The 62,456-nt window shown below is 34.8% G+C and overlaps 2 protein-coding genes across 2 annotated transcripts; both read right to left on the reverse strand.

The window, feature by feature from the left end:
- Positions 1-6,125: 6,125 nt before the first annotated feature.
- On the reverse strand, positions 6,126-36,786 carry LOC128549190 (uncharacterized). The gene is made up of 8 exons (XM_053525712.1): positions 35,079-36,786; positions 29,311-29,439; positions 28,541-28,683; positions 27,871-28,155; positions 27,379-27,512; positions 26,403-26,570; positions 25,466-25,584; positions 6,126-6,425 (listed from the first exon to the last, which is right to left on the reverse strand). The coding sequence occupies exons 2-8, from the start codon at positions 29,398-29,400 to the stop codon at positions 6,126-6,128; spliced, it is 1,239 nt and encodes a 412-aa protein (XP_053381687.1). The 5' UTR covers positions 29,401-29,439; positions 35,079-36,786.
- A 33-nt stretch (positions 36,787-36,819) lies between these two features.
- Positions 36,820-59,826, reverse strand: LOC123540686 (uncharacterized). Its single transcript, XM_045325954.2, has 12 exons — positions 59,691-59,826; positions 58,553-58,766; positions 57,280-57,425; positions 56,346-56,525; positions 49,610-49,720; positions 46,930-47,066; positions 46,416-46,583; positions 45,309-45,424; positions 44,801-44,855; positions 43,519-43,746; positions 42,790-42,919; positions 36,820-37,001 (listed from the first exon to the last, which is right to left on the reverse strand). Exons 2-12 carry the CDS (start codon positions 58,625-58,627, stop codon positions 36,896-36,898), a joined length of 1,452 nt encoding a protein of 483 aa, XP_045181889.2. The 5' UTR covers positions 58,628-58,766; positions 59,691-59,826; the 3' UTR covers positions 36,820-36,895.
- Positions 59,827-62,456: the final 2,630 nt, after the last annotated feature.

The raw sequence follows: 62,456 nt of genomic DNA on the forward strand, positions 1-62,456 counted from the left end.
GTCCCTGGAGATGTCAACCCTTTAGTTCTAGCTAGCTTAGTCGAAAAGGTTGCAATCCCGGTTGCACTGTTTGGTTGCGAACTATGGCACAACACAACCCAGAAAGATATGCTATTACTTGAGCGATTCCTGAGATTAGCAGCTAAATCCATCCAAAAACTGCCCACAAGGACACGTACCGATATGGTCCTTCCTCTCTTAGGATGGCGGCCCTTTGAATCACTCGTAGACAAAAGAAAACTCTGTTTCTTACAAAAGCTATGCATAATGCCAAATGAATGCTTAACCAAGCAAATATTTGACCTACGTTTAAACTATTTCATGTTGAAAGGGGCTAAAAATCAATTAGGTTTCATTCCTGATATTTGCAGAATATTAGCCAAGTACGGCTTATTTAATTATCTAAAGGAATATATCCAAAGTCCATCTTCCCATCCAAATGGGCATGGAAATCCATTGTCGCAAGCAGTGTAAACTCCTACTATGATATACATTGGGAAGACAGAATAAATTCAGACCCTGAGTTTGACAGGTTCAAATCTTTTCATCTTGCATGTACCCCGTCCAAGTTGTACGTACTAGCAAATACCAAATCACTCATACGTCACGTCCTCAATGTCGTCAGGCTCCTTACAGCGGGTGGTATACACAGCGAAGCCATCTGTCAAGTATGCAGATCGCGTGTCACTGATATCAATAGACACATGATTTCGGAATGCATTGGTTTTCATGAAATCAGAAAATCATTCCTTGTCACAGTACTTGAAAATTTTGGGTACACAGTATTCCAGTATCTGTGCTATGATAATTCAGAACATTTTCTGCGCTGCCTGATAGACCCGGATATATTGACAGTACTAGGTTCAGAGGCTAGCAAGTCCCAGGACTATATGAACTTAACATATATGTTCATTGGTTCTGTGCAAAGCGCTTATAAGTTATCTGCTAATTCTTAATAGTTTAACTGTACTTGTAATCAATTCCCAGGCCCTTCCTTAAAGTGATCTTGATTTTTCGTTTCGGCAAGATTTCTAACAATAAGGAATGGTTGATTATATATAGCGCATACTAATTTGATGAATCACTCAAGTGATTAAATTTAACATGGCGACAAAATTCTGCTTGCATTACTTGAAGTCTTAACATATATTGATATGTATTAACATATACTGATATGTGTATATGTATGTGTACGTATAAGTATACTAGTTTTGACCAATATATAGATGAAACGCGTGATTTTAAATATGTATCATAAAACTTTTTGTACATGAAATTTATTTATAATATTATTTGAACCTGTGAATTCTATATATATTACTATAAAATCACAATTCCTTGATACCTCTTGCATTAACTTTTGACAAGGGGATTAAATATAAATGTTACCATTATCCCTATAACTATTTTATCTACTTTTTCCAGGCGGTGTTGAATAATATTAAATGTATGTTATTGTTGTGTATTGCTACCTGATATTTGTACTTCTCCGCTTTTTCATGTTTATACTAAAGTCTTGTATTATATGTTGCATACTTTTCTGAAACTTACATAATGTTTGTTTCATGTACACTATTGTAAAATATGTTAAACGTTTTTCAATTTTGAATGCCACGCATTTTATATGTTATTGTCGCTCACTTTATTTGTTTGTTAAAAAATCTCAGCAAATGAGGAAATAAAGAGTATATACAGTCAACAGATATAAAATAAATTACTTTAGTCACATGCTTTATATCTAATTCTTCAATGACACAGTTACAAAACTGAGATTGTTATACCCGAAGTAGTTTTGTAATCTAGCTTGTGAGATATTGCTTATGACGGTTTTTCTGTTGGTAACAGTTACTATTGGTAACGGTACTGTCTTGCGACGCTTACCAGAAATATTACTGGCCCGTTCATAGTTCGGGATCATTTTATATTTTGGTAACTTTTTATGAAATATCAAGCCAGCTTGAAATATATTCGTATGAATTTAAAAGAAGGTAACTTTTACCCGCCCCCCCCCCTCCACCCCCAACACACACAAGTGGTGTGAAACCACCAAAATTTAGTATAGAAGAATATAACTGACAGCAATATAACCTACAGTGAATAAATTTTCTCCAGGATATTGGATCGGGCTGATAGACAAGGAAAGGAATGGCACATATGTCTGGATGTCATTCACATTTTGGAGTCCTGGAGAACCTAGCTATAACTATGATCACGAAGTCTGTGCTTTGTACTATGGAAAAGACCACAGCTACATGTGGAACAACTATAATTGTTCAGTTGAATATCACTACATTTGCGAACGTACATTTCCCGAGTTCTGAAAACAATCTTGTTTGAAGTTCAATGTTTGTTTTAAGTCATTGTCCCACCACATTTTCAAACATTGTTACATTTTGCCGTAGTGTCGAACTCGTCGTCTTATTCTTATACTGAGTGGTGTATTTTTACCATTTTTAGAGAAAAAAACACATCAAAGCCTCAACATCAATCATTTCGGCTTTGAAATATAAAAACAAAACAGGCTGAAGTGGTTCATAAATTTTTCTAGATATTTTAAGGCATTTTGACTGAATAGTTTAAAGGCAATTTTTTTTTTTAATTTGGTGATAACCCAAAGATAAAAAGTTGTTTTCACAATTAAAATGTGTTTGGATATAGCTTACAATATCATTAAAAGTAACTTTTAGTTTTCAGTTTTGCAACTGTTTTAACTGTTTATGTTCACACATGTTTAGTTTTTCAGAATAACTGGATAAATGTTTAAACCAGAAAACTGTTTACTGTCTGATAGCACCTTTAAAAGACTAGTCATGTTCAAATGCAATCAAAAGGTATAGGTTACTGTGACTAAGACACGTTTGACATGGTTTGTAAAATGGATCTGAACTAAATTCATATTTTGAACTGTATGTTGTGTATCAAGATATTACTTTTCTTCCCTATTCATTAATTTCAATAAAAAGTTCTACATATTTGAGTTTTACATTTTTTCTAGCTTTCAAGTAATCTGAGTAATCACAAAGTAATTGTAATGTAATAGATAGTATTTATAAACAGGAGTAATCATAATTATATAATTGATTACATTTGAAAAGGCAATGTAATTGTAAATAATCGATTACATTTCTATGTTATCATGCCCAGGTCTGCCATCATCTAATTGTTTGAAAGTTCGTGGCTTTTAAACACTCTTTCTACTGAAAATGTTTCCCTTGTTGTGTCAAAAAGTAAACAAAAAACATTTTGAACTACAGAAAATTTTCAGATAAAAAGAAGGAACTGTATCTTTATTGGATATAAACAAGGATAAATATCCAACAGGGAATGCTACGTTCTAAATACACAGCCTCCCCAAATCCCAACAACCAGCACGCGGACGTGTACACGACTAACAGAAATACATACACACATACACACACACGTGCGGGCACACACACATACACACACACGCGCGGGCACACACACATACACACACACGCGCGAGCATACAAAGCAAACACACAAAACGAACGAATAAAGGAACACAGCTTTGGAACGATCAGTGGCAAAAACACAACCGGGGAGCTTAAACCGGTTTCTGGTGCGCACCTAGCCTCATCCTTACCCCTATTGTGTTCCAAAGGACGGGACAGTATAAATAAAAGTATTCCCCGCCAGGTGAATCCCTAATACACAGAATGGATGTAAAACAGAGAAATGCTCTTATATATTTATATAAAAAAGAAAACCTTATGAACCAAAAATGACTTTGCAGAAGACACAGCAAAAGAGGAAAGCGTAGCGCCCAACACTAAACATGTATTTGCAGAAACACAAGTGCTTATGCGCGAAAATGGATAAGGATGGATTAAAGTGAACATTCGTCTATGGTATAGGTAATACAACACTTATTTCTGATTTGACCTAATATGTGACTTCAATGACAGGATCGTGCATGAGTGAGCCCCGTTCTTTCTTAATTCTGCTGTTGTGTTTTGGGTCTGGTTAATGCATAAGTATTTACATGGAAATGAAGATTTTGAATTGAATTAATTTGACTGATGACTGATTTGGATGTATATGAGCATTATAAAACACAATATATACATACAGGGGTGCTGAAATTACTACTAATTTATTTAGTACAAATTTGATCAGCCGCTATTTTGATCTTGCATAGGTTTTTGACCCTAATGTTAGTTTGTCTTGAGTTTAACAATAAATACTTCACCAGCACTAATCTGTTCTCTGCTAGTAATAAGGCGTAGTGGACAAATTAAAAATCAGTCTCCAAGGACAACATATTCTCACCCGGAGATCAATCTAAGACTCTTCGATCCATAAATTTGCGTTATTCTAATTGATACTAAAAGTGGAGATCAAAGAAAATTGTGATATAAAATATTTAAACTGGTTTATAGTTCCAAACGGAAATGGTAAAGACAAAAATAATCTTCAAACAAAGTTACTTCATAGATTATTGAACCCGTAAAAGGAAGCGGGATAGACAAATGGACCAAAATAATTTTCAAAAACTGACTCCAGAAATTCTGTGATATCTTAATTTATCCCATAGCGTATGCCGAACAAGAAGCGCGAAAATTAGTGTTTATACCAGTTTACTATGGAATTCCGTTGCGACATGCTTTTTGCTATTTGCGTTTCGTTATTTGCTTTTTGCGTTTTGCGTTTTCCTTTTTGCCATTTGCTATACGCCTTTGCTCTATTGCGATTTCATTTTTAAAATCTATGACATACTAGTACGCATCAACTAAAAGCTATTTATAAAGACATCTACAAGGGTTTTTGAAATATGAAATCAATGAGATCTTAAACTGGAGCAGTGAACTCAATTGTATTTTATGGAAGTCATGTGTGACATGTCTTTTGCTATCTAGTTTCTATACGCCCATGAAACGGGACGTAAATTGGAACATCGGCGGCGGGCAGCGTCCACTAAAGTTGTCCGCTCTCTAACTTGAGCAATTCCTATCCAATATCCACTAACTTGGTCACAATGTTTAATATACGCATAATGTCTCGGCCAATTTCGATAATCAGCTGGATTGTCCTAGTGACTCTGGAGTTAGAGCTATTGAATTACTAAAAATTGTGCAAACTGACAGTGTCCGCTCCCTAACTTGAGCAGTTGTTATCCAATGTTCTCTAAATTTTGTCACGATATTTATGGACATAATATCTCAGACAAGTTTGATAGCCAGTCGGATACTCAGAGTCACTTTTGAGTTATGGCGATTGAATTACTTAAAATTGCGAAAATTTACATGGCCCACTTAATTACTTTTAAAAGCCTTCACCAAACTTAGTCAGAATGCTTATTGGCAAATTTTTCTTCTTCTTCGTTTGCCCTATACTGTCAGACTAGTAATTCATTTGCATATTACCTTTGCGAAGTTTGATAGCCAGCTAGATAGTCTTTGTCACTCTTGCAAATGCCGGGCTTACTTTTGTGACAGTTTGCCTTTTCGTTGTTGTTTGATTTTGTTAGGAATCTCGGTGCGACATGTTTTTACTATTTGCTTCTTGCATTTTGCTATTTGCTTTTTGTGTTCTGCTCTGTTTCTTTGTGTTTTGCTCTTTGTTTCTTGCGTTGTGCTATTTGCTTCTGTCGTTTTGCTCTTTCTTTCTTTGCGTTTTGCTCTTTCTTTCTTGCGTTTTGCTATTTGCTTCTTGCGTTTTGCCTTTGTGTCTTGCGTTTTGCACTTTGTTTCTTTGTGTTTTGCTCTTTGTTTCTTGCGTTGTGCTATTTGCTTCTGGCGTTTTGCTTTTTGTTTCTTGCGGTTTGCTCTTTGCTTCTTTGTGTTTTGCTCTTTGTTTCGTGCGTTTTGCTCTTTATTTCTTGCGTTTTACTCTTTATGTCTTTGCGTTTTGCACTTTGTTTCTTGCGTTTTGCTCTTTGTTTCTTGCGTTTTGCTCTTTGCTATTTGCATTTTACGTTTGGCTCTTTGTTTCTTTGTGTTTGTTTCTTGCGTTTTGCTATTTGCTTCTTGCGTTTTATTCTTTGTTTCTTTATGTTTTGCTCTTTGTTTCGTTCGTTTTGCTCTTTATTTCTTGCGTTTTGCTCTTTGTGTCTTTGCGTTTTGCACTTTGTTTCGTGGGTTTTGCTCTTTGTTTCTTGCGTTTTGTTATTTGCTTCTTGCGTTCTGCTCTTTGTTTCTTGTGTTTTGCTCTTTGTTTCTAGCCTTTTGCTCTTTGCTATTTGCATTTTGCTGCTCTTTGTTTCTTGAAATTTGCTTCTTGCGTTTTGCTCTTTGTTTCTCGCGTTTTGCTATTTGCTTCTTGCAATTTTCTCTTTGTTTCTTGCGTTTGGCTCTTTGTTTCTTTGTGTTTTGCTCTTTGTTTCTTGCGTTTTGCTCTTTGTGTTTCTTGCGTTTTGCTCTTTGTTTCTTTCGTTTTGCTCTTTGTGTCTTGCATTTTGTTCTTTGCTATTTGCATTTTGCGTTTTGCTCTTTTTTTCTTTGTGTTTTGCTTTATGTTTCTTGCGTTTTGCTCTTTGTTTCTTTGTGCTTTGCTCTTTGTTTCTTGCGTTTTGCTCTTTGTTTCTTGCGTTTTGCTCTTTGTTTCTTTGCGTTTTGCACTTTGTTTCTTGGGTTTTGCTCTTTGTTTGTTGCGTTTTGCTCTTTGCTTTTTGCATTTTGCGTGTATGTTTTTTTTTCTTTTTGTGTTTGCTTACTGTGCTTCCGTCTGACGGATATGCTACATTATTAAAATCGAATACGTCAGTCAGATTGTTTGCGTTTTTATCTTCAAAAGAAAATGCATATACAACTATATTACTATATTTACAATAACGTTTATGTAAAACAGTTTCTAAAGATAAAAAATCGGGCAGATCTTGAATTTCAGGAGCTGGGACTTTATCTTAAACACAACTTTCGAAAACAGCAAAATGCAAAAAGCAAAACACAAACAGCGAAGCAGACAGCAATTAGCAAAAAACATGTCGCACCAGGATTCCATAGTTTATAGGATGATGCCTATCGTCATAATTCCCCGTGTATCTCTCTCGATTGAGTTATGACGTCATCAAAATGGAAGCCTGTAATAGGTCTACCGTCTTTGAAATCAGCAATATGTGTGCTGCGCTTATATGTAATATGATATTCTTGATATTTCACAGCTGATTACCTAAAGGATATAAAAAGATACTCGTCTGAAATTATTTTGTAAACAAGAATGCCAGACTGTCACAATATTCTAATTCAAGGGCCAAAATCCAAGAGTGTCTGGGGTGATCTGGGTGGTTAACAAACATGGCCGAGATATTATGCCCACAAACATTGTCAGCAAGTTTGGTGAAGATCGGATAAAAACTGTTTGACGTAGAGTGCGGACAAAGCTAAATTCGGAGTTTGTCCGAGTACCAAGGGCCATAATCCTAGTGTGCCTGGGGCAATTTGGGTGGTTATCAAACTTGCCCGAGATATTATGCCCACAAACATTGTCAACAAGTTTGGTGAAGATCGAATGAAAACTGTTTGAGCGGACATGCTTTGGACGCCGACCGCCCTCTGTTAAATGCATCTTGTGCACACGATTCTGCTAAATATTCTTTAATCAGCCTCAGCTAATGAATACTCCAAATGGCTAGTTTCAATGAATAATTTACATATGTCAACTTGCATTTGACCGGAAGCTGCCCATTGAAAACATGCATTGTGAATTTAGAGCGTTTGCCAGCCCGAGAGCCGCAGGTAGCTGACAACAAAATTTATTGCTTCAGCAATCTATTACTTTAAATATATGCAACAAGGGTTCAAATAAATTAATGTAAAAGAGAAATACATAATAATTGCACATAGAAATACATTGCGGTTATGTAGCTATTTGAAGTACGGATGCAGACGTTCGGTTCGGTTTCCTACACCTTAAACAGCCTAATGCCTAATTATTTTATATCAAAATGGTACTATATAGCCACAATTTATTCCTTTAATGAAATGGTTATTTTACTTGATATGCAAAAAGAAACTAAATATCGATAATGACCAAATTCGAGGTCCTATGATATATAAAATTCAAGTCAAAGGATACACGGAAATGAAAACTTTGTCAGATTGTTTTTCAGTGGCATTCTATTATTTTCCTTTCAATATTAGGTTAATAAAGACATGATTTTGTTAACATAGGAGACAACTAGAGTGTTTTCTGACACAAAAACCGTTATAAAATATACCAGTGTTCTCTTTAGGTTTAACGTAAGTCAGACTGATTCTGGCGCTTATAAAACATTGTCGTACGGGTGAGCTGAAAATAGACCATACTCATTACATCTTGATATTGTGTATTAAGTTTTTTGTATTCCATTATTCATCATATTAAGCTTTCTCTGATATATGTTTTGAGTTATTGTTTTGGGTCATCTATAGCTTTCCATGTATATGCGTGATGATTCGGATTGGGCGTCTTTTTCCAACTTTTGTAGTCATTTAAACGACGGTACATACTTGGTAGCAGTGAGCGCTATGTCCAACTTTTATAGTTGCCTCGCTGGTGCTATGGTGTCAAGTTTGGAAGCTACCAGTACATTTTTCCGTCTTGATATTACGCGGCCAGGGAGCGAATACATGACCTTCGCGATGTTCTACACTAGGAGCTCATATAGTAAGCGCAGTGTAAGCATTAGAAATATACAACTTAAACAAATCTTAAGCGGGCTAAAATTAAATAACTCCTGCTTTCAAAATGCAGCTGATAAATAGTCCAAATACGTTTTCTTATATGAAATTTTATACAACTAATGCATGCAAGTTCCAAAGAATACTTTACATATGTCAACTTGCAACTGACCAGAAGCTGTCCATTGAAAACGTGCAAAGTTTATCGTTTGAGCAATTAATTGCTTATATACTTTTAAATATATGCAGTAATAGATCAAATAAATTAGTGTATTTTTATATACGTAATAATTGCAGATAGAAAGTCATTGTGATATTAACGTGCAGACGTTCGGTTTCCACGCACCTTAAACAGTCTAATGTATTTATATCAAAATGGTACTATATAACCACAATTTACTCTTTAAATGAAATGGTCATTTTACTTGATATGCAAAAAAAAACCACACACACACACACACACAAACAAACTAAATATTGATAATGACCAAATTGGAGGTCCTATGATACGATCCGGCCAAGTTCATGATGTTATTGTAATTCTTCGTTAAACTGGTGAGTATAAAGACAATTTTAAAAGACACCGTTTTGTAAGTATGCCATAAAATAGCGAGGCTTAAATAAAGGCATTTTCTTTCCTTTTTATAGGAAAATGAGTCTGACAAAACAAATTTGAATTTCGATCTAATTTTAATAGTCTCCACAGATTTGTGATGTCACAACCAAATTCCTGCAATATTTGATGCAATATAACGACAATAAACTCGGCAATTTACCCATGCGGCTGACAAAACAAAAAAAACTGGACAAAATTACTTCGAAATATATGATAGTATATCTTAGGAAATTCAATATTTAGATAGAAAAAGTTTGTTCCATAAAGTTTTAAATTTGCGTGATCGAATATTAATAATTTTAAAAGTAAACTTCAGGTCAAATGACACAGGAAAATGAAAACTTTGTCAGATTGTTATTGACATTCTATTAATTTCCTTTCAGTAACAGGTTTCAATCATACATGCGTTTGTTAACTTAGCAGACAACTAGCGTGTTTTCTGAAAGAGAAACTGATATGGAATCACTTTCAGATCAAACTCACAACCTCATCAAGATCCACTTTTTCCAAATAAATACAAGTAGAATTCAGTAAGAATTTTTCAACACATTTTTTGTTCTCAACGGAAATAGTTTAGACAAGCAGGGAAATATTACCTTTCAAACAAAATAGTCCAGAAATAAAGATTTGCTAAAAGCATTTATTGATTTGTTGGGAAAGAAACTAAAATGTCCGGAAATTATCCCATTAGTTTCTGACTTGAACTCTTTGAAAGTTGATAAATTAATCATCATGTTTTACTAATATTCTCAGTAACAATCCATTTCAAGAGGTTGTGACCAGTTACTTGAATAAGATATTTCTTGAAATATAAGTAATCTTAAGCGGGTAAAAATTAGACAATTTCTGTTTACAAAATGCTATTTGGTATGGTTAATGAAATAGCTTGGTAAATGGTCTAAAATTCGACTTAGCTGAGTTGCCCTTACGAAGTAGCAAGTGCTATCACCAAGCTTTAAATGGTTGATCACATTCTGCCTCCCTTAATGATTTTAACTTAAATGCTATGCGACCGTCTTAAAGAACATCATAAACAAATGACCATAAAAAAATTCATACTCCTAAAAGTCTCTTCCAACAGCAACAGCAAAACGAAATATATTTAGGGTCACGATTCAGATTTAGATTTAGGGTCAGTCTGGTATCCCTAAACGTTTACTGAAAATAAATGCTAACAAAGTTGGCAGTAATCATGAAATAATCGATTACTAAAATAATCATAAATAATTTATAATAATTCACTTTTCAAGTCGTATAAATGCAAGTATTTTTTTCTGACCTTATACTTCTTCGGGTATGAGCCAAGAAGGATGTTTGAATTAAAGATGTATTATTTCATAAACAGAAAATAAGCTGAGAACATTTACCTAAATAAACAGATGACAGAAACAACACAACCACCATCTAAAGTATATGATATATTCTCTCAAGTGTACCCTTACATAAAGATCTTTATGCTATCATTTAGATGTTTTCTAGTTGTTGTTATCTCTGATAATTCCGCAGATGGTGAAGCGAACACCCGACATTGAAATGAAGAATAATTCGTACCAAAATAATATTTCAAGGTTTTCGAAAAATAGCGACTGTACAATGGATTGTGCTTTATCTGCATATTAAGCTGTAAATAAGCAACTTTGGCTCGGAGAGTTTAGAAAACAAGCTACAATTTGCAGTTAAGAAAAGATAAAAAGAACAAGAGAGCAATGAAACCCTGAGGTTCTGGTCCCGAAAATCACTCATCTGACTTTGGCTTTTAGAACTGGCAGTGACAAAGATTGGTGAATATCATGCAGCTCATGAGAACAAGCCACACGTCCTGTTCATTCAGAAAACACGACCCAGCTGATTTGCACTACAAATCATTAAGTTATCATTTACAAAATCTTCCATCAGAGGTAGATTTGTCTATGAGAAACCTCGCGCGCAATATGCTTTCCCGTTAACGTATAAAGTAATTAAGACAATTAGTGATACCGGCATACGGAAAGAACTAGTTTCCCCGTTATTACAGTAATTGACTTATATACTATATATAATGTTGTAAACTGTTTCTCTTATTGTATAAATTGATATAAATGTTCCAGCAGTTCTTGTCTTGATATATAATATCTAATTTGCATCCTGTATTATATGTATGTACAACATGTAACTAAGAGAGTAATATCTTGTTTGCATTTTACGAAAATGCTCAGGGGGAATTTGTATCATAAAGTATTGTATTATGCATGTATTGATTAAACTTGGGTGAGATATGAAAATCATTTCAAAAATAAATACAGTATAAGATATCTATTCATACAAATTTGCAAATTTGTATCTCTTAAGTCAATACCATATAGAAATAACAGTAAGAAGACTATTGTTATTGTAATTTTGATTTCTACAAGATCATGATTTGAGCCGCGCCATGAGAAAACTAACATAGTGCATTTGCCACCAGCATGGATCCAGACCAGCCAGCGCATCCGCGCAGTTTGGTCAAGATCCATGCTGTTCGCTAACGGCCTCTCTAATTGCAATAGGCTTTGAAAGCAAACAGAATGGATCCTGACCAGACTGCGCGGATGGGTAAGGGTTAGGGTTAGGGTGTGCAGGCTGGTCTGGATCCATGCTGGTCGCAAATGCACTATGTTGGTTTTGTCATGGTGCGGCTCATTTACATAAATTAATACCCACATCAATATTTGTATGTATGTTTGCCTGTGGGTTGCCTTGGTAACTTTCATTTCAAACAAGATAGATTCACAAAGTCAATACTCTGATACAAACCAGTCACAGAAATTACCATAATAGCTTTGCTACACGTTCATTGACCAGCGCCTGTTGTATTGCCGTATAACCGCTACTAGTATTATACGGCTAAAACATTGAAAATGCATAATATGTAAAATACTGTATTATTTTACTTAACTGTTTTACATAACAAGAGCTGTCTGTTGATAGCTCGCTCACTTATTCGAAAAATTGATGGAAGTATAGGGTCATAACATTACCAGAGATTTTCAGACAAAAATAGAAACAAGAGGGCCAAGATGGCCCTAGGTCGCTCACCTGAGAAACACACCATAACAGTGTAAACATGCTTGACCTAGTGATTTCATGGAAACAAATATTCTGGAAAATTTCCATTAGGATTGGATCCAAAATATGATCTCTTGAGTTTAAACAAGTATTTTCTTTGATATGACCTAGTGACCTACTTTTTAACTCCAGATGACCCATATTCGAACTCAAACTAGATTTCATCAAGGCAGTTATTCTGACCCAATTTCATGAAGATCAATTGAAAAATACAGCTTCTATCGCAAACACAAGGTTTTTCTTTGATTTGACCTAGTGACCTACTTTTTGACCCAAGATGACATCAAGGCAATCACTCTGTCTTAATTTTATCAAGATCAATTGAAAAATACAGCCTCTATTGCATACACAAGCTTTTTCTTTGATTTGACCTCGTGACTGACCTAGTTTTGACCCCAGATTCGAGTTCAATCTAGATTTCATCAAGACAATCATTCTGACCAAATTTTATGAATATCAATTGAAAAATACAGTTTCTGTCGCATACAAAAGGTTTTTCTTTGATTTGACCTAATGACCTAGTTTTTGATTCTAAATGACCCATATTCAAAATCAACCTAGATTTGATCAAGGCAATCATTCTGACTAAATTTCATGAAGATCAATTGAAAAATACAGCCTCTATCGCACACCGGGTTTTTTTTGATTTGACCAAAAGGGCCTTTTTTTGGCCCCCCAGTAACCCATATTCAAACTCGACCTAAATTTTACAAGGAAATTTTTTTAACCAAATTTCATAAGACATGAAAAATACAGCTTCATCGCAACACAATTTTTTCTTTGATTTGAACTAGTGCCCCTATTTTTGACCCAAAAGCCCATATTCAAATTCGCCCTAATTCATCAAGTTTTTCATTCTACAAAATTTCATAAGATCAGTTAAAAATACAGCTTTCGCATACACGGGTTTTTTTTTTATTTAACCTAGACCTATTTTGACCCCAATGAACTTTTCTTTTGGCCTAATTTTATCAAGTTATCTTTGAAAAAATTTCCATGAAGATCATTTAAAAAATAACCTTATCGTACAAAAGCTAAATGTTGACGGACAACAGACGACGACAACAACGCGACGGACGCCGGACATCGACGATCAAAAAAAACTCACCTGAGCAATGCTCGGTGATTTAAAAAATAGATAAGACAAATAATGTACCTTATTTGTTTCCCTAATGCAATGGTGCCAGGGACGCAATGTTCAAATTTCCCAAAACAAAAATTTAAAACGTTTAGCAAATATAGAATGGTATGCCAAACCTAACAAATTTCTATGTCAAAAAAGGGAATAACTGAGCTAAAGTCCTTGCCGAGTTATGCATCGTAATTATGTAACTATATGGTAAACTGTGGTCAAATTTTTCAAAGCCAATGACAAAAGGTTAGGCAAAATAAGATTTGTATAAAAGATTTAACTGATTTCCGTCCAAAAGGGCCATAATTCGCCAAAATAGTTAACAGAGTTTTTACTCTTCCTACAGATGGAGATCATGACGATAAAAAAGGGGTTCAAAGTCTCAAAGAACATGTAAAATGTTTTACAAAGCGCTGATTGTACGAAAACAAGCTCAAATTTGGGCAACCCAAAAAAGAGTCAAAATTTAAACCAAAATATTGACAGAGTATGTCCCTTTTGCCTACAGAGGGAAAACATGATGATAAGAAAGTTTCAAAGTTTCAAAGCCAACCCAAAATTTTATGACAAAAGGGGGTTTGTAAAAAACTAAACCCAATTTCAAACCCAAAAAAGGGTCTAATTCAGCCAAAATGACAACGGTTATGTATCTTGTAACAGATCAAATGTTATAACAAACAGTGAAAAAAGTTTCAAACCTTTTCAAACATTCACCAAAATAGAACTGTACGAAAAATTTAAAAAAGATTTGTAGAAAAAGGGGCCCAAATTCCCAAAACCCTTGATGGTTATGTACTCTTACCAAAAAATGGACAAGGTGAGGTACACAATTTTTGAAAGCTAAAAAGGGTTTTTTGTCAAAATGTGGAGGGGTACAAAAAACTTAACCCAAAGGCCGCGCCGTTGAGTAGGATGCTCTACATATTCTCGGACAGACGAGCAAAAATAAAAATTTTTACACTCATAAACACTGAGCTATATCATGCAACTAAATTCGTCTGTTTAATTTTTGCCTTCACATTGCACGTTTATTTTGAAGAACATTTGATTGGACAAATATGTTATCTTTTAAACACAGTCATTAACATTATTTTTGTTACAGTTACATGTATTCATCGACAACAACCTTCGATCGTTTACAATGTATATGAAACAAAAATTTTCTATCAAAATAGTTTCAGCTAAAATGCAAGTGTGCTTCTTACACAAAATTTGAACCGAACTGGATCCTTTTTTTGAATTTCCCGGGAAGGGGATAAAAGGCTGGCCGGGCTGGGTGTACCCCAAAAATACCCCCTGGAAAGAAAACTTTAAATTTTGCAATTCTTGTCTAGATATTAATTTTTTCCAAAGCAAAATTTTCCCAGCAATAGTCTTGCATGTAAAATTAAAGACTTTCAACATAGGCAAAAGATGCAAACACTTTTTTTTTGTAATTGTTACGTTCCTACAATGCGTTAAAAATGTTAACCCAATTAGTACAAACATTTTTATATCAAACTCTCAAGTTCATTTTTCCAAAATGATACTGTAAGCTCCATAAGTAAAAAAACACAGCAAGAATCTTTCAAAAAACCAGCATCTATCCCGGAAAAGAGTGTGCGTAGTAAGCTTACGTTAGTTAAAAGGACCCAGGAATTAAAAATTTAAAATTTTTATGAGGGGTTTTGTCAGGTTACCTGCTGGTATGGCGTAACTAAGCTTATGTAGGTTTCATGGTTCCTGGGTAGTGTGCGTAATCTAAGCTTATTTGATTTCCGGGGGTTTTACCTGCGGGTAGTGTGCGTTATCAACTTATGTGTAGTTGACACTGGTTACCTACGGGTTGGTGTTTGCGTATTTAAAGGGTTTAATTATTTGACACGGGTTTGCCCTTTGGGGCAACCATCACACCGTTTTTAGTTTTTAATGAAAATACAGATATGCTAAATTTGGGACATTTCGCATGAAAAAGGCTCAACCAATTGTTTTAAATATTGTAAAACCCTCCGAACTAGTAGATGATGTGCAATTCAGAGCTTCATCCAGGGCAAAAACTAAGACCAGGTCTTTTATCCAAAATTTTAATATTTTAGTTTGGAGCGGGGCGTTCACACTTACAACCTGGGTCGTAGTCCGGGGTCCTCCACGACTAAAGCTACGTTTTTACACCGGGAAAATAGCGGAGAAAATTAATACTCAAAAAAAATATATATATACGTCCCCATTTGCACAACGGAAAAATTAAATGGAGGGTGGGTTTAGCGTTATCACTCTGGTTTGAAATTTGGGTGTACTTAATGTTTCCATGATTCCCATTTTTAACTTCATAAACATTAAGGGAATTTTGCCATCGCGTACAGAATTACCTTCGAGGGAAATAATGTCACGGCCCGTTTTTTACATATTACAATTGTCTTCCCGGGGTGGGGAGAAAGCAATGCGCCAGTACGAGGAAAAAGAATTTTGAACGATAATTCCGAATACAGAATTGTTAACGAATAAAAATGTCACCTGATTTTAACTTTTTTTTTTATTATTAATTTATTGTTTTCCCTTCATGTACATCAACAACAAAATTATAACGTTCCAAATACATATAAAATTTTTCCCAAACAGTTTTAATATCGAATACATATCTGCTTCTAGTTTTTCTTTTTATATATGATGCCTAATATCATTTGTTTAATGACATCGGGAAACTTCTTGAAATTCAATAAATCTCACACCCCCCTCCAAACTAAATTTTTCATACAAAACACCTCCCACGCAAATAAAACAACACTACCAATCCTTTTTAACATATGTGATTCAAGATATGTGTTTTTAAAATAACGTTTTACCCAACTGCCATACCCAAATCTAAAAGTATGTTTAGAGGATTTTTTTTTTTAAATTTAGTTTTTGAGGGGAATCCTTTCCTTTTATGAATATTCATTTATTTTTCATTTTGGGGCCTATTAATTTTCCTTTTCCAAATTTTGCTTCAAGAAATTTTAAGAAATGTTCCAAAATTGGCATAGTTTTATTTTTTTTTTTATAAAAAAATATTTTGCTGTTAAAATAATACCATTTTTAGCTTTATTTGTAAACGGGTTCCCGAAATTTAAAAAAAGCCACTGTCTCATAGGGTTTTTCTAAATGTACGTTATTTGTTGAAAAAAATTTTCTAAAAATCTCTCCAAAAAGTTTGTTTTTGGGCATTCCCAAAAAAAGAGTTCAAGGATTAAGTGCATCTGACAAAAAATCCACAATTTTAATTCGATAAGACCTTGTTTTAGTAGAAGTTTATTTGTCCTTTTATTCTGTGTAAAATTTATACGGGAATTTTTAAATGTACTTTATCTTTGCGTAAAATATTCAAATATTGATTTCCACTTAAAATTTTGTTTTTGAATAATATTCCCCATTTTTTTATTTTATTTTTCAGTCTTTTTTTTTTTATTGTTTTTCACATGGGAATTTATTTCCCCTTTTTGTGTCCGTAAAACCTTTTCAAAATAGCTTTTTTTTTTGGGGAATTTAAAAGGACATTTTTCTATCTTGATTTTTTGTTTTAGTTCTGTGGGTATCTTTTTTTTAAAGACTTATTTGAGGTAGCATGTTCAAAACTATAAAATTTTTTTACGTCTTCATATGTAAGAACGATTTTTTGGGAAATCATAAAATGTTGAGATAAACCACCTTTGTCGAACCATTTTCTTTTGAAAAATGTTTTATCTTTTACTTTTATTTTCCTGTTTCCTTTATTATCCTTTATTTACTTTGTGCATTGGGACAGAATATCGATTTTCCACCGCTGAAATGATACCCTTTTAAAAAAGGATTTGTTTATATTTTTAAAATTTTTCTCTTTCATTTAAATTACATTCAAAAACAATTTGCTCCTTTTTTTCTATTTTTTTTATGAAAAATATTTTATTTTTGTTTTGTTATTATTCCAGTAAATTTTAACCCACGGGCCTTTAATGCTTATTAAACTTGGAAAGATCTATTTTTTATCCTCCATTTCAATAGTTTTTCTTTATTGTTTCCCCTTTTAATTTTATCCGGTTTTCTTATCCCAATGAATTAAAAACATGTTTTTTTCTAATTGTTTGTTTGTTTGGGGGGTTTTTGAAAACAGATAAATAGTAAATCAATTTTGGTAAGAAAAAATTTTTATAACTGTGACTTTTCCCAATCGTCTTTTTCCCTATCCCCATTTTTGAGACAGTTCAAAAAGGTTTCAATTTTTGTTCTAAATTTTTAATTGTGATTTTTTGAACCCGTGTAAAAGGTAATTCCTAGAGATCGCAAATCTGAGCCATCTAAATTTTTTTATTTTACATTTTTAAAATTTTATAAGTTTTGAACCATTTTTTAATACTGACCTTTTTTTCCCATTTAGTTTTGGGCCCGGAAAATTTATTCTAAAATTGTCTAATATCTTTTAACGTTTCAAAAGACTTTTTGATCCATCAGTTAAAAAAGGGGATCGTCACAAATAACACTTTTTTAACTTAAATATCATTGATATTTTTCCTTTTACATATTGTTTTTTTAGAATACATTTGAAAATAATCTAACAAATAAAAAACAAGAAAGGGGGAAAGGGAAACCTTGCGACACCCCTTTCGACTTCAAAAAATTCTGACAATGACCTTTTTTTATATGCAACTTTTTGCTTTTTGTAAAAACTTTTTATCCTTTTTGTTATGTAATTACCAAAATTGAAAAATTTCAATTTTTTTGAAACATGGAATTTTGTTTAAAGGCTGTAAAAGGGCCTTCTCGAAATCAAGGAAAAAAAGACTGCTTCCTGTTCTGAATTTTCCTTTGTTCAAAATTTCAAAAAAACCAATGTTGTCTCCTATGGTCGCCCTTTCATAAAGCCGATTGCTTGGTTATCGATGGAAAAACTTCTTTTTTTATTAGCATTCTTTAGCTTTATTTTATAATCTGTATTCGCGGCAAAAGGGGGTCGGTTTAAATTATTTTATCCTGTTTGGTTTCGGAAAAGCTTTATTATACTTTGTTTTTGCAGCTCTGTTAAAGAGTTAGTTTCAAAGGAAAAATTAACGGTTTTTATATAATGTTTTTTTTAAAATCATTCCAAAATTTTTGTAAAATCGTTTTGTTCCCCCATCAGATCCTGGACTTTATTGTTTTTCATTATCTCAAGGAAATGCTAAATTCATGTTCTGTTAATTCTTCATTTTTTTGTTTTTTTTCTATTTCCTTAGGGTGTTTTTTTTGGGGATCCAAAAAATTAAATTGTGTTGTTTTTTGCTCTTTTTTTTTATAGATTTTGATAAAAAACTTTTTTGCTTTTTAAAAATTTTGCGATCATTTTAAATAGTTCCTTTTACATGTATCTGTTTCATAGTTTTTTCTCATATTTTTGTTTTTCTAATTTGAGAAAAACTTTACTATTTTTGTCATTATAAAACTTGCGAGCTTTTGCCCTCAAAATTTTTTCCTTTATCTTTTTTCTCATTTAATTCTTTTTAAATTCTGTTGTATACTTATCAATTCCTCTGTTAGGTTATCAATATTTTTTTTCATGGAAAATTTTTTTTCTATGCTTGTATTTTAACTGTAATTTTTTTTTCCTTTTTTTTTTTTTTTTTTTTACTTTTAGGTATTTTATAGTTACTTCCCCAATTTTCCCTTATAATTTCCCAAAGAGTTTTTGGGATTTGCCTGTTGTTTAATCTAGCTGTTTCCTTATTACCCTTTTATTTTTTTTGAAGTCATCTTTTAAAAAGAGACGTTTTCCCAGTTTAAAAACCCTTTTCCCCTTTGGGTTGTTTTGTATTTTTTTTTTGATTTTAACGTTACCTGATAGCAGTAAGCCAATGTTTTTCCCAAAAGACATGCGTGTATTTGAACGTTATAGTCCCACCCAAGATTGTTCTCGCGAACAGAATTCCGTTCCCCCCGATAGATCCGTATACCGTAAAAAGTAATTTAAGGCTGCAAAGAATGTTTACACACCCAAAGAAAAAGGCCCTTAAAAATAAATTTCCCTTGAAGGGTGCTGACTGGGGAAATCAAGGTTTCTGCGAATAGATTACTCGATTTCCCCCCCACTCCCCCCCCCTCAAAATTTAGCATCTCCCCTCCCTCCCACCCCAAAAAATGAATGTTTTTGCTCCTTTTTTTTGTTCTCTGTTCCTATTTGCGCTTCATGCAAGGGAAAGTTTTATTTGACTTTACTTTTATAAACTAGACTACACACGGTGATGAATGAAAACCCCCGCAGCACTGACACAGTACATGCAATTTTCCCCCACAAGTTGATAAATGGGGACTGTATGTATATAGACGTAGTATCAGTTAGTAACAAAAAACAAATCCATAACTATGCAGAATATTAACTAAAAGAATGTAACATCAGCAGCACAAATAGGGGTTGGACTGATCACTTGTGTGAATTTATTAAAAATTTTTTAGGGGTTTTGGGAATTAGGGACGCACAAAATTGCTATGCAACTGATGACAATTTTGTTAACAAAAACAAAGTCCCCTAACTCTGCAATTTTTGTCGCTGAAAAAACCTAACATGCCCCCTGCAACATGATCACTTGTTGAAGTTATTAAAAAGTGTCAAGGGGATGAGGAAGATAGGGCGCACAAGATTTTGGGCTAAGTAAAGATAGTAACAAAAAAACAAAGTCCCCTAACCTGCAAATTTTTTTTTGAAAAAAACCTAACAGCCCCATCACAACTACTGTTTTTACGACAAATTGTGTGAAGTTTCATTAAATTGTTCAAGGGGATGGGGGAGTGGGCGCACAAGATTTTGTCATTATAATATAGTAAAAAAAAAACAAAAATCCCCCTTTAAATCTGCAAATTTTTTTTTTTGAAAGAACCTAACATGCCCCTGCCCCCACTGTTGGTACTATACTTGTGTGAAATTTCATTAAATTGTGTCAAGGGGGGTGGGGGAGATGGTGGCACAAATTGGTCTATGTATATATATGTAACAAAAAAACAAAGTCCCAAACTCTGCAAATTTTTTTTTCTAAAAGAACAACGTGCCCCCCCAAAATCCCTTTTTACTGATCACTTGTTGGAGTTTATTAAATTCTGTCAAGGGGGTAAGGACAATGGGCGCACAAGATTGGTTACGGGCAGACGGACAGCGGCCCGACACAAAAGACACAACCCAAACCCGTATACCCCCCCCCCCTTACAACTTTGTTGTCGGGGGGTACAATGACAATTTGTCAGGAGAAGTCACAAAATTCAATCCTAATTAATTCTCTAAACCCCCCGTTTTAAGCAACAAGCACAACTTTGATGCACGCACCCCCAAAACCCTTTTTTTTCGGACCATTTCTTGAGGCATCTCGCCAGTTATTCGAGAGTTTAATTTTCCCTAGATCCTGGTCGGAATGTTTTTGGGGGTAAATGAAAAAAACACATCGGTGTTGGAAAAGGTGAAATATACCTGAAAAACGGAGCCAAGCATCAATTCTTTCCATGGTTTGTGTCAAATTCGAAAGTTTTTCGCCCCCTCCGAGCCCTGGGAAAAATCGCGATGTAACTGAAATGGGGAGAAAAAAACCAGATAAATCTTTTGATGAAACCGTAAAAAACCGTGCCAAAGTCTCTGGGGGAAACTGGGAAACCATATCATCTGTCGATGAGAAATTGCATTTCCACCTGATCGTAACAGAAATTTCACTCACCATTTTGAAACTTAGTTTAAAAAACCCAAAAAAGGCGGCGCATGGGTTTTTGGGGATGGTTTTCACTTGCTTTGGACAAAAACAAAGCCGGCCAATATAATCACCTTTTAGTGGTGATATTGATGTGCAGGGTTTGGAAAACATGGGCATCAAAGTTTGTCCAAACCCCCCTTTTTTACAAAAAGGGTATTGGGAAAAACAAGAAACACAACGGACCATTCATCTGTGTTTAAGAGAGAGAGAGAGAGAGAGAGAGAGAGAGAAAGAGAGAGAAAGAGAAGGAGGAGAGGCTTTACGACTTTAAAAACTGGGAATGCTGTTGAGCAAAAAGAAAACATTTTTTACTATAATTTAGAAAGTTCAATGATTTCATTTTAAAAAAGAATTTTTGGGTTTTTTAATGTTATGGGAAATTTTTGACTTAGTAAATGTTTTGACTTGGCGTCATATTGTTGAAAGTTCACAACGGTTTCCCCAAGAAAATATTGGAAAAAAAATGAAAATGGGGGATCTTTTACAAATGAAAACACTTTTTCATTTCCCCCAACAAACACGAAAAAAGAAATTTCGAAAGCCACCATTAAACTAAATTCCCCCCTGAATCTTTTAAAAAATAATAATTATTATTATACCAGATTTTCATAGCGCCCTTTTCATAATAAAAACGTTAAAACGCAACCCCACAGGGGCGCGAAAATCATCCTTCTGCACAGAGCGATCTGCCACAAAGGGCAGGGGGAGATAAAGCCCCCAAACACATAGACCGGGGTTCGAACCCCCCACCTCTGGATGACACCGAGTGTGGTGTTTCCACCAACCACGTCCAATAAAATATAATCAATGTAATGACCATGTCACCAAAAGATTTAAAAAACTAGCATTTTAAAATTTCCCCCAGGTTTTTTTTTATGTTAAAAACGATACGAGCGCCATTGAATTATGAAAATTACATTTCTTTCAAAACTGCACATTACTTTTAGATACAGAAAAGGGAGGTATTCATAAACAATGAATTCATTGATGTGTTAATATTCAAAGCTTTGGCAAATTTGTGAGAAAACAGTTACTGAAAATAGGACTGAACAAGAAATAGATAGAGGATATTACATGCGAAGCTTTTACAATTTTATTCAACCGTTTTTAAACTCAAAGTGGGAAAGTCACAAATTATTATTATTATTATTATATACCTCATTTTATAGCACCCTTTTTTAATAAAAATACTTTAAAAGTGCTTTTCATAAAAAAAATTTATATAAAATTCAAAAAAAATGGGAATTGAACTTTTTTTAAAAAAAAAAATTTAAAATTTTCATTTCGGGAAAAAGATACCAAACATTTTTTAAATTGGGAAAGGGGGCAAACAAAATGAAACAAAAATAAATTCATAAAACATTAAAAAATGACTTACAAAAACACAGGGGCAGAGCAGAAATAGAACAAAGATATTTACATTTTTAACAGACAAATTAAACGGTATGATGTCTGCGAAATGAACACAGCATGCAAACCGTCCCGGAGATTGGGGCAATCCCTACCTAAACGGTCCGGGGAAAAATCCATGAACACCCACAGAAAAAAAAACCGCCAACTTTTCTGTCACACTGGAGTTTTTAATTAAAGTAATTTAATTGGCCGGGAAAATCCCCACATTATAAGTCCCGGGAAATTTTTGGGGGGATGTTAGTTGCCCAAAATTTTAAATAAAACGTCTTTAGCGCTTTTTTGAAAATTTGCACGGTCTTGCCTCCTTATGCCCCGATGGAGGGCATTCCCCTAACCTCGAGCAGCTTCGAAAACCCTCACCAAATCGTAAGTTTGACATTTGGGGACCACGTTTTAATGCATTATTTTGCGATCTCAGATTTTGGATGTGTATAAATTTCTAGCATGTTCGCTACAAGGGGGTTTGATCTTTGAGTGCCTATATGTATGTGTTAAATTTTGTTTCTACCCTACATGCACAGGGAAACCAATGAAATTTACGAAACAGGCGTTAATGGTGTATTGGAGTTTGGTTACGATTTAGCTGCCGGTTTTTACTATTGCGTTTGTTCATTGACCGTTTTTGGTTTTCCCTATAGAAGAGATTGCAATAATCCAAAACGTGTGTAACAGAGGTTGATTTGAGATTGGTTGCGTTTGCGGGTTTTAAAAATTTCTGAGGGCAATTTTCCGCAACTGTGCATAGGAATTCCACAACACTATTCACATGTTGTCCATCCTAATTTTGAATCCGGAAAGCCCCAGGTTCCTGACAGTATTGTTTGATTTCAGAGCCGTCCCCCTTTCACAAAATGTTTTGAAACAGATTTTGGGGCTTGGTTCAGGAAAATATGATTTAAATTTTGTTTTTTTAGCATTGAGTTTTTAACAGTTAGTATTCATAACTTACAAATTTTCCTTTAAACAACTTTTAAAGCGAGAAAGGTCTCTTCAAATAAAAATTTTATTTATTGGTTTGAAGGATTTAATAACTGCGAATGTCCGCAAAAGAAAAAGATTGTCAGTCCGTGCTTTCTGCAGATAGCTCCGATGGTTTTGTGTACATTTTTTTAGTTCTTTGGCCCCAGGGCAGACCCTTGGGACACTGTATTCATTAGCACTGGTTGGATAGCTCGCCATCATCATCGGGCTGGAGGGTCACAAGGTATACCTCACCTGCGATGGCTTTTCCTGTAAACCAAAGTGACGTTCAAAGGGGTGAAACAACGCCCCTGGGGCATGTGCAAATGCTGCAGAGAGATCAAGCAACACAAGAAAGTACATTGTTCTTTTCCCAAAGTTGAAGAATGCATTTTAACTTTTTTAGGCGGTTTTTGGTTGATGGAAATTTTTTATAAAGATTGTTAACTTCATGAAGTTCGTGTTCTCAATGATTTTTAATTCGAACATCTACCCATTTTTCTAAATTTTAGACAAAAAGGGAAGTTTACACAGGGGCTAAAGTTTTTTAGGACTTTGAATCTAGGGTTGGCTTTTTTAGAAGAGGTCTTATTTGTGAATGTTTTTTAACGCTTTTTGGGACAAACGCAGCATCTAAAGGGGCATTTCATAAAATTTTTTTACACGGGTTAGTTCGTCAAGACATTCTTTTAAAAAATGTTGGGATAGGATTAGTTCGCATATTTGTTTCGTGACTTTTTGAAATTGATTTTTCTTTGCTTCGGGCTTTAGAAATCTACATAATTGACACCGTGATTTAGTTTCTAGTCATCAAATCAGATACAGATTGTGTTTGCGATGCTATATCGTTTCTGTTGTTTTTGATCTTTCCCCAAAAAAGAAACACGAAAAACTTTGGGCGAATGCTTGGAGAGATTGTGTGGTAAAATCACCTGATTTGTACGCCAAAAAGATTTTTTGGGAATCTTTGATAAACTCTTAGATCACTTTTCCACTGAGTCATTTTGGGCCCTTTTAGTATTTTAACAGAGTTGTTTTTAAAATTTTATTTACTTCAGCACACTGTTCGGAAATTTGATGAAAAGATTGGAGCTTACTTTTACGCCCTTCCGTTTTTTTAAAATTTTTGTTCTGATGTTTTGCTTTGTGGAGTTGTCGTAAACCAAGGACTAAGGCTTAACACAAAAGCTTGGTAGTCAAAGGGCGTGTTTTTTTACTATAGAAATTAAAATGATATGAATATTCCTCCACAAATCATCGATTGTAAAATTCTTTTTACACGTGGACCTTTTTTGTCGAAACAAAAAAACTACTTTCTTTTCTGTATAAGTAAGCAATTTGACCAACGTCTCCTTTAAAAAATAATATAATTTATCCAGGATTTGGTTTTAATAAATCATTTTTTGGAGTTCGATGCGAAGAATTATATCACGAGGGGGGCCCGCCCCTGATATAAAAACGCACTGAACTACAAACAATGATTTTTTCAAAAGCAAAATCACAAATGAGATTATTATTTTTGTTTTAAAACGTTACCCAAAGGGTTTTTTTAAATACATCCTTACGACATTCATTAAAAATTTGCCCGTTTTCAATCGATTTCTTTTCCAGAGCGCCGCTATACCGTTTGACGCCATGAAGTAATAATTGTGACGTCAGAACAGTGATTTGTTGTATAATAATTCACTGTTTTCTTCCTTCTTTGTTTAATAGGAAAATGAATCGGATCGTGTTAGAATATACTATAAACGACGTTGACGTCAAAGCTTTATTACACTAGTGTATTATCATTTTTATTTAATGGCTTTATTACACTCCCGCTTCGTCAAACATGTGATAAACATATTTAATGTTCATAACAAAAAATGTGGCAGCCACGTTATAGACAAAGGTATCATGAGACTTTAAGCTCTCTCGCACATGGACCTACGGCCACAGACATGCATACCTGATTTTTGGATACCCATTGGCTAAGAGAAACTATAACGTTGTCAAAGGTTTCAAACTTTCCTTGTTTTGTTGCTGAGTCCGGTTGTTCAATCACATCTGGTATTATCTCCGTGTAACCTGTAAATAAAGATAACAAGATGGGCACGGACAAGAATCTGTCCACAGACATTACCCCCATTTAGAAACATTTAGTGTTTATGCCATTTTATGCAAAACTTGAACCTTTCCCTTTCTACGTGTCCCTCCGGGCAATACTTTAGGTACGGACGGACACCTGGGTAGACAGCCGCAATCCAGCTAGATCCTTCCATGTACAAAATCTATATCTAAAGTAGGATAAAGGACCTAGAGTAGCAAGTGTTTCAAGGTCAGCGATTTTAACCACTACGCTACAAAGAAGCCTTGAATATTAGAAGAAAAACAAAAGAACGTTGGCATTGAAGTATATACCAGTTACCATGTAAAGGTTCAAAATAATGGTTATATATCTTAACCCGTTTTGTGAAATTCTGTGTCTATTTGAAAAATGATTATTTATGAGAAATGACTTTTTTTTCCCTTCTGTTTTCTTTTGTGAGAATAGGGAGTGATAGTATCAATTTTATAACGAGTAGGGAAGCATTAGAGTGCTATTAAATCAAAAACCTTTTAACATCATTATAATAATGAAAGATTAAAGTTTGTGCTCATATGTGGATAAACTACGTAGCATTAAAAAAGAAAAAGTTATCACAATTTAAAAAATCATTTCTTATATATCTCTAGAGTAGCAAAATCAATCGGATCGAGAAATCGATAACGCCTATAGCGTATTTTCAAGGGAGACAATTTCATCGATAAGCCAGCGGTTTGGCTATGAAAGCTGGCAATGTCTATTTTCATTACTATTCCTAAATACTGTATAAGATGGCTCACACACAAAATGTATATCTCACCTATTTCTTCCATTTTTGGAGAGCCTTTGACGTAGAATATCCTGATAACTTGAGTATTCCTTTGGGATTTATCTTTATTCTCTGACCAGCACGTGCTTTCTGGATCAAAATCCTTTTGCATTCCTTCATATGCCTTCACGTTGTCCGTCTCTATTGTTAAAACCTCACCTACGTTAAACACCAAATATGAATACATTTACACAACTTGAAAAGAAAACGAAGGAGACCCCATAATAATCAACAACATCATTATTATCATCATCATCAACACCACCATCATCATCTTCATCATCATCATCCATTTAAGGTGACTCATTATCATCATTATCATCAATTTAATTTCGAAGTTTTCTTTCACTTCTTATTCATCATCATTATCATCTTCATCATCATTACCACCACTACCACCATCGTCACACTTTTATTTGTAGAAGACCTGCTGTACACATCACGGATTTGGGCTCAATAAATTATTATTATTATTATTATTATTACTATTATTATTATTATTATATACCACATTTGTATAGCACTCTTTTCATGTACACGTTCAAAAGTGCTTTACAGAATAATTTGCAAACAACACTGTGAATACAAACAATTATACATTCATCACAAACAAAACAATGCGTTTTCACATTAGCAAAATTCATGAATGTAAAACACATATAGAAGTGGGTTTTGAGCAGGTCTTTTAAAGCAGCTTCCCTGATCTTGACGGGAAGGGAGTTCCAAAGCTTTTGAGCAATGGACGAAAAGCTTTAGTCTTTGGAATAACTAGTGACAGCGTGTCATGTGATCTTAGGTTTCTGACCGGTTTATACACTTCTATCGTATCCCTTATATATAGGCAGGGGTCTATATTACTTCGCGCGATGCTTAATAACTTAAATAAAACTAAAGGAACATGTACATAGAGATAAAATGAAAAGTAGCCAGCAATATCCGGTTTGAATGGGAAATGCAAAGTTGTAACCTTGAATCGGGTCGCCTGCCAACTTCCCTTGAAGTCTTTTCATTGTATCTTCAAAGCCTTCAAAAGTTGTAATAGTGTAGGTATGAAGATGTTGGACCACTTCACCTGCGATAATAATCCTTCCGCGGCCATGTCTGAAACAAACACACCTTCAAAATACACTTGCCTTTCAATCAACATTCAGCTGTCATCTCGTAATTTGCAAATCGTCAGATGATAATAAAATCAAAATAAATGTGTAAAACTATGAACGTACGAAGTGCATACTGATGTTTTGAAAGTATTCCATGAAAATGTTTAAGGTTAAATTTAAAGATTACTACATAAATTGATACGCCACTTGTTCGCAGCTAACAAGGGTTCCTTGATTAGCAACATGTTCTTGTATTTTAGGGTACAATTTAACCTGCTTAGTCCTATTACTATGGTAGAATCACTGCACGGCTTTTCCGGGAGTTTTATATGGCAAAGTTCCAACATCGTTATGTTTACCTGTATCTGTTGACTGGAACCTCTATAGTGACTTTTTCCGGTACAACAGTTTTGATACCCAGTTGTTGCGGAGGACCAGGGTTCGATCTCTTCGTCAACCATAATCGTATTCCTTTTATGTAAACAGTGAATCCAAATGTAGCATCGTGCCTCAACATTTCATTTAGTTCATAGCTAATTGTGCCGTCCTTGGCTGGCGTAAGTTTTCTCACAATAGATTCGCATTTCCAAACAGTGAGGCCTGGATCGTCCTGTAGCCAGCGGTTAGCTGCTTCAACAATAGCGCTGAAGTATAACGAATATATCAGTTCAGACCCATCCACTGAATTCTAAGATTACAAGCAGTAATACTAGTGCTTATTTATTTGGATAGGCACGACGACATATAGCTACCGACATATTTTATGGTCGGCATTATGAACCAACAGTATAAAATTCTCTCAGGTTCAATGCCCAAGAATCTCAATTAATTCTGCCAATAATTATGGTGTCTGATTCATGACATTTTGTTATGTCGCGTTGAAGTGCCAAGGGATTTTGAAACTCATTGGGTTGTGTTAGAATATTTTACTTAACTCGCAGAATTAATTTATATAAAAATCAAGGTACCGTATTATAAAAGGAACGCAAGTAGTACATCACGTATATAGTTAATTATTGATTGACCTACCTGTAGTCATCAAATGTTGGCGCCACTTTTCCAGCGATGTTTCCAGCTTTAAGACACCTTGGCATTATGTCTATATATGCAAGTGGTGGTATATCCGAGGTCTGCTGTTCAGTTTTTACAGACGTCTGGTAGACACCCATTATCTGTAAAAAAATACAGAAGTTGTGTCAACAGCGTATAACACTTGCCCTCTAAAATGTTTTAAACTGTGGAAGTTATGTACACAATGCATAGATATAGTTGTAATATTACGAAGACCAAAAAAGGTCATAACTCAAAGAGGAAATAATCGGAAATGAAAGTACCTAAAATAAGCACATGTTAACTTTATGCTGATAAATGTGAAGTAAGTTTCATTTATTGAAAGGAGATGGAAACTAGGTGTTGAGTACACCTCTTACAGATGTTTTAGTTGTGTTACTATAATATCAAAAAAGTATCGTAATTGAAAAAAAAACATATTCGGACATGAAACTCCAAATAGATTGCGCATGTCTATATAACTTTGATGATGTATACAGAATTTAATTTAAATTGAATAGAAACTGTAGGTGCTGAGAACGCAAGAATGTGAGACGGACGGACGGATGTATATGTCTCCAAGGTCTTCGAAACAGGTGGCATAAAATGCGTTTTCATAATAGCGTTACGCAGGTGGGGAAATGTATAACTCCCGGAAGTTTTATAGCTTCAAAGTGAATTAATCCAGATATGAATTCTCCAAGGAACTTAACTTTTTTTCGTACACAAAATCGAGACAGTGTACAAACCTCTTCATATGACGGCGGCGGCAGTCGGAACGCAGCCTCGTCGGCAGAAATAGCCTGCGGCGGAGGGTATGATCCATTCTGTTTGTCCATGGCTGTCTGAACAAGTGTTTTTTATTATGTTATAATCTCCTGAAATAAAGGTTATATGGCTGCAGAATATCTATTTCATTTCATGTTCTCACTTGCAACCGTCAAATACACTGGCAATATCATAAGTTGCTCTATCTTATGTAAACGTATATTTCCTAAAATCAGTCAAGCTCCCCACTTATATAATTACACACATACAGGTATACAACATTAAAAATTCATAAAAACTCCTGCATAAATTTCTCCACACGCGAAAGTGTTATAAAATGCCTATTTCCCATAGGCTATCAGTATACAAACTGGTGGATAGTTCTTTCTGTAAAATAAACAGAGATGTTATCCTACCTTTTAATCCGATTCAGTTAAACATTTTGTTCTATTGGTCTGTGATTGTGTCCACCCTTCTGCTCATGTAACATGATCAGCATGAGATGACCCTAACCATGTTTTTAATGTAATATTAATCTTCATGTTGTTATATGCCTTCTTATAGTATTTGAAGTCAAATATTTACAGACTTTTAGACTTGTACTGTCCGTAAGTAATTGACCTGGCACTCATGAATATTCCGTATATTTCCGTAGATTAATTTTCGGTGTCCTAACCTAAATAGCGATGTAACAATTACATTTATATTTCTTCACTGATATAATATAGCATGTGAAGATAGCTGTGCGTACAAAACATTTAGCTGCAAATGTCGGGGGTTTTGGGTTCGAGTCCTACTTCTGATCAAATCTTTTTTCTTTTCAAATTTTATCTGCAAACGTTACAAGCAGGAATCTTGACACACTTATCTGACCGAACGTGATTTTTATGGTTTGTTAGCTTGTATTCAAGTTACCATTCATTTTAAAACTCACCATATTTGTCACCAACGTTTCCAGAAAATAAATAATACAAGAGAGAAAAATTAATATTTCGTGAAATATGTTGCATAAAGTAATGTAAAAATAAAAGCAATATCGAAAAAATACATAGATTAAAATGGTCTGAATTGATTTCGAACCAGTAGTAGAAAGCATTGAATATTTCAAAATGATCTTTTTAAGAATGACAGAACGCATAATTGCCACATGGTAATATGGCACTGAACATTATTATACAATAAACAATGTCCTTGTAAATTAGTAAATGTTCTATGACCCAAAACAAAGCATAATGATTTTAACAACAGCAATTCCTAAAACATGTTAAACCAACACAATATTTATTTGTACAACATTTTTGTATGTTAGACTGTTAGAGACCCAATTATAATAAACTTAAAACAAATATTTTAAAGAAGGTTTGTGTTTCAAAGGCTCAAAGCATGATTATGTTATAAAGGGCAAATTTTCAAATGAATGACAGTGTAAATAGGTGTGAAAGGTTGTGTTTTGTGGCTCTCTTAAAAACTGGAAATTTACCGATTTCTAGAGCTTGGATTAATATGAAAATAGTATAGAAGGATTAATTGAATAATGCTGCAGATGATGGTAGAACAGTTTCTTAAACTTGATAAAAAACTTTGAAGCTATTAATGTTTTAGTAAAAGACAATAGAATTTCTTTGTTCAAATGCCCTTTACTGAGATTCTCTCATTGACTTACTACAAAATGTAAATTGTCCCGAGGGCTTGATCGTTGACTATTGTGCGTATTTGACTTTCTTGTTGATATTGTGCAATTAGCTTGTGGAAAAGGTATGTGTTGACAATGGATAACTGTTATCATGAGCTCGAGCCAGTACATTTAACCGATAATACCGAGGTTAAAGTACCTGTGGCGACATCGGACACGATTCTAGGCAGCGACAATGGAAATAAATATCTATTTGAGTACAACAAGCTAGTTACGTTATATAGAGACTTGCCAAATACATTGTTTGTTTCACGGGTTGTGCGAGACTATGCCTCTAGTGAAACGGATCTTGATAATATGAGGCATTTATTGTTCGATGCCCTACGAGAATTTGAAGACTTTCCTTATGGTCTTCAGGCGGATTTCCGGCGGAGAGTATTCACACGACAAGGAGAGCCGGTAGCTATTAAACTGGCTAATGATATATATAGTTTAATTGCAGTCCATGATGGTGAAGACTTTTCGCTGTTCAAAGGTATGATACGTAGCGCGAGGCGTTCCGTCTCTACAATGCAAACTTCTGCTGACGGGATTTCATCTAAAACCCATCAACAATCCACACCCCAGTGTCAGTGCAATCAAGAAGTGGTTCTGCTTAAGGACACTGTATCCTCATTACAGGCAGTTTTTCTAACGTTAAAGCAAACAATTTATGCAAAAGACGAGTTACACTGACAACATTTTAGAAACCTTGCTAATTCTCTCGACTTACTTAAGTCACAGATATATGAATGCAGTAAGTGTATCATGGAGTGTTGGCTCTCTGGATGAAACTAGGAGTCACGTGACAACAACTGAAAACAATTTCAGAATGCTGGATAAGAGACTTTCATCAGTTGAAACTATATTGAAATCAGGCGAGCGCGCCAATGCCATGAACGTCACACAAATGACGGAGGGTTCTGATCCTGTATGTCTCCATACCAACGGTTCTGCAAGGACGGAACCGGAACCGATCAATGAGAATAATTTGACTGAGACAGGGTGCGAAACTCATCTGTCTGGGTCATTGATAATCGAGTTCGATATTGATACCATGGGACCGAATACAGACTTTCATACGACCGGGGGTAATCAAGCAGACAATTCAGCTGGAGCTGATAAACACCAATATATGCGCAGTCAACGCTTTCCAACTAAAAGTGCATTTATGTCAAACAGTGATCACTATAGTTGGAATAAAAAGGTTAAACATAATGTAACTTTTTCTGACATTATATCGGATATAGGTACTCCCGATCTACCGCGGGTAAATGGGATACCCGTAAGAATCACAGAGAGACAATACAATAGCGATTCTGAGCCTGTCGTTACTGATGATGACGACTTTGCCGTACATCTAAAGAAAAAATCTAGGAGATTTTTCATTGGAGGGTTTAAGAACTCTATGACTGAATCGCGCCTATCTTCATATGTATCAAGGCGGGAACTGAATGTGACTATGGTGCGTATTTTTAATCTGAGACGTTCTGTTGACGGTATTATAATACGGTTAAATGTGGAAGACGATGGGAATACCCATTTTCTTCAGCACAAGGGATTTTGGCCAAAAGGTGTCACGTGCAAACCATGGAAGTCACGTGGTGCTCGTAGTAGTAGCAGACAACAGGTAGATAATAAATGGGGTAATGATCAAGGACCAAAAATTCAACATAGTGATATAAACAGTGGTGGGTACATCAAGTTAATGAATAGTTTTGATGGCCTTGAGGTTGATGTAGATTAGGCAATGGCGTGTAGATACAGAAACTTTAATATATTAACATGGAACGCTACAGGCATCATGTCCAGTGCCTCTTATCTTTGTGACACATTGATTAAATATAATATAGACATATGTGGAATATCTGAGCACTGACTGTTTAATCATAACCTGTTCTTTCTTGATTCCATGTGTAGTGGTTATAAGTTTCATGCTGTATCTGACTCAGATTTAAATTTCCCAAGTAAAAAGTAAGTAGGGAAAGCAGGTGTTGCATTTTTATGGAACAAGAACATTGATCGCTCTGTCACTCCATTATCGGTTGACGACGATCGTATTGTGGGCATACAATTACAAGTTGCACCCAAACAATATGTAATCTTTTTCCAAGTATATTTACCTTGTAAAAATCATGCAATAGATAAATATAATACATATATTGGCAAACTGTGTAATATAATATAATATGTATTCGCATGCAGGGTATACATACTTCATGGGTGATTTCAATGCACAGTTTACAGCTAGCGATGGCTTAGGGGGCCGAGAGCAATTATTTTCTCGTTTTATAAAAACAGTAATTTATTGCCTGTGAACACTTTAGAAAGTTGTTGTGGTTTAAAATCAACATTCGTTTCATATGACAACTGTCATGAAAGTTCAATAGACTTCATCTGTGTGCCACAAGAATTATATGATTGTTTAGGTCATAGTGAGATACTAGATGACAATTGCTTAAACGTTTCGAGACATCGCCCTGTGTTTTGTAATATTAGAGTACCATATCATTTGAATAACAGTTGTAATCATGGGAAAAGTATTTCCAACGAAAATGTGAAAATAAACTGGAGGAAGGTTAATGCTGAACATATATTAAAATTTCAGAATATGTTAAATATGACAAAACACTTGAATGCATATAATACTGAAGATCTTCAAAAACATGATATTGACATGTTATATAAGGTGATAGTCAAATATATTATACGGTATGGCGAAATATGTTTTCCAAAATTGTTGTATAATTGTTTTTTATCGGGTATGTTCCCAAGTAATTATCAGTGGAGAAATATTCTTCGTGCGGCAGTAATTGGTCAAGCAAAATGGAATATGGTTTTAAACATGACTGCAAAATACCCTGTTAACAGTGAACATTGAAGGAAGCTGTGAGTTATGGAAATAAAGTAAGGCCAATCCGGTGTTAGCACCGTATTGTACTTCTGTTGTAAATGCCATGGGACTGTTTTATTCTCGCGAATATCTACAAGTGTGTCAAAAGTGTAACAGACTAGTCACTGACTTGCTAACACACAAGATATGTTTTTGTACAGGAAATAATGGCGATAGGCTTAAGCTGTGGCTGTATATTTTTCTTAAGAATGGACAAGACTTTTATACTCATCTGATTGTATCAAGCCCCAAAGAGCAGGTCAAAATCTTGTTGTTCGACCTAACCTCTGTATTGGCAACAAATGAGCATGTTCAAAATATAAATTATTTGAAGAGTATTTTAACGTTGTTGCACAGTATTTTAAAGGTATTTTAATATACATGATAAACTGTTATGTAATAGGTAGGATGTGGTAAAATTGCACTAGTTTCTAAAACTCTTATGTTTCATTCCGGTAACGGTTTTCATGATGCTGCTTGCAATTTTACAATTGTGTGATTGTAGACTTATAAATGACACAGGTTAATAATGCCCTCATGTGAAAACCAGTCTTTAAATAATGGCAAGAATGTCTAAACCTCTCATATTTCGTTTCGGTAATGGATGTGGATGATATTGCCTAGAGTCTTATACATACGACATAATGGGTATTAATGTATATTGTTTAATGGTTTATATATGATTAAGTATAGATAATGTTGCTCTCAATGTATGTTTACAGCAAGTAATATCAAGGTAAAAGATTGTAAAACCGTACTTTTTATAGGCATTCAGTGATATGATTATGTATGAACGAAAGAAACAAAAGATCATTGAGATATATAATGTCTATAATAGCTTTTAGAAATGTGTAAATATTTGTGTATTTCTGTTTATATATGTTTATATATGTTTCTGCACGTTTCTGTATATATGTATGTGCTATGTTTTGTGTATGTAATCTTCATTATTGGAGGATAATAAATAATAATAATAGCATCCTCACAAATATAGCTCTATATATCTTATATTATGCTGTATACAGTCATCATAACTAAAACTTCGATTGAATGCAAATAAGCAAACACTTTACATGTTCGTTGACCGCCGTTACAATAAAAACAAAACAAAACAAAGCAGATTCCAATATAATGGATATAAATAGATTCAGTGTATTGATTTGTTTATGAAGTATAAATCTTACCTGAGAAAATCGATTCCTCACAAACACTAGATGTTTTAGAATCTGGAAATTATTAAAACTACGTATTAAACATAAATATACATAATATAGAATTTCGTTTTCGAAATACACCACACGTTTAAATACATTGTAAAGTACCCGACCAATAATCCTGTTTGTGTTGTACTATTTATAGATCGATTATGTGCAAATATCGGAATAGTTCGATTAAGTTCAATGGGTAACTGGACCATGTATGATAAAAACTTTATGCAGATCAGAGGTTAAGTGTATTCCAACCTGTCTATTTCTTCGTTTCGCATACATTCTGATAAGTATTTGGTGGTATCGGTTAAAATCCAGTGGCAACATTAACAACTGTAGGATGCACTTTCGTATTAAAATTACATAATAATTTTAAAAAAGAATTAAATAGAACACGCGTTATAAAAACGTTATATTTGTTAATCTGCAGCAATAATACATAAGCTGGTTAGTATAGAACACACCTTTATTGAAGTGTATAACAAAGTATTCTATACGCATAAATATAAATAGTATTTCAGATTATTACAAAATATATATTTATACATGATATCATTATATCATTATATTATTACACATGTAATGAGATTCAAAGTTGATCCGCCGTGAGTCTGTGTTTGACTGCAGTATTTGTTTGCAGAAAATACACTGGACTAGTATATTCGCAAACAAACGTACTCTAACATGCATATGCTATATACATTTCATGATCAAGAAATGTTTCTATGGGAATGAACAATGAATTATATTTGAAATATATCAGTATAATATGATATTCAACAAATGTATCTATATGAAAGAGCAGTAAAAGATCTATCATAGTACAACATCATGTTAACAAATGTAGATATATCATAGCATAACATCATGTTAACAAATGTATCTGTATGAAAGAGCAGTAAAAGATATATCATAGCACAATATCATGTTAACAAATGTATCTGTATGAAAGAGCAGTAAAAGATTATATCATAGCACAACATCATGTTAACAAATGTATCTGTATGAAAGAGCAGTAAAAGATCTATCATAGTACAACATCATGTTAACAAATGTATCTGTATGAAAGAGCAGTAAAAGATCTATCATAGTACAACATCATGTTAACAAATGTATCTGTATGAAAGAGCAGTAAAAGATATATCATAGTATAAGATCATGTTTAAAAAATGTGCCTGGAGAAAGAGCAGCAAAAGATATATCATGGAATTCATAATATCTTTACATCATTTGCAATTAAAAGGAAAATTAAAAGGAACTTGTGAGAAAGAGACACACTGGGATTGCTTATCGGCAGACATTCTTTACTTTTCTGGGTATTCATTTCATACATCAGAGGTCTTTTTTATTTTGACTAAGATATATTCAGTTCAACTCATGTCAAATCAAATCAACTTCTCATCATTGGTCTTACAGCTACATAATTGGAAAAAACAAGACGGATTCTACTCTCCATCCAGGAGATTATCTTCTTAGATGTCTCGTACGTTATGATAAAAATATCCAAAGTTGCCTTCTAAACTATCAAATTTCATGACTTAGCCTGTATAGAACACTGGACTAATTTAGACGAGGCTTAATGCAAGTTTCTGCTGGGAGATAGCAGTCGAATGATTTATTGATATATTTTCATTCAGACTTTTGTGTAACATTATAGAAATGCATTTGTATTTTAAATCACCATAAAATTGTATAGACACAATGTTTCTGATGATTAATTATTCAATTTAGAGCACGTGCAACTCGTCCACAGGTTGATCTTTCACTAGAAGCACTGTTTGGATTACTGATCATCATAAAATATTACACGAGCTGGAACCACCCCCGCCTGTCATATACAGAGGAAGAGGAGGAAGAAGGGCGGGGTCAGGCTCACTGTATGGTCTACTGAAGTATACTCTGAAATAAAAGAGCTTGGTTTTTTTTTAAAATACATCAATAGTTTCAAATTTCATGTCAAAACTCTAGAAGAAAAATAAACAATTGTATGAGGATAATGGGAATTAAACTTAATGTATACATCTTTCTTATGACTCTCCTATAAAGCATCATTTCTTCTACCCAAAAGACAAAGAAAATATCCATGTACAGTGAGTTGTAGATTTTAAACAGGAGTCTATAGTTAAGTCCAGTAAAATGTAATGAAATTAGTTCCCTCTTCCATTGTTTCGGACATATTAAAAGTATTCAACGTGTGTAATTCTGACCATTAAGGCGAATTACGTAATATGCTTCTTTCTGTTAATATAAAGCATGTGTATGACCAAATATCAGTTTAACTAGTGACATACACATCATATGAGTTGCATATTGAATTTATTAAACGTGTTGAATAAATAGTAAAGATTTAAGTGCGAAGCTCTGTCGAGCATCTTTTCAGTTTTATTCAACGAGTTTGATAATTTCAATGCGGAAAGGCCTAAACATAATATTCTTTTTATCACATGTAGCTTTTCCTGCTGTAACATCAAACTTTCTTTTTTCCTAACTGTCTAAACTAACCACGTCCACGTCAAAGCTTTATTACACTAGTGTATTACCAAAATTATGTAATGACTTTAGTTCACTCCCGTGACGTCAGACATCACTTTGATATTACCATTTATCCAGATAAGATCATTAAGTCAGTAATATCCAGATAAAAATTTGTCATGTTTAAATAAGAGCATTTACCCAATTGTTGTCATCCTGGGTAACTACTGGACATAGTTAGATAAACATATTAGGCCACTTCTAACTGGACATGGTTGTATAATAACATTGATGCCAGTATTTCCTTAATATACTGGACTCGGTTAGATATGAAAATTTGCCTGATTGTTGTAACCGTAGTTTGCCACACATCTACTGGACTGGGTTAGATAAGAACATTTACCTGATTGCTGTAACCAGAATTTGCCATACATCTACTGGACTGGGTTAGATAAGAACATTTACCTGATTACTGTAACCAGAATTTGCCATACATCTACTGGACTTGGTTGGATAAGAACATTTGGCGAGGTGGAAAGTACACACCATTTCTTTTTCAGCTGTTCTAATTATCAGAGAGAGCGCACAGAACTACTTAACTGTATTAGGCCAATTACCACTGTTACACTAAAACACTGTTACATGGCGATTCCTCAGTTCCAAGCAGACTTAACAACTCCATATTTCTCCATGTACATAAATATATACAGAAGACAAAGAGATTTGATATGTAATTCCTTTATTACTTTATTTCTGAACACTAATAGCTGTAATAATAGCTTTGTATTCCAGGTTCTCTGTCAGTTTAGCCCTTCTTCATAGCTTTAGCGAAAGTCCTAAACCTCCATGTGTCTTAAGTGGCATTTCTTTATTTCTGAACACTAATAGCTGTAATAATAGATTTGTATTCCAGGTTCTCTGTCAGTTTAGCCCTTCTTCATAGCTTTAGCGAAAGTCCTAAACCTCCATGTGTCTTAAGTGGCATTTCTGACCTATCGACCCCATTTCCTCTATTTTCTCTTCCTTCCTTCCTATCCCTATCTTCTTAGATATTATTGCAGGATAAAGCACTTATATTTTAGAGTTAGTTTCATATAAACATTTTAATTTTCTTATCCAAAAGATCTTTTTGTCAATCTATTTTAAAATTACAGTTGACACATTTTGTCAGATACCATACATAAACGAAGAAACTGCAAGCAGAACATTTATGATGGATTGTTTATATTGTTACCGTTGAAATTGTATTAGTTATAGGGAGAGAGTTTTGAAAAAGCTTATAGCTTTCTACTCAATCCTATATGTTTGTACATTTAACAATTTAGTGTAACAGATGTAATTATGTCAATAAAATACTGTTTAAACCCAGAACATTTACCTGATTACTGTAACCAGAATTTGCCACACATCTACGGGACTTGGTTGGATAAGAACATTTATCTGATTACTGTAACCAGAATTTGCCATACATCTACTGGGCTTGGTCTGATAAGAACATTTACCTTATTACTGTAACCAGAATTTGCCATACATCTACTGGACTTGGTTGGATAAGAACATCTACCTGATTACTGTAACCAGAATTTGCCATACATCTAGTGACATAACATCATATGAGTTGCATATTGAGTTTATTAAACGTGTTGAATAAATAGTAAAGATTTAAGTGCGAAGCTCTGTCGAGCATCTTTTCAGTTTTATTCAACGAGTTTGATAATTTCAATGCGGAAAGGCCTAAACATAATATTCTTTTTATCACATGTAGCTTTTCCTGCTGTAACATCAAACTTTCTTTTTTCCTAACTGTCTAAACTAACCACGTCCACGTCAAAGCTTTATTACACTAGTGTATTACCAAAATTATGTAATGACTTTAGTTCACTCCCGTGACGTCAGACATCACTTTGATGTTACCATTTATCCAGATAAGATCATTAAGTCAGTAATATCCAGATAAAAATTTGTCATGTTTAAATAAGAGCATTTACCCAATTGTTGTCATCCTGGGTAACTACTGGACATAGTTAGATAAACATATTAGGCCACTTCTAACTGGACATGGTTGTATAATAACATTGATGCCAGTATTTCCTTAATATACTGGACTCGGTTAGATATGAAAATTTGCCTGATTGTTGTAACCGTAGTTTGCCACACATCTACTGGACTGGGTTAGATAAGAACATTTACCTGATTGCTGTAACCAGAATTTGCCATACATCTACTGGACTGGGTTAGATAAGAACATTTACCTGATTACTGTAACCAGAATTTGCCATACATCTACTGGACTTGGTTGGATAAGAACATTTGGCGAGGTGGAAAGTACACACCATTTCTTTTTCAGCTGTTCTAATTATCAGAGAGAGCGCACAGAACTACTTAACTGTATTAGGCCAATTACCACTGTTACACTAAAACACTGTTACATGGCGATTCCTCAGTTCCAAGCAGACTTAACAACTCCATATCTCTCCATGTACATAAATATATACAGAAGACAAAGAGATTTGATATGTAATTCCTTTATTACTTTATTTCTGAACACTAATAGCTGTAATAATAGCTTTGTATTCCAGGTTCTCTGTCAGTTTAGCCCTTCTTCATAGCTTTAGCGAAAGTCCTAAACCTCCGTGTGTCTTAAGTGGCATTTCTTTATTTCTGAACACTAATAGCTGTAATAATAGATTTGTATTCCAGGTTCTCTGTCAGTTTAGCCCTTCTTCATAGCTTTAGCGAAAGTCCTAAACCTCCATGTGTCTTAAGTGGCATTTCTGACCTATCGACCCCATTTCCTCTATTTTTCTTCCTTCCTTCCTATCCCTATCTTCTTAGATATTATTGCAGGATAAAGCACTTATATTTTAGAGTTAGTTTCATATAAACATTTTAATTTTCTTATCCAAAAGATCTTTTTGTCAATCTATTTTAAAATTACAGTTGACACATTTTGTCAGATACCATACATAAACGAAGAAACTGCAAGCAGAACATTTATGATGGATTGTTTATATTGTTACCATTGAAATTGTATTAGTTATAGGGAGAGAGTTTTGAAAAAGCTTATAGCTTTCTACTCAATCCTATATGTTTGTACATTTAACAATTTAGTGTAACAGATGTAATTATGTCAATAAAATACTGTTTAAACCAAGAACATTTACCTGATTACTGTAACCAGAATTTGCCACACATCTACGGGACTTGGTTGGATAAGAACATTTATCTGATTACTGTAACCAGAATTTGCCATACATCTACTGGGCTTGGTCTGATAAGAACATTTACCTTATTACTGTAACCAGAATTTGCCATACATCTACTGGACTTGGTTGGATAAGAACATTTACCTGATTACTGTAACCAGAATTTGCCATACATCTACGGGACTTGGTTGGATAAGAACATTTACCTGATTACTGTAACCAGAATTTGCCATACATCTACGGGACTTGGTTGGATAAGAACATTTACCTGATAACTGTAACCAGAATTTGCCATACATCTACTGGACTTGGTTGGATAAGAACATTTACCTGATTACTGTAAAACCAGAATTTGCCATACATCTACTGGGCTTGGTTGGATAAGAACATCTACCTGATTACTGTAACCAGAATTTGCCATACATCTACTGGACTTGGTTGGATAAGAACATTTACCTGATTACTGTAAAACCAGAATTTGCCATACATCTACTGGGCTGGGTTAGACAAGAACATTTACCTGATTACTGTAACCAGAATTTGCCATACATCTACTGGACTTGGTTGGATAAGAACATTTACCTGATTACTGTAAAACCAGAATTTGCCATACATCTACTGGGCTTGGTTGGATAAGAACATTTACCTGATTACTGTAACCAGAATTTGCCATACATCTACTGGGCTTGGTTGGATAAGAACATTTACCTGATTACTGTAAAACCAGAATTTGCCATACATCTACTGGGCTTGGTCTGATAAGAACATTTACCTGATTACTGTAACCAGAATTTGCCATACATCTACTGGACTTGGTTGGATAAGAACATTTACCTGATTACTGTAAAACCAGAATTTGCCATACATCTACTGGGCTTGGTTGGATAAGAACATTTACCTGATTACTGTAAAACCAGAATTTGCCATACATCTACTGGGCTTGGTTGGAAAAGAACATTTATCTGATTACTGTAAAACCAGAATTTGCCATACATCTACTGGACTTGGTTGGATAAGAACATTTACCTGATTACTGTAAAACCAGAATTTGCCATACATCTACTGGGCTTGGTTGGATAAGAACATTTATCTGATTACTGTAAAACCAGAATTTGCCATACATCTACTGGGCTTGGTCTGATAAGAACATTTACCTGATTACTGTAAAACCAGAATTTGCCATACATCTACTGGGCTTGGTCTGATAAGAACATTTACCTGATTACTGTAAAACCAGAATTTGCCATACATCTACTGGGCTTGGTCTGATAAGAACATTTACCTGATTACTGTAAAACCAGAATTTGCCATACATCTACTGGACTTGGTTGGATAAGAACATTTACCTGATTACTGCAACCAGAGTTTGCCATACAACTTCGGGACTTGGTCGGATAAGAAAATTTACCTGATAACTGCAACCAGAATTTATCAGACATTGCACTGACATAGTTAGATGATACCATTAATACAGTGATTGCCAGATATTGGTTGGGCATGGTTAGAAAAAGGCACTAGACCAGTGATTTGCACCAAACATGGTTAGTTAAGAACATTTGTTTTATGCTAACTGATGAAATACTGTGTTTTATCAGTGAGATATAATCCATATCACTCACTGTTAATGCTGATGTACTTATTCATTGTGTATGAATTTTAAATTATTTGCTTAAAACAGGATGAAAATTGTAGTGGCACTTTGTTCTTTATAGTATATTTCTCCATTCAAATTATTTTACTCAATGAGAATTTCATAACGTTATGCAGCAAAAAATAAAATAAAATGGAACTTTATGCTGTGTGCGTCTTTCTAACGTCACAACCAAATATCCTCTATTTAATCCACTGTTTGTCAGATATCAACTGGATATGTTCAGATAAGAATATTAAACTGTAAACTGGTGTTTACTTGGCATCGACTGGACATGGTTAGATAAGAGCATTAAACTAATGTTTGTCAGACATTAGATCCAGAGATCTACTTTATACGGTTAGATAAGAACATTTACCTGACAGCTGTAAGCCAGTATTTTCCAGACATCGAATGGGAATTGTAATCCGATTTTAGGTACTCTGCACCAAGTTGCTGATGTTCATTAAACAATAAATCTACTGTTTCTACCGAATATATAGGTAAACCTGAAATATATAGGTAAACTTGAAATATATAGGTAAACCTGAAATATATAGGTAAACCTGAAATATATATAGATAAACTTGATATCATGATTTCTGAATATATACGTAAACCTGAAAAGCAAGTATTTTTAAGTTCACTGTAAGTTACTTATAATACGAGCTTTGGAAGTACATGTAATAGACTTTGAAAGATCCACTTAAACGGACAATATATTTGACCAGTATCAACAATTTCATGTTTCTGAGTGAAACTTTATACATAATGTTTAAATTGGTGTATACAACATAGGCAGTATCATACTGAAGGAAACTATTACACAAAGAATAGTATATTAAGACTTCAGTTTACAGGCGTTTGGTGCAATTAATATTTTCCCCTAAACAATCGCAAGTTTTAAATTAATCATAACTATTATGATAAAACGCGTAGTCCCGATTATTATTATTATTATTATTATTATTATTATATGTAACCGCAGTTTATTGCTATCGCCGAGAAATTTCTAATTCCTCTGCTATTTATTACCATTATAGGAATTTCCTACACTTATTTACCCACCGCTGTCACTAAATTGTTAACATTGACGTTTTTAATATACCCGTAACACGAAGCCAAGCATCAATTCTATCCATCGTCTGCGTCATGCATTCGAACGACTTAGGTCCAGTGCGTGCAGGTAGAAACAGCCGACTGGTGATATAATTGGCGGGAAGACCTCTCACAGCAGACGATTTGGTATAGAAAACGCGTAGCGTCCTGGTAAAGCGTTGGTCAAGAAACGTAGATATAAAGTCGTCTGTAGAGTCTGAACATACTTCTACACTACCTGTTAAATGCAGACAAAATAATATCATTTTTGATTGATTGATTTTCAATGTTTGTCGGTGTTAAAATAGAAATGAATGAATTTTTTGTGTGCGCTATTGATAGAACTGTGCCATATTATTCATTTTAAATGGAAGTTGTCCGGCAACATACAATACAAAAGGTTCAGTACGGATTTTTTTTTATAACTGTTCACCAGTTGCTTGTGAAATACAAGCCGTATTTTTTGACGGAAATTATATAGGTATATAATATGAATAAGAGAATATATTTCATTAACCGGTTATGGGCCATCAGTGGCATATAATTTTGAAGCATGTACTCGAAAAAAAATGTTTTAGTAATGGTTAGATAGGGATCAGCAATTCAAAGCTCGCTTGAAACAAGAGACAAATAAACGTACGTTATAAATTGAAAATACGCATTTGAAAGTCTAATTAGTAAATGGCAAAGTAAAATTCTTCTGTTGACTAGAAATGAGGTGGTCTCACATCTAATCAAGCGCCCGGATGAGAATATCTGAATCCAAAGAGAATGTGAAGAAGGGATTTTCGTATTTCTTTTAGCAGTTATTTTTGTTGATTTCATTCAGAAGAAAAGAAAGAAATAAAAACGAATGATATAAATATTTCTTGAACTGTAGTTTACTAAATTTGTGCTTATGAAATCATATATGCCGCACAAGTTTGTCAGCACGAGTTATCAAATAAAAGGTAGTTCGTGTAAGTGTGTCCTTTACTGAATTTGAAAGATTAATGAAGTGAATAGATCTATGTACAGTACTACTTTCTCACATACATGAAAAGTTCAGCGTAATCTTTCAGCCAAACTTGTATGAAGCAGTCAACCAAGGGAGAGACCCAATTTGGCTGCTGAACACAGGTGGCTGCTTCTGACATGTTGAACATTTAACAACAATTCAAGCTGAGTGGCAGATTTAGGCATGTTGCTAAGACATGTACAACTGTAATAACTTTATGTAAACTTTGGGGTATTGACCAAATATTGGATGCTACGTTACTAATGGCATGCATTTGTGAAAAAGGATTACTTACTAAAACTGTTGTTGATTATTGCATCATACTGTTGAATGTTCACGATCCGTACACCCTGTAAACAAATATATTCACCAAAGTTCTACGCTACAATTAAGTTCTTTTATAATGCATATTTCCTGCTAAGAATGATATACCTTTTTGTTATATTTACAACAACTGTCTCTTAGTAAAGTTTTGTAAAAGTTAAAAATATTGATATAAAAATAGCAACAAGAAAAAGTTTGCATATTTTAAAGTCCGATTTTAATTAATAAAGCATACGGGGCATGGAGTCTCACTGGCATTTCATAGTGATATTGCATCTAAAACAAAAGATATCGACGAGAAACATGCTATATCAAACTCTTAGAATTAATCAAAAGGGGAAGTTGTACTACAGATTGTTTTATAAGTAACAGTAAAATAAAAATAAAAAAAAAAAAATAATAAAAAAAAAAAACAACGACATCAACACACCTGTCAATGAAACGTTATGAGGACCACCAGAAGTAGAGAAATGCCTTACCGGATTGGCCCTCACCCAAGTGGCCAGCCTGTACATAAGATTTTCAAATGGTTCAAACTTGCAAGGTTTGAGAGAGTCTGGGGCTTCAGTTAGTTCCGGTACAAACTCTTCGTAGCCTGGTATAGATACAGGTAAACATTCATTTCCTCATAGTTTTGTTCATTCTTTTAATATGTTAAGGAGAATATCAACTTACATCCTTTGGATCGGAAAATGAGTCCATTGATGCTCACTTTATTGGGAGAAATATTGTCTGTATGCATCATGATCATGATGTATAAAGGAAACTAGGTTTTTAGTAAATTAACATTTTTTTGACATATTTATGCTGTAATTGTGTCTACTGCTTCTGTGGTTGATTGTAAGGTCGCTACATTTGAATATATTTGCCATTTAACTCTGATGGTCTGACTTCGACACTCACACGTTTTCTACCTAACTAATTGGTAGGTGGTTCTAACCAAGCGAACGCCCTTGCCTAAAATAGTGCTCAGTATGGCACATACTAGGATATTAAGCTGGAAGTTCGCCTTATCTAAAATGTGATGGTACGCCAAGCAACAAATAAACAAGCTTCTTATCAGATGTTCAGTTCCCTAACTTAACTTTGCGCTTATATTTCTAGCTCGTGGACGCATTGGTCGAGAGGGCTAAGACGCTTTTCTACGGAGGTGAAGGCCCCTGGTTCGAATCCTGGCTACTCCCATTGCGGTGTGTCCTTGGGCAAGGCACTATATCACGATTGCCTCAGTCGACCCAGCTGTAAATGGGTAGCAGCAAATTGCTGGGGGTGAGGTATAATTGGTTTTAACTGTTCTTAATATAAGGTCGCAGAAAAGCTCTATAGAGCTTATGTTAATTGTTTCACCAGGCGACGGTAAATAAAACTTTACCTTTACCTTTAGCTCACAACTAGGAACAGACAACTTACATTCTATTTAGACGCCAAGGACCAGTTCATTGCACCGATAAATATGTGTTAACAAAATCAAATACCATACATCTAGATCAATATTTCCCCCTCCTCCGTACCCTCTAGCAAGCAACAGTCAAGAAAGACATAAAGACATTTGAAAAAAAGTAGTGTAAAATATTTTGTTGCCATACCTATTTCTTCCTTGGCCGAAGTTCCCTGTATGTAGAATATCCGGATAACCTGTGTGAACCTCCGGAACTTGGACTTGTTCTCTGTCCAGCACGTTGCCTCGGGGTCAAGGTCGCTCTTAAACTGTTCATAAGACTTGATTCTGTCTGTTTCAATTGTCAGTATTGTGCCTATAAATTATACAGACCACAATGAAAGTAACAATTTGTATTGGCACCATGTCTAGATACAATGATACAATACAAATCCTAATAGAAAGCACTAATGCAGGGTAAAATTGTGGACATTTTTTCTTCTCAGTAAGTCCATTTGAAGAGTTTTTTGAAGAATTTTCTTTTACATGTAATTTTTTCAAGCCGGCAACTCTACTTGACTGTGGCAAGAAATAAAGCGAACAGAGGTTTTGAACATTAATTTCTAGACCAGCGGTACAATCCGGATTACATATGTATACTGATAAAGGAAGTTGCTCCCCAATCAGGATATTACACTAACCACGTATATTATGAGACAAACCTGGAATGGGGTCATTCGCAAGATTTTCTTGCAATCTCTTTACAGTATCACCGAGATTTTCAAACGTATTGAACATATTTAAGCCATGCATGTTGGTCATTTTGTAGTCAACACCCTCAATAGTCACCTTACCCGCTCTGAAATAATAATTGCAAAATACACATAGAAATACGTCGTATCTGAAATGAAAACTATTTGACTGTAAAAGACGATATTTATTACTAATTATCTATGAGGGGTGCTCAAATATACCGGGAAAAGTGCTCTAATATCTTTATTTTTGATCCCATTTTTGCTAAAATTTAAAAATATGATGGATAAGAACATATTTAAATTCGAATATTAAAATAACATATTTCAGAACATGCCTATTATTTATGTATCGTCTAACGAAAATATGATTTTGAAATATCATCTAAGTATTCCCTCATATGCAAGTTTCATTGATTTTTTATGATACATGAAAAAATAAGAACACTGTGTATTCATTGAACACCACTCGTAAAAACCTGATCTTCAAAATACAGGCGGATTTGGCCAATAAAAACCGAGACAGGGATTTGAAAAAAAAACAAGAGTGTCATGATGGCCCTGTATTGCTCACCTGAGTACCATTGCTCAAAATGCTATGATCAAGTTTTGACATAGAGCACATGGGCATACACATTAAATATCATCAGGATAAACATTTTTTGTAACAGTCCCTTTTGACCTAGTCAGGGCCAATTTCCATACCAAGTTTGAGGGTCCTAGGCCCAAATGCTGCATTTTTGTACCAACATGACTATTCCTTACCCCGGAAGACTTAAATAACATTTAAAACCAATCTCATTAGATGCTACTGAGATATATTCGTTTACATAAAATAAAAGGAGGTAATTTGTCATAAATTCAGTCAAAAGTTATCTACCCTGATTGCCCGAGTCCATCTGGCATCTGATGGCACAAATGATATTTCAAATCAGTATCTTCAATGGTTACTGAGATACACCCATTTTAATTTGAAACAAAGGGAGGTAATTTGACATAAAATCAGTCCATAGCCTTCTACCCTGATTGCCTCAGTGCAACTAAAGACAATAATGAAATTTCAAATTATTTCTATAAATATTTACCGAGATAAATCCATTTTTATTAACATCAGGGGAGGTAATCATGCATTGGTGTCTGCATGTAGAAGATACAGAGTACAAGCCTATACAACAATATATTAGTAAAGTGTTCTAATCGATAAATGTTCAGTCAAGAGTTATCTAATATTAAAGAAGACATAAATAATGTTTAAAACCAATCTCATTAGAAGCTGCTAAGGTGTATTCATTTAGATAAAAAATAAAGGGAGATAATTTATCATAAATTCAGTCAATATGTATCTTCACTGATTGTCCAAGTCCATCTGTTGACATGAATGAAATTTCAGATCAGTATCTTCATTAGTTACGGAGATATACCCATTTTAATTTAAAATAAAGGGAGGTAATTTGATATAAAATCAGTCCATAGTTACCTACCGTGATTGTCTCAGTCCAACTAATGACAATAATGAAATTTCAAATAAGTCCTATAAGTACTTACTGATATAAATCCATTTTGATTACAATCAGGGGAGGTAATCAGATATAAAATAACTCTGGAACCTACGATTGGATCTGACAGATTCGTCATGGAATCCAAGATTTATTGTTGTTGAAGATAATTTGGAAGTTTGTATCAAATCAAACCATAAATGAAGTCTCTATATGGCTGCAAAAGCCAAAATAGCAAATTTTAGGACCTTTAAGGGGTCATAACTCTGGAACCCATGATGGAATCTGGCCAGTTCAAATAAGGATCCAAGATCTTGTGGTGATACAAGTTGTGTGCAAGTTTGGTTAAAATCAAATCATAAATGAAGCTGCTATTGTGCAGACAAGGTCAAAATAGCTAATTTTGGCCCTTTCAGGGGCCATAACTCTGGAACCCATGATGGGATCTGGCCAGTTCAAGAAAGGAACCGAGATCTTATGGTGACACAAGTTTTGTGCAAGTTTGATTAAATTCAAATCATAAATGAAGCTGCTATTGTGCAGACAAGGTCAAAATAGCTAATTTTGGCCCTTTCAGGGGCCATAACTCTGGAAACCATAATGGGATCTGGCCAGTTCAAGAAAGGAACCGAGATCTTATGGTGATACAAGTTGTGTGCAAGTTTGGTAAAAATAAAATCATAAATGAAACCTCTATCGTGCAGACAAGAAATTGTTGACGGACGCACGGACGGACGGACGGACTGACGACGGACGACGGACAAAGGGTGATCACAAAAGCTCACCTTGTCACTATGTGACAGGTGAGCTAAAAAAATAAAGCTCAGAGTTTACGTATTTAGAGTGTTTTTGAAACCTTACTTTGATGACATATCGGATATAAAGATTTCGATTCAAAGATTTCTACCATGTAGTCTACATCTTAATGAAATGTCACAACATGTTCTGACAAAAGACAGTTGTTTTGCAAGCAGAAAATCGCTTTTCAACAGATATTTGATAGATCACCATTTATATAAAAAAGGTAAAGAGACAACATCAACGTATCGGTGTATTACTGCGCGGTTATCGGGCTATTTTCTGACAACCTCTGCAAGTTGTATTCAAACACACAATGAAAGATACCAGATATGTTGACCAGCTGGTGTACTGACCTATAATATCCTCGTGATGGCACTTCAACTGTCATTTTGTGTGGCACAATATTCCGCAGCCCAATTTGTTGAGGAGGTCCTTTGGGGTTCGGATCTCTTGTCAGCCAGAGCCTTCAACAGACGACAACCCACGACAATGACTAAGAGAACCATATATATTCAAACTTCAAGTTTTCGCCTATTTTCATTTCTAAGAATAAATTAATTTAGAAACGATTTATTAATGTCAAAATTCGTTTTATCATTTAAAACAGTTATAATATTTTATTTCATTTAAGGCTTTTTGAAAACTTTAGAACATTTTAGTAGTAGCGGCGCTTGAACATGTGACCTCTTGTGGCCTTTCCATGCCCACCACATTGAACTTTTTCTGATCCTCTTAACACGGGTGGTAAACGCGCAGTCCAATTCCCACTGGGAATACGCTTAAAATGGGTTGCGAGACGTCCGGTAATGGTTTTGCGCATCAATATTAATATAAAATCGAGGTAGGTGGGTTTTGGTTTTTGTAAATAATAAGACATTTACGAGTGTTTTCGAAAGAAAAGCAAAATGCTATTCGACACAAAAATGACTACAGATCATATGTGTGAAATACCAGCTTATTCATTTAAGAGTCAGCTCTGTTACCACGAAAACTCTGCTGGCCCGAACTGTCAAAAAGTATGGAATCATGAAAATGCAAAATTTCTAACTCGTGTGCCTTCTTTCTGGAAATGTGACGCTTCTAATGATCAAATAATTGTAAAACAGTCATGAATATTACATACACTTGAATGAAATGTTGCTCAGCGGGAAAGAAAATTGGCAAAAAATTATTGGGAATGGAGTTGCGCGTATACATTATATACATTATGATGTATGCGAGCAACTCCGATCCCGGTGCGCAACCCCATTCCCGATGATTTTTGTCAATTATGTCCCCGTAAGCAGGATTAGAAGCAAATAATTCTGATATTCGTTACTTTATAACAGTTGAGTTATCATAAAAAGCATCAGATGTCCTCAGGTTAGGCATATGAGGTCAGAAACTTCCATTTTTGTTGATTTCATACTTTCTTCACTCTTCGTTTCGCCTGAGTTTTTGTGATAATAGAGCCGAATCATAAATTACAAACCAGATATTTTACACATAATATGTATAAGGTGTGAAGTAAGATGGCGGACGTATTTTTTCAGTCAGTGTTGAGAGTGTAAAATTTTGGTATTTTTGAGACTTTTGAAGGACTTAGGAGGGTAGACGAAAGTAACTGACGAGAACTTTGTGCAATATGTTACAAAATATGTGGAATACTAGTACCCCGAATGGACAGAATGTGACTTTTGCAGTCCCAACATCAAACAGATATATCCCACTACAGCAGTGGGCGGGGTGTGATCAAACCCCTATAAATACAGGGGGACAGAAACATGCACATGAAATTACAGGTAGCTCGTTTATAACATCAAATAGTGACAATTCATTTTATTCGTTGAATACCGACGAAAAATTAGTTATGATGTTTCGAAAATTAGAGAAATTAGACGAGAACGATAGATCTTTGTTGTCAATGACTGAGAAAATAAATAGCACAATTCGAAAAGTTGATACCCTGGAGCATATCATTAGCGTGAGAAATGGTCACTTGAAACAGTTAGCATACCACAGTATAGATATTGAAGCGCGCTCCAGGCGCAATAATCTTATTTTCTACGGCCTAGCGGACGTGAGATCAAAAAATACGTATGAACTACTTTCTGAGTTTTTTAGTGACTATTTAGAACTAGATCTTGGAGAGTTTTATGTCCAGCGTGTGCATCGGTTAGGTTCCCTAAACCGCGCGAGAAGTATTACACAGACTCCTAGGCGACCGATAATTGTGGCATTCCGGGACTATCAGGATACGGAATATATCCTGCAGCAGGCTAAAAAGCTTAGAAACTCACGATTTAGCATTGACAGGGATTACCCAAAAGAAATCGCCAACGCGCGGAAGAGACTTTGGGATCGCTTTCGCAGCGAAAGGGAAACTTTTGGTCCAGATGCGAAAATGGCCTACCCTGCGAAATTTATTATCAAAGGTCGAGTGGTAGCGGACGAATTTCCCGACTGGCACGACATTTTAAACAGAGACAGATCCCAGTTGTTTAATCCCCAAAACGATATTTGTAGTAAGCAAAACCGTAGTGTTTATTCAGTGTCAACTGATGTTGACAATTCTGCAAGCGAGGCTAGTATGCCGAGTCCAAACCAGCGGATCGAGCCTGAGAGACCAGCAAACATTGGAAATCAAATATATAATATACCAGCACAGTCTCAGCAATTAAACAAAATGTTATACAGTCAAGTAGCAGCAGGTACGACCGTTCAACCGACTAACGTACCGCATTATAGAAACGTGTCGTCTGCTGGGGCAGACAACAGACAGCACGTGGAGATTGATAGTTCAGTTAATTATAGCAGCGGGGGCGGCCATGATCAATTATCAAATCACAGGATAAGCGAGTCTCGAGATAATCCTACCGATCAATAGTACAATAGGGAGAGACGGTCGATAAAATGTGCGCTGTTAAATATACAATGTCTTATTTCAAAAAATGTGAACAAACTGGAATCCCCTGAATTAAGGGCTGTTTTCAAAAATCATAATATAATTTTCATGACAGAAACTTGGTCAAATGAATACGTAAATATGAATATTGACGGTTTTGAGTTGTTTAATTTACATAGGACGGTGAAAAATCATGCTGTTAAAAGGAATTCTGGTGGTATTGCTGTGTATGTGAAATTTGATATTATTGATAATGTATCTTTATACAGCGCGGACAGTGATGACATATTATGGCTGAAACTTAAAGACTCAGTTCTTGATTTACAACATGATGTATATATATGTCTTTGCTATGTAGTTCCAAAAGGGAGCTCACGAGAAGCTTTTACAGAGACAAATATTTATGATAGAGTTATTAACGAGATAGTAAGAATAAGTAGTAGTACCAATGACAACTGTTCTTTTATAGTTCTTGGAGATATGAATAGCAGGATTGGCCAGTTAAATGATTTTGTTAACGAAGATGAATTAAATGTACATTTGAGCTCATTTCTGCCAGAAAATTACCAGCCCGATAAAGTTTTACCCAGAGTATCACAAGACTTTGTAACAAATCAAAACGGAACGCTACTGTTAGACTTTTGCAAACAGTCGGGGCTTAGAATTCTTAACGGACGGACAGTATTGGTAAATACACTTACATTGGACCATTAGGTAGTAGCCTAGTAGACTATGTGCTAGCAAGTGAAAATATTATGGCATTGTTTAACTCTTTTGAAGTATTAGATCCGAATATATTATCTGATCATTGTGTAGTTTCTTTTAGCTTACAGGCATATACGTCGGATATAAATATTCCGGAGGAAAATAACTGTGATAGAATTGAATATACATATAAATGGAATTCTGATAAAATGCATGATTATACACAGAAATTGACAGGTGACGTTGTTGTAAATGAATTAATTAATTTGACAAATAATTTCAATAATATTTCACACAGCAACGAGGTTGATGAAAATATTTCTGATTTTTTGAAAATCATGGATGAAGTATGTTCACCTCTGTTTAAGCAGGTACCAAGAAGTACTGGTAGTTTTAATAAAAGGCGGAAAGAGGAATGGTTCGATGATGAATGTTCTTCAAAGCGTGACTTATTCTATAACTGTTTAAATTCATATAGAAACTGTAAAAGTGATATTAACAGACTAAATATGTGCAGGGCACGGTCTCAGTATAAGCATGTACTGAGAAATAAGCTTATAAACATAGACAGAAAAAAACTAATAAGCTGATTAAAGCGAGGACAGATAATGCTAAGCAGTATTGGAAAATGTTGAAGGGTTTAACTAGCGGTAGTTATCCTAACTCTCTTACCCCGGATAATTTCGCTAGATATTTTAAAGCCATAAATAACCCTGAGGATATGTTTTATCAGGCAGATGAAGATGTTTTATTTTTTAACGAAAGGTATTTAAACGGGGAACTTCAAATAATGTTCACCGAATTAGATGAACATATTAGTCACACAGAAATACTGAAAGCAGTTAAGCAGTTGAAAAGTAATACAAGTGGAGGTCCAGATTTATTATTAAATGAATTTTTCAAACACGGAATAGATGTTTTATTACCATACTTGTCTCAGTTATTTAACAAATGTCTAAATATAGGTTATTTTCCAGACTCTTGGAGCGACGGTTTTATTGTTCCCATTTTTAAAAGTGGTGATATTAGAGAGCCAAGCAATTATAGAGGTATAACACTTTTAAGTGTTTTAGGTAAATTGTTCACCAGAATCTTAAACAACCGACTTACGGAGTGGGCAGAAAACTATCATGTTTATATTGAAGCGCAAGCTGGCTTTCGTAAACATATGGGAACAATAGATAATATTTTTGTGTTAAACAGCCTTATTTCTCATATGTGTAATAGTAATGAAAAACTTTTCTGTGCATTTGTTGATTTTCAGAAGGCTTTTGATTTGGTTGTGAGAGACATTTTATGGTACAAACTTATTAGAACAGGAGTAAGACGGAAAATTTTAAATGTTATTAAGTCTATGTATGATAATGTAAAATCAAAAGTTAAACTCTCTAATAATGTCAGTGATATTTTTGAATGTCATTTAGGGGTCAGACAAGGTGAATGTCTTTCTCCTTTCCTATTTAGCATGTTTTTAAACGACATAGAAGACACGTTCATAAACAAAGGTATAGAAGGTATTGATATTGGTACTATGAAACTCTGTCTTTTATTATATGCTGATGATATTATATTATTTTCTCAGTCTGCAGACGGTCTTCAGAACTCTTTAAATGTTTTGTATGATTATTGTTCTAAATGGAAGCTCACTGTTAATACGAAGAAAACAAAAATTATGATTTTTAGAAAAGGTGGTCGGTTGCCAGATAATTTAGCATTTACTTATAATAATGAACAAATAGAAATTGTTAGCAAATTTAAATACCTAGGTGTTCTTTTTACGACAGGTGGTGCTTTTAACGAGATGGACAAAATGTTAGCAGGCCAAGCACTGAAAGCCACCTTTCAACTTAATAAGTTTTTGTATAAGTTCACATATATCTCGCCAAAACATATATTGAATCTTTATGATAAATTAGTTACACCGGTTATGAATTATGCCTCAGAGATATGGGGTTTTAACAAGGGTACACATATTGAAAGAGCCCATCTTTGTTTCTGTAAAAAGTTGTTAGGAGTTAAAGTTTGTTGTCAAAATGCTTTTGTATATGGTGAAACTGGAAGAGTGACATATATTACGCACAGATATTTACACATTATAAAATACTGGTTAAAATTGTGTCAGTGCGAAGAGGTAAAATATGCACGACAGATGTATGTTCTATTAAAAAATGATATTGAATTACACCCTAATCATATAAATTGGGTACATAGTGTTAGAAATTTATTGTCAAGGTTAGGTTTTTATGAGGTGTAGTTAAACCAAGGTGTTGGGGACATCAATATATTTTTACAAACCTTGAAGGTTCGTCTTTATGATATATTTAAACAAAATTGGAACGACAGCTTACAGGGATCCTCTCGTGCCTTATTTTACAGAACAATAGCTACTTTTACTTTTCAGAAATATTTAAATGATGTCATTGTTGAAAAACATAGAATAAGTATGTCTCGACTAAGAATGTCATCACATAGACTAGAAATAGAAAGTGGCAGATGGAGAAAACCTGTAAGCGTACCTTTGGATCAAAGAAAATGTTTATTTTGTAATGTATTGGAGGATGAATACCATTTTATTATTGAGTGCTCTCTATATACAGGTTTAAGGCATCAGTACATTAAAAGATACTATTGGTTTCATCCTAACTATATCAAATTTATGGAACTAATCAAAACTGAAAATGTTAATGATTTAAGAAGACTTTCAGCGTATGTTTACAAGTCGTTTGAAAAACGAAACTTGATTTTTAATTCAATGTAGCAGTCAGTAATATATGTTAAAAAGTCTCTATTATGATGTAACACTTGATATTTGTCATAATGTTAAATAATGCTCTCACAGTCTCTCCCTCTCTCAAAGATATAACATGCATTTGGTATGAAGTGTTCATCTTTTGATATATCTATTGTCATCTTGCTTACACATCTTATATAGTTGCATTGTTATTTCTTCTGTGATTATGTTATATTGATGCATGTACATGGGCCAGAATTGGCTTAATACATAATAAAGTTATATATATTATCTGTATTATCATATTTGTGTCGAATAGTATTTTGCTTTTATGGAGAAAAATTATTTTTGTCTCATACTAAGCAAAATCATAACTTTACATACCTCAATTTCGTCTTTTTTTACGCGGCACCGGACGTTGCGCAACCCATTTTAAGCGTATTCCCAGCGGGAATTGGACTGCGCGTTTACCACCCGTGCTTAATTAAACATTCGATATTTAAATTAGTAAAAACGTCGCGTCAGAAGTTGAACCTAATAAGTGAAACGTCAAAAAAACGACGTAAATTACGAGCGTTACCATCTACTTTCTATTCGCCGTCGAAGGCAGATGGGGTTAAAATATTAACCGTCTTTTATCCCACCGCCCTCTGCCCCCACCTCTAACCCCATTATTTTACTCTGAAATCGGAGTAAGTCTCAACTTCTGACGCGACGTCAACCACAACTAAATTGAGAAAAGGAAACATCACATAATTTTCATCGTTACCTCAGTCCCTTGATGTACACAAGGAATCCGAAGGTAGATTCGTGACGGAACATAGTATTGAGTTCGTAGGTCAATGTCCCTTCCTTGGTCGCGTACAGTTTCTTAGTTACTGACTCACACTTCCATATTGCCATATTCGGATTATCTTGTAGCAGGCAGTTTGCACCTTCAAGAATCTTACTGGAATAAATAATTAAACGTAACTGTTACATGTTGACATTAACACGTCCTTGTGATACACGGGGACCAGTCCTATGTGGAGTATTATGTAATTCGAATAATTGTGTAGTGTTTGGATTGCACCTACCCTAGCGGCCACCGCCACTTTTACCTGTCATTTGCTTTTAAGAGCCAGTCAGCAACTTATCAAACTGACATTTCATTCTTATTTCAAGTTTTCTTAACCAGTCACCTGCCCAAAGCAGCCAGATTTTTTTTTTGTTAAATTGGGTTGTCGCTTGATACCGGATTGACTGTATATTTTAATGCCAATAGCATTTGGGTTTGATACTTAATATGTGAATCATGGTAATGCAACATGAAAAAAAATGGAAAAGCAGAGACCATAATTCTACTGTGACACCGAGTATTGGATCCTGAATCATAACCCTCGGCCTATGCGACCGGCAAAAGCTCATAAGTTTCTTTACATGTTAACCTTAGACATGTTTGTAATTTGCAGACTTCCCTTCATTTGCCTAAGAGTTATCATTACCTTTCGGGCACCGACTACAGGATGCAGAAACTGTTACCGTTTACACCCGACGGAAATATAATGTAGTACCGTCTTACTACAGTGTGACTAGAAACAGTCCTATAAACTGTCGTTGAAATTTACTGCCTGCAAGTAAAAGCATACCATTTTCCTCTGTTTGCTCAATAACGTTATTTAAGATTACATTTCTTGTATATGACATACATTTTTGTATATTACCTGAAACTCTCGAACTTGGGCGCTACATTCCCAGCTATATTGCCTTTGCTGATACATTTTGGCATGATATCAATATATGCTAGTGTAGGCATCTCTTGGCTGACCACTTGTTCTTTTTTGATTGAAGTTTGATACACACCCATTATCTGAAATGTCGGAAAAATTAATAATAATTTTGATTAAACCATTTTTATTTCCTCATATCATAGAATGCAGCTGAACCGTGATAAATGACAACTGGTTCTAAGACTGTAAATCTGAGTTTGGTGTCCAGTTTCAGAATTTGGTGTCCAGTTTCAGAGTTTGAGTTTTGTGTCCAGTTTCAGAGTGCAGCCTTGGCATTGGTCAGTTTCAAGACTAAGCTCAGGATGAGCCAGACAGAAGCGTGGTATTCAAAACGTGGTTTTATAATCTTTGATACAGAACATATTTCGAGGTAACAGGGATTTGAGATAAACATGTAATATGTATGTGTTAGAATTCGCCTACGTGGTAAGTTTCGAACAAAGAAGTGAATTTCAGTTGTTATTTGTAAATGGTAGCCTAGTGGTAGAGCACCCGCTACGAGTGCGGGAGGTCGTGGGCTCGATCCCTGGCCGCGTCATACCAAAAGCGTAAAAAATGATATTATCAGCTTCCTCACTTGGCGCAAAGCATTTAGAGAATGGTGCTAGGAGTCTGGTCAGCCCGGTGTCAGTATAATGTGACTGGGTGGGGTATCATGTCAAGTGTATACGGCATGATATTCCAGTGAGGCAGCACTATAAAGTTGGGAATTGTGCTCACTGCTACAAGTAGACACCGTCGTTTGTATGACTACAAAATTGTTGAAAAAGACGTTAAACCCGAACACACACGTGTAGACTCTTTGTAAATGGTCAAATCTAGTTTACTTCTAAACGATGAGTAGTTACGATAAGTAACAAGTATGAAACACAGTTTGTTTCGCCTAGGTAGCTCTAGATAGTGAACTTTAGACAACAAGTTCAGTGGTTCGAAAAGCGATCATCTAGAGGATCTTTTTTGTGTCACGTAATCACATCTGCTTTCATGATTAGAATTTATTGGAACGATTTTATTTTAACAGTAATAGACATGTACTGTTGCTTGAACTAAAGTTTTGCCCCATTCATTGGCTTCATGCATGCATAAATTTCAGCTACTTTCTAATACATTTAAAAGATTATTAAAACAATGATTTCCACGATGCAACACGATACATTTATATTGACGCAATAACCTGTACGTGTAACCCATCCTACAACACACTTACTTCTTCATACGTAGGCGGCGGGTTCCTGAACGCAGCCTCGTCGGCGGAAATAGGTGTCGGTGTATCCTTCTCCATCTTCTCTACGTTAACTGCAATACTTAAAATTGACTCAAGAAAGCTCCTTTTTCAAACAATGGCATCTAACGCTGTATTGAGCGGTAAAGAAATGTTATGTATCTCCACTTCTACGCAGAGACAGCTTGAAAGTTTAAAACTGGAAAAAAAGAACATTTATTTATTTATTTGGGTTTTACGGCGCCCCAACATAGTATAGGTTATATGGCGCCAAACAGGACTACAAATTTTGGTTTCACATCTCATTTACATTGAAATAAAAACAATGAGGTATGGAATCAAAATTTGCATACCTGCTGGAATCACAGAGTTACAGCAAAACCAAGTGTTAAGACCCTATTAGTCGCCTCTTACGAAAACAGAAGAGGCCGCTGCCTATCATTTGACATATAAAGTGGGGGCCATCGGGTTATAAAACGACCACCTTTATATAATAATCGTTTATATAATATATGTTATTCTTTCATTTTTGTTTCCAATTTGAATAAAATGACAATTTTAGTCATAGAAAATCAATATTCCAGTATATTTTAGAACGTTTCATATATTTGTTATTGTGAAAAAAAAGTAATCAAGAGTCCAGATAAAATCCTCGCAGCATTGAATGTATAACTCAAGTCTTTACAAACATTTCAAGTTTTGTAATATAAACGGAAATCAATAATCATAATGTAATAGAAATAATCTGAAACCACTTTTTGAGAGGTTCTATCGATTTAGATTTTTTAAATATACAAAATGTAATAACATATTCATGCATCTTTAACCTCCCGATATCTTGTGTTAAGAGTGAAGCAGATTTCTTTTTATTCATGTCATTTCATTGGTTTTAATACCAGTGGAAAATACATTGATAATTTTCTCCGATGTGGAAGTACAACATGACTATATTTCACACCAATATTTATGTTAATCTCAGTGGGCAAGTATAGCTTCCTTATTTTGTTAAATACAAAGATGTTGTCAATCAGTCCCTATCTTGACAAATGGAAAAGGGTTTATAAGACATACATATCATAAAATCAGTAATTCGATGTACGAAAACAGTAAAATGTTCAGTTACCTTATTAATAAAAATCCATAAAAGAAATAATTACTTCTAACTGAACATAAATTTATAAACACCTTTTGAAGGTTTCAAAATAGCCCATAATTACTTTACAATCTATACCCGATACACAGATACTACCCGCCACGAAATCTAAAATACATTACTGTTATTGGTATCATATTTCGCTCAAATTTAAAAAAGATCAGTCATTGATCTATGAGGGCCACTCATGGGCGTAGACAGTCGGTTTTACATGGACAAACAAGAGGACCATGATGGTCCTGAATTGCTCACCTATCCCCACATGACCAAGTGTTGAACTGAGTATGACGTCGTTATTTCTATTATTTAACATAGTGACCTAGTTTTTGAGCACATGTGACCTAGATATCATCAAGATAAAAAATTCTGACCAATTTTCATGAAGATCCATTGAAAAATATGGCCTCTAGAGAGGTCACAAGCTTTTTCTATTATTTGACCTAATGACCTAGTTTTTGAAGGCACGTGACCCACTTTTAAACTTGACCTAGATATCATCAAGGTAAACATTCTCACCAATTTTCATGAAGATCTCGTGAAAAATATGGCCTCTAGAGAGGTCACAAGGTTTTTGTATTTTTCGACCTACTGACCTAGTTTTTGACCGCACATGACCCAGTTACGAACCTGACCTAGATATCATCAAGCTGAACATTCTCACCAGTTTTCATGAAGATCCATTGAGAAATATGGCCTCTAGGGAGGTCACAGGTTTTTCTATTTTTAGACCTACTGACCTAGTTTTTGACCCCACGTGACCCAGTTTCGAACCTGACCTAGATATCATCAAGGTGAACATTCTGACCAATATTCATGAAGATCTCATGAAAAATATGGCCTCTAGAGAGGTCACAAGGTTTTTCTATTTTTAGATCTACTGACCTAGTTTTTAACCCCACGTGACCCAGTTTCGAACTTGATCTAGATATCATCAAGTAAATATTCTGACCAATTTTCCTGAAGATCCATTGAAAAATATGGCCTCTAGAGAGGTCACAAGGTTTTTCTATTTTTAGACCTACTGACCTAGTTTTTGACCGCACGTGACCCAGTTTCGAACTTGACCTAGATATCATCAAGGTGAACATTCTGACCAATTTTTATGAAGATCCATTGAGATATATGGCCTCTAGAGAGGTCACAAGGTTTTTCTATTTTTAGACCTACTGACCTAGTTTTTGATCAAACATGACCCAGTTTCAAACTTGACCTAGATATCATCAAGGTGAACATTCTGACCATAATTCATGAAGATCTCATGAAAAATATGGCCTCTAGAGAGGTCAAAAGATTTTTCTATTTTTAGATCTACTGACCTAGTTTTTACCCCCATGTGACCCAGTTTCGAACTTGACCTAGATATCATCAAGGTGAACATTCTGACCAATTTTCATGAAGATCCATTGAGAAATATGGCCTCTAGAGAGGTCAAAAGGTTTTTCTATTTTAAAACCTAATGACCTAGTTTTTGACCCCATGTGACCCAGTTTCGAACTTGACCTAGATATCATCAAGGTGAACATTCTGACCAATATTCATGAAGATCTCATGAAAAATATGGCCTCTAGAGAGGTCACAAGGTTTTTCTATTTTTAGACCTACTGACCTAGTTTTTGATCCCACATGACCCAGTTTCGAACTTGACCTAGATATCATCAAGGTGAACATTCTGACCAATTTTAATGAAGATCTTGTGAAATATATGGCCTCTAGAGAGGTCACAAGGTTTTTCTATTTTTAGACCTACTGACCTAGTTTTTGATGGCACGTGACCCAGTTTCGAACTTGACCTAGATATCATCAAGGTGAACATTCTGACCAACTTTCATAAAGATCTCATGAAAAATGTGACCTCTAGAGTGGTCACAAGCAAAAGTTTACGGACGCACGGACGCACGCACGCACGCACGCACGCACGGACGACGGACGCCGCGCGATCACAAAAGCTCACCTTGTCACTTTGTGACAGGTGAGCTAAAAAGCAAACAGGCGTGTTGTATTTTTTGTTTTTATGTACATTCCGCAAAATAGTCCTTATAACTTTACACTAACGCAACTCGTGATTTTGACGGTGTTCAAAATTACTGTGTTTTCGAGATATGGCATACTTTTAAACGTATGTTTTAAATGAATTGTATATAATTTTACGACCATGTCACAAAAACAAAAAAGATCTGGTGCCCAGATTAATTCTCATCTTTAAGTACTACGCTCCGGCTTATTAATGTTTTGGTCCCACACCCCCCGATATTTAGCGAGTTTTAGCCCTGCATAACCGCTGTTTTATTTCATAAATCTCGTCTTTCTCCCTACTATTGCCCCCGCCATTCGAACACCTTATATTAATTCGCTAAACAGTAAGCCAAGCTAATGTGCAGGAGTACAGGACGCCGGAAAAGACGAGATTTAAGAAACAATAGAGGAATTTAAGAGATGGAATGGGGACACGCTTATAAGTGTCCTCTTTTCGTCAGAGGTTTTCTCTCCGAGTTTTCGCAGCGCGTCCCCGCCACTTAGACTATCTAATTGCCCTGCATCCTAGCCGAGTGAAAACACGAGACTTGAGATGTTTGAATGGTATGGGCTAACTGAAAGTCTGCTTACATCGACTTTACATCGCCTTACCCCGCAGTTCGAATTCTAATCTCATCTTTCCGCCCTGAGATCTCGGTGACTGGCAGGTTTTCCCCCCGTTCCCCTGCAGTTAAGCAAGTTTTCACTCCTCGTCCCCGCCAT

Source organism: Mercenaria mercenaria, chromosome 15, assembly GCF_021730395.1.
Source record: "Mercenaria mercenaria strain notata chromosome 15, MADL_Memer_1, whole genome shotgun sequence".
Classification (NCBI taxonomy): domain Eukaryota; kingdom Metazoa; phylum Mollusca; class Bivalvia; order Venerida; family Veneridae; genus Mercenaria; species Mercenaria mercenaria.

What these genes read in the sequence shown, in the direction of transcription:
- LOC128549190 (XM_053525712.1), bottom strand. Translation starts at nt 29,400, where the DNA reads ATGGACAAACAGAATGGATCATACCCTCCGCCGCAGGCTATTTCTGCC. An exon ending in CCAACATTTGATGACTACAG is followed by an intron (nt 28,156 to 28,540) that starts GTAGGTCAATCA and finishes GTTATACTTCAG; the next exon opens with CGCTATTGTTGAAGCAGCTA. An exon ending in TCCAAAAATGGAAGAAATAG is followed by an intron (nt 25,585 to 26,402) that starts GTGAGATATACA and finishes CTTTATTTACAG; the next exon opens with GTTACACGGAGATAATACCA.
- LOC123540686 (XM_045325954.2), bottom strand. Translation starts at nt 58,627, where the DNA reads ATGGAGAAGGATACACCGACACCTATTTCCGCCGACGAGGCTGCGTTC. An exon ending in CCCAAGTTCGAGAGTTTCAG is followed by an intron (nt 56,526 to 57,279) that starts GTAATATACAAA and finishes TATTTATTCCAG; the next exon opens with TAAGATTCTTGAAGGTGCAA. An exon ending in CTTGGGTGAGGGCCAATCCG is followed by an intron (nt 44,856 to 45,308) that starts GTAAGGCATTTC and finishes ATTTGTTTACAG; the next exon opens with GGTGTACGGATCGTGAACAT.